The sequence below is a fragment of the Siphateles boraxobius genome, unplaced genomic scaffold (assembly GCF_051911475.1).
Source record: "Siphateles boraxobius isolate OS27281-9 unplaced genomic scaffold, OSU_SipBor_1 66, whole genome shotgun sequence".
Classification (NCBI taxonomy): Eukaryota; Metazoa; Chordata; class Actinopteri; order Cypriniformes; family Leuciscidae; genus Siphateles; species Siphateles boraxobius.
In genome coordinates this window covers 19,919,465-19,991,553 of record NW_027509193.1, presented here as the reverse complement: position 1 = coordinate 19,991,553, position 72,089 = coordinate 19,919,465, and the positions used below count along the sequence as shown (strand labels likewise).

General features: G+C 39.6%; 3 protein-coding genes across 7 annotated transcripts; 2 read left to right on the top strand and 1 right to left on the bottom strand.

Moving 5' to 3' along the window:
- Positions 1-39,702: 39,702 nt before the first annotated feature.
- LOC143721931 (scavenger receptor cysteine-rich domain-containing protein DMBT1-like) lies at positions 39,703-49,784 on the top strand. 2 transcript variants are annotated; one of them, XM_077212879.1, is made up of 9 exons: positions 39,703-39,809; positions 40,317-40,346; positions 41,135-41,437; positions 45,304-45,621; positions 45,875-46,183; positions 48,012-48,299; positions 48,539-48,859; positions 48,937-49,074; positions 49,176-49,545. In XM_077212879.1, the coding sequence occupies exons 1-9, from the start codon at positions 39,779-39,781 to the stop codon at positions 49,409-49,411; spliced, it is 1,974 nt and encodes a 657-aa protein (XP_077068994.1). In that variant the 5' UTR covers positions 39,703-39,778; the 3' UTR covers positions 49,412-49,545. The 2 variants fall into 2 exon arrangements, with proteins under 2 accessions (XP_077068994.1, XP_077068993.1); XM_077212878.1 differs by lacking the exons at positions 39,703-39,809; positions 40,317-40,346; positions 41,135-41,437 and adding exons at positions 44,161-44,281; positions 45,151-45,174 and having other exon boundaries at positions 49,176-49,784.
- Positions 49,785-50,154: 370 nt separating this feature from the next.
- Positions 50,155-54,334, top strand: LOC143721894 (caspase-6-like). Its single transcript, XM_077212800.1, has 8 exons — positions 50,155-50,318; positions 50,577-50,615; positions 50,987-51,026; positions 51,143-51,292; positions 51,407-51,483; positions 51,997-52,172; positions 52,274-52,421; positions 52,538-54,334. The coding sequence occupies exons 1-8, from the start codon at positions 50,288-50,290 to the stop codon at positions 52,777-52,779; spliced, it is 903 nt and encodes a 300-aa protein (XP_077068915.1). The 5' UTR covers positions 50,155-50,287; the 3' UTR covers positions 52,780-54,334.
- A 2,073-nt stretch (positions 54,335-56,407) lies between these two features.
- nbr1b (NBR1 autophagy cargo receptor b) lies at positions 56,408-69,276 on the bottom strand. 4 transcript variants are annotated; one of them, XM_077212796.1, is made up of 21 exons: positions 69,016-69,242; positions 67,230-67,292; positions 67,056-67,074; positions 66,930-66,952; positions 65,465-65,695; positions 65,087-65,164; positions 64,379-64,575; positions 64,066-64,191; positions 63,773-63,976; positions 63,011-63,170; positions 62,654-62,923; positions 61,727-61,855; positions 61,522-61,597; positions 61,269-61,379; positions 61,009-61,164; positions 60,298-60,501; positions 59,729-60,155; positions 58,784-58,866; positions 58,612-58,681; positions 58,398-58,494; positions 56,408-57,994 (listed from the first exon to the last, which is right to left on the bottom strand). In XM_077212796.1, the coding sequence occupies exons 1-21, from the start codon at positions 69,115-69,117 to the stop codon at positions 57,821-57,823; spliced, it is 3,000 nt and encodes a 999-aa protein (XP_077068911.1). In that variant the 5' UTR covers positions 69,118-69,242; the 3' UTR covers positions 56,408-57,820. The 4 variants fall into 4 exon arrangements, with proteins under 4 accessions (XP_077068911.1, XP_077068912.1, XP_077068913.1 ...); XM_077212797.1 differs by having other exon boundaries at positions 65,507-65,695; XM_077212798.1 differs by lacking the exon at positions 67,056-67,074 and having other exon boundaries at positions 67,224-67,292; positions 69,016-69,276.
- Between the last annotated feature and the right edge of the window lie 2,813 nt (positions 69,277-72,089).

The following is a 72,089-nucleotide window of genomic DNA, read 5'->3' as shown; positions in this document are numbered from 1 at the left end:
TTTTTTCATTTGGCCGTTTGTGCAATGCAGACATTGATGATTCAGGGCATGAGCTCCATCAATTTAAGAGAGTTTTGGACAGAAAAATACAGAGTGGGGAAGTTAAAAAGCCATGCAGTACAGTTGAGCTGGTTTGTTTTATTGAGCCATACAGGGAAGTTTTCTTTGAGCTCTTTAGACTGTGCAAGATTGCTGTAACCCTTCCCTTAAGCTCAGCCTCTTGCGAACGCAGTTTCTCCAAAGTGAAACTGATAAAAACCTTCCTACGGTCCACCACTAAAGATGAGATAAGTGTGGACTCAACTTTCCCACAGTAGTGGGGCTTTCATAAATAGGAAATGGCACACTGTTGTACCCTTTGTTGTACCCTTTTTTTGTTCACATTGAATTGACACCCTGTATTTGTACCCTGTCCTGTATTTTTCATTTTTTATGGCCCTACCTCTTTTGCACCTGCACTCAGTCTCTTGGCTTTCATTTCTGGTAAGGCATGTTCCAAAAAATGGTGTCACCAGTAGTGATGTTACACTGAAGCTTCAACGCATGTATCAGGTTTGCGGCGCTATTTCTCATGAAATGAGCATGTATTATTTTCAGAGAAACACGTGATCAATTAAAAACAAAGCCTTTGGGCTTGTTCGACTTCATGCAGCTCGGCGCAGACCGATCGGCGGATGTCTTGAAGCAGTGCATGCCGGTTAGAAATTTTGTCCAACTTGATACAGTGCCGACGCCTCATGAATGTGTGACGTATTTATGGCATCAAAGTACCGTGAGAGCGATTCGAGAGTAACCGGAGAATTCAGCCAGCGTAGCTTCTCAAGAGCGGCTGCACGAGCTCTGATGACGACACAACTGTTCAACGATTGGCCGGATTCACTGCATGACAACGATGAACGATCATGTGTGTTTCGTGTTTATTCTCACACCTTTAGTTCCCCTAAAGCTCACAAATCATTTTTTTTATAACAGTAAACAGTCTTTTCATGTAGTCGCGATGTTATATTGTGTCATGTTTATAAAAATAAAACTAATTAAAAAACGTAGACTCCACTTCATTGATAGTAGCTATAGGCTTATGTTGAACTTTATTCCTGTTCAAACAGACAAGTATTGAATGAAAATGTCTCTGAAACATCTGTGTGTAACATTTTTACTCTGGGTGTGTTTGTTGTTCTCGTCAATAAAGATTATGTCGATGGAAGAGGTCTCATGATGCTTTATTCGCTGCAGAAATAGAGCACAGTGAACTATTTGGGATACACGTCCCTCCCTTCAGTCAGCACGCTCGTTTGAAGAGCGAGAGAAAGCACATCAGAACCCGTCAATGGCAAATGTGCTTCTAAAGATGGCGCTGTTAGCACATCGCACATCGGAGTTGTAGCGACTGACCGAATCCTGTTTTCCTTTCACTACTGAACAAATATGAACACATATATGTTTAATTCACAAAACCTTGAATCATGTGAAATGGTGCCCCAATGTCTGCCAGCCGGTCATTGATTAACTCCATTTATGACACATTGCGCAATCAAGAAACAGGTCCCCGTTGTTCTCGAAACCCTCACGTGGTGCACACCACAGATGGACAATATGCCCTAAGGATACACACACACACACCACACATACCCGCACACAAACGTCCTTTGTGTGCAACTTAGGATAGGAATGTCCTTAATGTATATAACACAGAATTGTATCTAACCTTCCTGTATGCATGCATATCTAATTAGTTTTGTCTTATTCTATAGATGTAATTGGAGACTGGTCTGTAACTTCAAATCTTAAGTGTATTTCTAAAGAAAGATTACCTAACAGTATCATCTTCTGTAACTCTCCCTCTTGCTAGGTCATAAAACTTTATGACCCCCAAAAGGAATTCCAAGGGAATCACAGCTCCCACTTGAATTCTGATAAAGAAAGAGGAATAGACTCTGCAATTATATATTTTCTATAAGTATAACCACTTAAGAAATGTATAAACATGAATTTGATCTTTCCTAGGTCATGGTAGCCGGTATTATGGCTTTATAGTCGTGTGAGTGAACATTAAATGTGTGTAATTCTGCATATGAATGTAACTTTATGTTTCTTCTACTCTTTCCGGCCATTCTTGGTACCTGTTTGACCGTCTTGTTTTGACTAAACCAGTCATACATAGGATATTACAGTAAAATGTATTGTTCTGTGTGTACAATCTTTCTGGCTAGAAATGACAAAATTTTATAGCATCATCAATTATCCTGACAAGACAAAGAAGAACTTTTCCCGCTCGAGATGCTCTAAGATGATTGGTTCACATACGCGAAGCAGGCGTGAACCCCTCCTCTCTATAAGAAACTGACACAGGAGTTTCTCAAAGAAAGCACTTTCCCTGTGAGAGGTTTCCGGTCCCATGGCTCCTTAGGGAGCTTTACACCGCGTTTCTTTTCTTTTCCTTTCTTTACTAAGTTTTATTTTCATTTTCGCCTCTCCCTCCCGAGGGAGATGAACTCTGAACGATTTCCTTGGTAACTTCACGTTCGGTGAACCTTTAAAACTTCCCGCGAGTCTGCTCGCCCCGGAAGACACGAGAGAACAAGCCTATAGCGCCGAAGGACAAACACGCATACGACTCTGCGTTCTTCAGCTCACACAAAGAGAACCATATACGCAAGTATAGGTTATTGATTTGATTTGATTGATGTGATTTCTTGTTGCCTCTCTAAGGGTTATTGTCTGTGATTTTTGCCATGCTGCGATCACCCCGGAGATCTCTCTCATCCTGACCGTTAGTTTCACTTTCTCATCCTCTATCTCTCTCTCTCTCTATATATATATATATATTTCACTCTCTCTCTCTCTCACTCAATCTCTCTCTCTCTCACTCCCGTTGTTATTCGTTTGTCTCGTTAGTTTTACTGTTTATTGTACATACATGTATCCCGGGTTTAAATGTAGAATTCTGTATCCGTAGTTTCTTTTTATTAAAACCATTATATTCTTGATTGCTAATTGTCTAAAGTGCTCATTTTTACAAAGTCAATGAAGTGTTCGACCCTTTAGCTACAAAGCTTTACAATTCGTTACTATTTCAGTAACCTAAATTTTATAATAACAAGAAGGTGATTTTTCATGGCCAGAAAATAGATTTTTTGGAATTATAAGAAAGAGATATTTTTTGTTGAAAATTGATAAGTTAATCTTACGGCCGTTTACTGGACAAACAGATTGTTCGATAACTAAATTAATTCCATTTAAGGTTATCTCATATAATCGATCTGTAATAAGACTATTGATATATTAATGACGAACCATAACCCATTATGGTGATCATTCATATATACAATCGATCTATTTTCAGCTTCGATAATTTAACTGTAATATGCAATATATTAATCATTCATGATTAATTATTAAATTCCCTATATATAATTTGAGCTAATTTAATGTAAGACTAATTGTCGCTACAGTTTGGTGGAGATCGCGAGGCATTTCACACTTTGTTTTATGAGCAAATTCAGTTTCAATCTATGAGTATATTGTGTATTAATATATATATATTTTTTTTTTATGCGCGCTCCAGTGAAAGTCGCGCAACGCAGTTCATATTATACCTGTCCCTGTAAAGACGAAGCAAACTCTTTGCAGCTGGTACATGTTAATATTATTTAAACGCCTGATTAAGACGAGAATCTCTTTCTCAGAGCAAGACGTAAATCTGATCGAGAGCGAGTTTCCTCTCTTCAGTGGTAAAAGGCCTTCCATAATGTCGTTATTGAATTCGTGGTTAACCCAGTGATATTCAACAAAAACGGTAAACTCCTGGTCAAAATTGGTAAAAATGTTTATGTGAGTAACAACAGACGGAAATTCCTGTTGTTTTACATCTGCGTGTTTTCACAGCGAAAAAATCCTGTTTCACGATCCACAGACATCTGCTTGTTTATTTGTGATTTATTGCAGGAATTCAGCGCACGACGCGAGCTGAAAGCTCTTAGTTTGAATCACATTAAAGTCGGTTGTAATTCCGCTTGCTAAACACCAGAGGGCGGCCTTTAAGTGTTTAGGACTCTCGAATTACGCCCCGCCTTCTGACTTCAGCCTGCATGAGCGCAATTACGCCATCTTGTGGCCGTTTCAGATAATGCTCTCTTTACTGCTGAATTCATTTCCCTGTGAATTAACCCCTTACCAGTCGCCCCCCTTTTGGCAATCGAGTGCAAAATGACATACCCATAATAAAATGGTTGTTGCTAAGGAGTCCTTCTGACTACACACAAAACCAAGGTATCATTTAAAAGCTAACACTTGACAGTTTACTGTGAAATACTCAGAAGTGCTCTAGCAATTACTAATAGAGAGAATTTATCTCTGTCCGTCGTTGCGGCCCGCAGTGCTGACATCAGCAATTTGGCACTCCAAAGGTAGTCAACCAGTCCAGCCGACACAAAAAGGCAATTTCTGGGACCAGTACCTAAACCGGGGCCTAAAAAGAGGCCACTCCTCCGGGAGGGTTCTGGGGAACAGCCCAATTTTGTAGTGTTGTCTGGCGGTTGACATCTTGGCTTTGCCGAGTGTCACGTGTAGGAGAGAGGACCCAAAAGCAAAGGGCAGTTTGACAAAGTTTATTAGTTCAGGCAAAATAACACAGGTGGCACATAAGGCGAATAAATCCAACTGAAGAAAGTCTCATCCAAAGGAAAACGGAAAGTCTCTCAGTAATAGAACAGAAATGTACGGTCAGGACCGGCAACGGGAAATCCCCGGAGGATGAGACAGGCTGGGTCCGTAGAGAGCACGGGAACGCCAATCCTTGACCACTCACGTTAGCTGAAGAAGTAACAAAGCAGAGACGAGGTAACACGGTAGACAGATTGAGGCACGCACCAGACAGGGCACGACACGACAGGGCTTGGTTCTGCAGGTACACAGGTACGTAACCTATGGGAATAATCTGACAAAGAACAAAGGACAGGGAAGACTAGAAATAGAGAGTCTAATCAGAGAAAGAGGGAACCAGCTGGGGAGGAGAAGAGGGAGAGTGATGAGGTGATGAGAGACAGCTGAGAGCGGCAGAGATAATGAATGGGAATGTGTGTGTGTAAATGGATGTAATAAAGAGTGTGACCAGGAGAGGGTGGTAGAGTGTAAGAGGAGGATACCGGGATCATGACAGTACCCCCCCCCTCAAGGAGCGCCTCCTGGCGCAACGGAGGAGGAGGACTGGCGGGAGCGGTAGAAGTCATCGATCAACGAGCGGTCCACGACGTCCCGGGAAGGAATCCAACTTCTCTCCTCAGGACCGTATCCTTCCCAATCAACCAGAAACTGATGACCCCGACCCCGGGGGCGCACGTCGAGAAGTTTGCGAACCCTGTAGATGGGAGCGCCTTCAACACGGATAGGGGTAGTGACAGGACGGGGAGGAACACGAGTAACGGGTTTAATACATGATACGTGAAAAACCGGGTGAACGCGTCGAAGATTGGCAGACAATTTGAGTCTGACTGAGACAGGACTGAGTATCTTAAGGACGCGGAAAGGCCCGATGAATTTAGGGGCCAGTTTACGCGAAGAGGATTGGAGAGGAAGATTAAGGGTAGACAGCCAAACCCTCTGCCCAACGGAATAACGGGGGCTTTTGACACGACGTCTATTAGCGGCCCGCCGGGTGCGAGCACGAGACTTCAATAGAGCAGACCTGACCCCTCTCCAAGTACGCTTAGCACGTTGAATGAAGGCTTGTACCGACGGCATCTTAGAGTCTGTATCTTGTGACGAAAAAAGCGGAGGCTGGTAGCCGAGACAACACTGAAAAGGGGATAGACCAGTGGCAGAAGACGGAGCGGAATTAAGTGCGTACTCCGCCCAGGGGAGCTGCTCTGACCAGGAAGCCGGATTGCGGAAAGCGAGGCTACGGAGAATGCGACCGATTATCTGGTTTGCTCGTTCGGCTTGGCCATTGGTCTGTGGGTGAAAGCCGGAGGAGAGACTAGCCGACGCTCCAATAAGGCGACAAAACTCCCTCCAGAACAGGGAAGAGAACTGGGGACCCCTATCGGAAACGACGTCGGAGGGAAGACCATGTATCTTAAAGATCTTGTCGACGACAATCTGGGCGGTCTCCCTAGCAGACGGGAGTTTAGGTAAAGGAATAAAGCGGGCGGTCTTAGAAAAACGATCAACGACAGTAAGTATCACGGTGTTCCCCTCAGAGGAGGGGAGACCCGTGATAAAGTCCATGGCGACGTGAGACCATGGGCGAGACGGTAACGGAAGGGGACGCAGCAACCCGGCCGGGGGAGAATTACCAGATTTCGTCTGAGCGCAAACGGCACACGAAGCGACGAAACGGCGAATGTCGCGCTCACGAGAGGGCCACCAGAATCTTTGGCGGACCGCGGCGAGCGTGCCCCTAACGCCGGGATGGGCAAACAGTTTGGATGAATGGCCCCACTGAAAGACCGCGAGACGAGCAGAAGGAGGAACGTACAAAAGACCCTTAGGACAAAGACGAGGAGTAACGGCGTGGGCCAGAGAGCGCTTGACCAAACGTTCTATTCCCCAGACAGCTGCGCCCACCACCACGCCCTGAGGAAGGATCTCCTCCTTATTGGGAACAACCTCTGGGGAAGCAAACTGTCGCGAAAGAGCATCAGGCTTGAGGTTCTTAGACCCGGGGCGGAAGGAGATGGAAAAATCGAAACGCGTAAAGAAAAGTGCCCAACGAGCCTGACGAGCGCAGAGCCTCTTCGCAGAACGAATGTACTCTAAATTTCTATGGTCCGTCCAGACAACGAACGGGACTGAGGCACCCTCAAGCCAGTGACGCCACTCTCCGAGAGCTAAACGGATGGCCAATAACTCGCGATTGCCAACATCATAATTTCGTTCGGCGGGCGAAAGACGATGCGAATAGTAGGCGCAGGGATGAACCTTCTCATCAGAAGATGAGCGTTGGGAGAGAATAGCTCCAACGCCCACCTCTGATGCATCAACTTCAACAATGAACTGTCTAGAGATATCAGGAGTTCGTAAGATCGGGGCGGAGGAAAAAAGGGACTTGAGGCGATCAAAAGCTGTCTGAGCTCCCTCCGACCAGGAAAATCGGACCCTGGCGGACGTGAGGGCAGATAGAGGGGCGGCGATCTGACTAAAGTTACGGATAAACCGACGATAAAAATTTGCAAAGCCTAAAAAACGTTGAAGAGCAACGCGCGACTCAGGCACTGGCCATTCCGTGACCGCACGGACCTTGGAGGAATCCATGCTAACGCCCTCAGCGGAAATTACCGAACCAAGAAATGAGATGGACTGCGCGTGGAAGGTACATTTCTCGGCCTTAACAAACAGTCGGTTCTCGAGGAGACGTTGGAGAACTTGTCGAACGTGTAGAGTGTGTACTTGGAGAGAGGGAGAGAAAATTAAAATATCGTCAAGGTAGACAAAAACGAAAATGTTCAACATGTCTCTGAGCACGTCGTTAATTAACGCCTGGAACACGGCGGGAGCGTTGACCAGCCCGAAAGGAAGAACGCGATATTCAAAGTGTCCTAAGGGGGTGTTAAACGCCGTCTTCCACTCGTCCCCCTCCCTAATGCGGACAAGGTGGTAAGCATTACGAAGATCTAGTTTAGAAAAGATCTTGGCCCCCTGCAAGATTTCGAAGGCAGAAGACATGAGAGGCAAGGGATAACGGTTCTTGACCGTGATGTCATTCAAGCCTCGATAATCTATGCAGGGGCGTAATGTACCATCCTTCTTTTTAACGAAGAAAAAACCCGCACCGGCAGGGGAGGAGGAAGACACAATGGTACCAGCTTCGAGCGAGTCAGAAAGATACTTCTCTAGAGCTTCGCGTTCGGGGGCGGAGAGAGAGTAAAGTCTACCCCGGGGAGGGGTGGTGCCAGGAAGGAGGTCGATAGCGCAGTCATACGGTCGATGGGGAGGAAGAGAAGTGGCCCTGGAACGACTGAAGACCGCTCGAAGATCATGGTACTCCCGCGGGACCCCGGACAAATCACCCGGCTCCTCCTGAAAGACAGAGACAGAAGAGACAGGAGAAACAGCAGACATCAAACACTTGACATGACACGACAAATTCCATGAAAGAATTGAACCTCTAGACCAGTTAATCTGAGGATTATGCTCGACTAACCAGGGATGTCCTAAAACAACAGGGTTAAAAGGAGAATGCAAAACTAGAAAAGAAATTGTCTCTTGATGATTACCAGAGATGGTGAGACTCACCGGAGCAGTGGCCAAGCGCACTCTAGAGAGGATACTACCATCAAGGGCGTGGACAGGGGTGGAGTCTTTACGTTCAATGAGGGCAATCCCCTGTTCTCGAGCCCAAGTCTCATCCACAAAATTTCCCTCGGCTCCCGAATCGATCAAAACCGGACAGGAGGTGGAAAACCCTGGCCAGCGGAGAAGAGCAGAGAAAGTAGTGCGTGCGCGTGACGGAGGGTCTAGGGTTGAAGCGCTCACCAGTAACCCTCTCTCTACTGGTGAGCCTTGGCTTTTACCGGGCAGGAGGCGACACGATGGGAGGCGGAAGCGCAGTACATGCAGAGACGAGCCGTTATACGGCGCTGGCGTTCGGCCGCGGAGATTCGTAAACCACCCAGCTGCATAGGCTCGGAGTCAGTGAAAGGCGGCGGTGTAGAAGAGCGAGCCGGGGTAGAGAAAAGTGCCCTCTCAAGGCAGCGGCTGCGGCGGCGCATGTCGAAGCGCCTCTCCACACGAATGGCCATATCAATAAGAGGATCCAGTCGAGTGGGTGATTCACGGGCGAGGATCTCATCCTTAATGTCAGCATTGAGCCCTTCGAGGAAACGGGCTACTAAGGCAGGCTCGTTCCAGTCACATGAAGCAGATAAGGTACGAAATTCAATCGAAAAATCTGCTGCTGACCTTCTCCCTTGACGAAGCGTAGACAAAAGACGGGAAGCCTCCGCTCCGAATGCAGAACGGTCAAAAACCCGCAGCATCTCCTCCTTGAAGGAGGAATAACGGCTGAGACAGTCAGCCTCCGAACTCCACACAGCTGTTCCCCACTCCCGCGCCCGGCCAGCCAGCAAGGAGATGACGAAGGCGATGCGAGAGCGATCCTCAGCGTATGTGGAAGTCTGTAGTGAAAAGACAACCTCACACTGAGTCAAAAAGGATCTACATTCCTTGGGCTCACCGGAATAGCACGGCGGGTTGTTCACTCTCGGCTCAGGCGTGTCACGGCTTCTAGAGGTGGAGGATTCCACTCGGAGGTGATTAAGCTGTTGTGAGATATCGGTCATGCGAGTAGCAAGAGAATCCATGGCATGGTGAGCGGCGGCCAGTTCATCCTCATGACGGCCCAGCATGGCTCCCTGGATCTCAAGTGCAGATTGAAGAGGACTCTCCCTTGCTGGGTCCATTTCTGGTCAGATTATTCTGTCAACGTGTAGGAGAGAGGACCCAAAAGCAAAGGGCAGTTTGACAAAGTTTATTAGTTCAGGCAAAATAACACAGGTGGCACATAAGGCGAATAAATCCAACTGAAGAAAGTCTCATCCAAAGGAAAACGGAAAGTCTCTCAGTAATAGAACAGAAATGTACGGTCAGGACCGGCAACGGGAAATCCCCGGAGGATGAGACAGGCTGGGTCCGTAGAGAGCACGGGAACGCCAATCCTTGACCACTCACGTAAGCTGAAGAAGTAACAAAGCAGAGACGAGGTAACACGGTAGACAGATTGAGGCACGCACCAGACAGGGCACGACACGACAGGGCTTGGTTCTGCAGGTACACAGGTACGTAACCTATGGGAATAATCTGACAAAGAACAAAGGACAGGGAAGACTAGAAATAGAGAGTCTAATCAGAGAAAGAGGGAACCAGCTGGGGAGGAGAAGAGGGAGAGTGATGAGGTGATGAGAGACAGCTGAGAGCGGCAGAGATAATGAATGGGAATGTGTGTGTGTAAATGGATGTAATAAAGAGTGTGACCAGGAGAGGGTGGTAGAGTGTAAGAGGAGGATACCGGGATCATGACACCGAGTTGTGTTTAAAGTCACAAAGGCTGTTTGGGAGGGCGCAACGCGACACAGAGTAACGGAGGGCCGAGGACACCGCGGTTGAGTGTTTGGGAAGCGCCAGGGAGGTTGACCATGCCACTGGTTCTCACCGGAGTGGATTCAATTCACCGCAGGTAAACTAAATTTAATAAAAACCCATTCCACCTACTATGAGCCACAAAATACTAGATATCTCCCGGATATTTTAAGTGTTTGGCCCATCTCTTCTCCAAGCCACACTTTCTTAGGTTGCTATCTCGACAACCCCACTCACCCGTAGGCCCTATCTTAAACCCTATCAGCGGTAGTCGGCTTAGGCCTCCTTATTCTCCCTAACACTTCCGGTGTTAGTATTTATTCCAGTTCATTTCAGACCTATTCATTTTCATTGTTTCCTTTCACTCTGATCTCTTCTATCTCTGTGTTCTGTTGTGATTTGTTTCTTTCATTTCACTTAGAGACAGTAACCTATGAGAGCCACCAAGGAAGCTAAATAATAGAATAGAGTGACAATTACGCAGCCGGTGTCATCACGTGACCCGCTAGGCTACTGCCTGTCAAATCCCTAGTTCGGGTCCTTCGTCGACCCAAATCAATTGGCTTCGCTAACTGTTTACATCAGTTAGCCCCAAAATTCTCATGAACGGCATAGCCCGTATGAGTATAGCTTGTTAAGCTTAGAACGGACTTGCATTGGTCTCTTTGTTTGTGTATGTTGTGTTCCTCTCGCCCACAGTGAGCCAGTATGTTCCTGTCCTACAGTCATGGTCGAGAGCCATGACGACCCCCTTCCTGCCCAAGGACGCCAGTGACCTGCAGCATCTGAGCCAAACGCAGCTGGACACCGAGCTGGACAAGCTGATAGCCCTGGATCCAACCCTGAGCTACAACTAAAAAGACTGGGCCAGAATCGTCGGAGGCATCGCACACAACCTCGTCCCCCAGGCAAGGCTCAGCGAACGGAGTAACATCGACCTGGAGCAACAAGCAGCAGCGCTTCTGCTTCAAGCGGAGGAGGCCCGGAAGCACCAGGCCCGAACCCAGAGTCGCCTTGATCAGCTCCTCCTCGAGACCCAGAACCAGGGCGAGAAAGAGGACGACACAGATCCAGCGCTACAGAAAGAAGCGGAAAGACTTCAAAAGGCCCTGTGTGATCTTCGTCTCGACACAGACCAAAGAAAGCAAGCGGAGAGAAACGCCAGAGAGGAACTCAACGAGAAACTCCGACAAGGTGAAGTTCTCCTTGTAAGAGCAGAGACTGAACTAAAAGAAAGAGACGCTAAAGCCAAGGCCTGCAAAAACCACTTGCACGCAGCCCGAGCTGAAATCCACGAGCTTACTCAGCAGAGACACGATCTAAAAAAAACGAACTTGACATTGTTCACAGAGAGCTGAAACACTCTTATAGACTGCAGAATGACCGGGAAGGGGAAACGCACACCACAAAGTTTCCCCTAACCAGCCGGTCCGTACCTTTCAGCCACAAACTCAAAGCTGAAAGGGGGGGTTAAAAGCCGATTGCTCAAGATGACCTTGACCTATATATATTTCACTCTCTCTCTCTCACTCAATCTCTCTCTCTCACTCCCGTTGTTATTCGTTTGTCTCGTTAGTTTTACTGTTTATTGTACATACATGTATCCCGGGTTTAAATGTAGAATTCTGTATCCGTAGTTTCTTTTTATTAAAACCATTATATTCTTGATTGCTAATTGTCTAAAGTGCTCATTTTTACAAAGTCAATGAAGTGTTCGACCCTTTAGCTACAAAGCTTTACTATTCGTTACTATTTCAGTAACCTAAATTTTATAATAACAAGAAGGTGATTTTTCATGGCCAGAAAATAGCTTTTTTGGAATTATAAGAAAGAGATAATTTTTGTTGAAAATTGATAAGTTAATCTTACGGCCGTTTGCTGGACAAACAGATTGTTCGATAACTAAATTAATTCCATTTAAGGTTATCTCATATAATCGATCTGTAATAAGACTATTGATATATTAATGACGAACCATAACCCATTATGGTGATCATTCATATATACAATCGATCTATTTTCAGCTTCGATAATTTAACTGTAATATGCAATATATTAATCATTCATGATTAATTATTAAATTCCCTATATATAATTTGAGCTAATTTAATGTAAGACTCATTGTCGCTACAGAGTTATCATGTGCGTCACCAATATGTGTCCCTTATAAAACATTCTGCATGAATGGTTCCCAATAGAATTAATTATGTACATTGTAACTTTCAGAACACAAATAAAAAATAAGTTTTGATGGAGTTCATCAGGGACGTGCACAGGGGGGTTGCTCAGGTTGCCCGGGCAACTGCCCATATGCCCTTCTCGACTCACGTTGCCCTTCCGAGGGGAAAAAAATAAATTAATCGTACAATGGATGCAGAATTTCACGTAGGCCTAGATAAACAAATAAAAAATCACAAAGCCTCATTCACTTCCATTCGGGCACCGAAAGCAGTACGGGTAAAATCTTTCCGTGGCAGAGGCAGCTGCCACCGAGACCCGTCACTCCCAAGGGGGTAATCCGTCAGCCGGAAACTGAAGCCTCCTGGGGGCCGCCATTTTAGCAGAACTTCACCTGCTGTTAGCATTCCATTGACTCCCATTCATTTTGGCGTCACTTTGAAAGCTAATAACTTTAAATCTGAGGCGTCCAAAGACTTAATTTGTCCATTATTTATTTCTAAAGAAACACGACAATGTATGAAAGGCTCCATTACTTGGTATCTTACGTTATGGCCCCGTAGAAGCTGTTTTTGTAAAAATAGGCTAACGATTGCGTCATATCATAACCATGCGACTTTCTGTAGCACTTTAGAGAAATTACCGTATAGACAGGAGGAGAAGCTCGCAGGCAATCTTTTACTGTCTATGAGGCAATCAGGGGGACATGGAGAAATAAAGTCAAGGGAGAAGCCCATAGATAGAGAGTCCACAAAAGCAACGGGACAAAATATTTCAACAGCGTTTTTGAGGAATTAGGTGATTCAGATTTGTTTTGGCACAGCTACTAGAAGATTTACAACTGTCAGACTGTCGTCAAGCTCAGTTTGAGCCTGTTCTGTCGCTCAGGCATCAGGAAGAAGTGCAGTAATCGGGCTTCAGTTTTCTCTGTTGAAATCAATGGGGTCACTGTGTCCATTTCTTTAATGTCTATGATCTCTCTACCCATCACTGCTATTGGCAGCTGTCACTCGACCCGTCACCGCTATATGCGCCTGTCAATCATACTACAAATCATGCGTAGTTGCCCAGTAACCATATATACCAGAACATACCAGCAAGAAGCACAACTGAATGTACGGGAAGCAAAAAGGTTAAAAAAGGATTGTATTTTTTCCCGAAATCTAAGCGTTTTTTTTTAATTATTATTATTATTAGAAGCGAGTTTTTCCCCATCTGTCAATTCAATCCAGATTATTTCTTTTCAAATTTAAAAAAAATAATAAAAAATAATAATAATAATTTAAAAACAATAAACAATAATATGAGGAACTCCTTTTCTCATGTGTATTTTGGTGACATTTAAAAATATTGTTAATACATTTTGTATACTGTTTACAAAGTTGTATATCATAAACCTGTAAATTTGGAGAAACCTATCAGTGACTTGATAGGATATTGATGTAGGGATTTTCATGATTCAAGTATGTTTTACTGTGTTATTATTTGTAGTAGTTAAGGTGATTGAGTGCTGTATTTCAGTTTTTTACTTCTTTGTGTATAAATATTTTAATAAAGACCCTGTTATTCTCAGTCCTTCATATAGCGCGTGAGTTTTTTTTTTTTTTTTTTTTTTTTTTTTTCAGGTCAGAGCAACTGCCCCTCAAAATTCCCTGGAGTTCATTACATTTTATACTTTTTGAACCAGCTAAATACGCATTTGGCAAATAATACTATTATGTCATGTCTAAAGTTAGCCATTCTTCCCCACTAGATGGACTGTTTGCTATAGATTTAGTTAAACTACCATTGAGAAAACTTTATTTGTTATGCTTCATCGCGACAATCACGCAAACCTCAGTAGCCATTTTCCAGTTCTGCGCAGCAGAGAAATCGCGTGCTGTTTACTCCGGATTCCAGTGTTGTTGTGTAAAGCCCCAGAGAAGCTTTGCTTGTAAGTTTATTTCATATAATTGTAATGTTATATTCTTTGTGTCTGTATCTTATTAAGATGGGTATATTAGACGCACGTTAGCGGTTCCACGTGCTTTGTACGGACATTTCAAAAGATCGCCATGTGATCTCGTAACAATTACTGTGATAACGATGTTAATGTAAATATTGTGTAAGTAGTAATTGTATTTAAATAAGCATTTTTGTATTTCTTTTCAGTTTCACAAAATAATGTAACATTGAGAGAAACAACATGATTGCACTCAAGTAAAGAAGATAATTGACATCCTCTGAGTGGTCATTGAAGCCTCTTCATCACGTTATATAGTGTTTAACTATCTGTATATGCATGCCCAACGCACACGCACGCAGAGGACAGAATAAATACATTTATTTCACTTTAGCAGTGGCAAACACAGCACGAGCGTCACTACGTTTTCAGCACCTGCACGCGACAACTCCCGATCGGTTATATCTCTATCAGTGTTGCCAGATGTACGATAATTATCGTATTTGTACGATAATTTTGACCCCTGTTAGCCTGGCATGCCAGACCTACATCAAGATGTTAGGTCTGGGAACTCTCCATTGACATGCCTCAATCCGAGGGGCGGGATAAACGGTTACCTTTCAAAATCCCTCTGCACGCAATAGGATAGCACTACAACCAACCAGAGCAACGAACGGTTGTGGATGAGTGAGTCCCATGAGTTTTTCCACCAGCGGAGCTAATTGATATATTAAGAGTGACGTTCTCTTAACTCCAAGTCCTCCAGAGTCGCGGCCAAAGCCGATTCGAAAGACCGCTGCATCTTCATTGTTTTCAAGTAGCAGGGAAATCACCTATGGAAATCACGCGGAACGTCATGAACTGTGCCGTCATTGTGTTAAGCCCGCCCGCCGACTCTATACACGATGTGATTGCCCCGACCAGTTTTTGGTTTTTCCAGCTCAAAAGCCTATGGAGAGTTGCTAGACCACACTGGCTGCGAAATAATTTTCGCTGCCGCTAGGGTGCGTCTAGATTTCTAGGCTAGACCCCTGTACGATGTACGGTCAATAATGAAAAAAATCCCATAATGTACGATAATTTCAGAGTTTTCAGCCGTTCGTCCAAACACAAATCCTACCGCTTCTCTCTCTGACCCAGAATCATTTCGCAGGCTCACCTGCCTGTACGCTAGCACGTATATACACACACACACACACACACACACACACACACAGGCCGTGTCGCCCGGCCTCCACGTCAACACTACCCCCCCTCAACAAAACTGAACATACACCCCCCCAACAAAATCGAACATCCCCCTACCTACCCCCCCAACAAAATCGAATATATCGCTAAATGTATGGCTAAATGTATCCCTTTCTCCTGCTTGTCGTTGAATCAACAAAGATTTTATTGTTGATTCCGCAAGTTCAATATAGATTATAGCCCAAAAGTCGAATGAACGAGTACTTAGGTCGTTGTTGGCCGGAACACGCTAGCATTCTGCTATTATGTGACGTCATCACATTTTTGAACGGATTTTTAGAACAGATAAGTGAACTTAAAAATGCAATTTTCAGCTGAGTGTATTATCTTAGCTCCCCCTTTTGAATTCAACTTTCAAATTACTTGACAAAAAATTACATCCTGAGAAAAGTGGATTTCTGGGGGTGAAACCCCTTAGACTCCCATTCATTCTGCACTCGCCTGCGAGCGCCCCCGCATGGACAGAGACCTGTTACTGCAGCCAGTCCAGAAACCGGAAGTAACCTGACACTGCCAGTTCTCTTCTATTAGAAATTGACCCTTCGCTAAGCCACGCCCGAAAACCGCTACTGGCCAATAGTGTCTTAGCAACAGTAACTAGGCGCGGGAGGTCTGGCAAGCTGTCGAGCGAGGGAAACATGGCGAAGCATTGTACGTATGGATTGTGCTAACGTTAATCTGATCTTAAAGTTTGGACAGGGGAGTGGATTTTTTTTCCTTCCCGAAAATCTAAAAGCCAAGGGGAGAAATGATGTGCGTGGATCAAGCAGTGTGGGAGACCCCATTCACAACTAAATGTCGACAGGATTAACAAATACACCTATTGCTAGGAAGTTGGGAATAATGACGGTTCTTTGTTCACAATGCATTTGTTTCAATGTAAAATAAGACGATTAAAGACGGAGGCTCACTGACATACTTTAAAATATATTTCAGCATTTTGTTAATCGACGGCCTACTACCCCTGACTGCGTAACTTTAACCCAATCCGATCGTGACTCTCCCGGTGTTAGTGTGTTATTCCACAAGATTTATGGATAAACTGTTTGATTTATAATTATTAGATTATTTTCACATTTCACTTACCCTGCTGTGCACGAACATAGCTGTTCCTCAATTTGTGTGTTTCCCATTTGAATGGTCAGCGTATGGGGCGGCTGCTGCTGCGACTATAGGCTTTAGCTTAAATTTTTATGAAATTATTTGCTAATCGGTTGCATATTATGTCGTGGATATATCCCTCGAATGCATACTGCAGTCCCTTTTGTCTTGCTCTCTCAGATATTTCACATGTTCGCCAAAAATTACTAATTATCTCATTGGGAATGTCTGACACCGGTGCATACACACTGTAATAGATGAGCCAGGTGCGAAAGCTTGACAGGCTTAGCAACAGTAACAAGGGAGGGCTGGGCTTAGTGAAGGGTAAATTCTCTGCATGCACTTTCTTTCCAGTCACGTGAATCCTTCACTTGGAGTATCAGAATTTTTAGGGTTTATGGTTCAAGTCCATTTACTAACATTTTTTATATAAGCCTATATTACATGATCTTATCAGATTCTGCCATGTAAACAGTAGGCTAAAAACCATGGAGCTGTGCTCTCCTGCTCAGTTTATGGCTGAGATACATTTTACCTGCCACAAGATGGCACTTCTATGGAAGCCCGTTTCCGCCATAGTTGAGAATTTTTTTTTTTTTATCTAAGTCATAATAATGAGAAAGTTTCTCATAATTATGACTTAGTATCTCATATTGAGAAAGTTTCTCATAATTATGACTTAGTATCTCATTATATTGAGAAAGTTTCTCATAATTATGACTTAGTATCTCATTATATTGAGAAAGTGTGTTGAGAAATAATGACTTTATCATCTCGTAATAATGAGAAACTTTCTCATAATAATGACTTAGCATCTCGTAATAATGAGAAACTTTCTCGTAATAATGACTTAACATCTCGTAATAATGAGAAACCTTCTCGTAATAATGACTTAACATCTCATAATAACGAGAAACTTTCTCATAATAATGACTTAACATCTCATAATAATGAGAAACTTTCTCATAATAATGACTTAATCATCTCGTAATAATGAGAAACTTTCTCATAATAATGACTTAGCATCTCGTAATAACGAGAAACTTTCTAGTAATAATGACTTAACATCTCGTAATAATGAGAAACTTTCTCGAAATAATGACTTATTTTCTCGCACTTCTACGCATGCGCAAAGCCGTGGAGCAGAAGGGAGTGCCACGCTAGCGACATCCGCTGGTCAAAGCGTGTAAATGCATCACAGCAAACATGGCACGCTCTGCAGTGAATAACATTAATGATAAATTATCAGTATATAAGACGGGCTTCCATACTAGATAGTCTTTTATGCATTTGTAATATTCATTTGTATTTTTGTGTATGAACAAACAGCAACACAGAAGGGTTCAGTGTTCTAAAAACGCGGCGCTCAATTGAAAAGAAGTTCAGCTTTTAAAAACACGTCTCAAGACCTTGCGTTTTCCCCATTCCCCTGCCCACAGCCCACTTATGTGTAAATGTCTCGTTTAATTAGGAAGTCATATTAAGAAGTCATAAACATCTTAATTGATATCGTATTGATATCTTCAGATGAACCTGCACATCAAATATCCTAGACGCATCCGCAAAATACGTGATATATTAACAAATATACCCATATATTTTATGAAGATAGATGTTACACTTAAACTTAACGAATAAATGTAGTAATCCAACTTTAATCTGATAGTTTTGTAAGTTCACGTAACACCATCGGTGTGCACAAGCAGGCGTCCTTCGTTACCATGGTAACCGTCCTGCTTCTGCTTTCCACTTTCACACTTTTTCGTGGGTATGGAAAAGTATGGAAGATACTGATGATTTTAATTGATGTTATTTTATGATACTACAGATTGCACCTAGTTCACACTGACTTTAATGAAAACAACTGGTTTGCAGATCGTACCATGTTTGCTGTGATGCATTTACACGGCTTTGACCAGCGGATGTTGCTAGCGTGGCACTCCCTTCTGCGTAGAAGTGCGAGAAAATAAGTCATTATTACGAGAAAGTTTCTCATTATTATGAGATGTTAAGTCATTATTACGTGAAAGTTTCTCATTATTACGAGATGTTAAGTCATTATTACGAGAAAGTTTCTCATTATTACGAGATGCTACGTCATTATTATGAGAAAATTTCTCATTATTATGAGATACACAAGTCATTATTACGAGAATGTTTCTCATAATTATGAAATAATAAGAAACTTTCTCAATATAATGAGATACTAAGTCATAATTATGAGAAACTTTCTCATTATTATGAATTAGATAAAAAAAAAATTCTCAACTATGGCGGAAACGGGCTTCCATAGTTTTCGACTCTTGATGCTTCAAATCTTTTCCTGAAACAATCAGAGAAAAGCTTCAAAGATTTAAGAGAGGCTTCATTTCTCTATCCCGTCACAGGGACCATGGTCATCCAACATTTTTTATAAAACAAATGGGAAAAAACATAGGAAGTTCGCAAGTGCGTGTCTAAAATTGGACTGGAATGCAGCCCATTGCAGTTTCCACCAGAAGTGGGCAATGACGTAACGTTACATCCGAGTGAAAGAGGGAGGGAAGTTAGCGAGTGAAGGGCATGACAATTTTGGACTGGAACGCAGCCATAGTAGGTAAATAGGTAGGTCATCCGGTCATCCAGTACTGGTAGTACTGGTCATCCAGTACTTTTTGCCTACTGTTTTATGAGTAGGCCTAATGTGAATTCTGACATAATTATTTTGTCACATACTGTTTTTCGTCTACTATATAGTAGGACAGTATGCGATTTCAGATGCAACCCTGTTTAGTAAAAGAGGGCCCGTCTGTTGGGCCCGTGGCCAACGGTTTGCTTTTCTTTAAAGCACTTCCCCTCGGGGGAATTCCTACCACCATTTTGAAGTGTCTTCCACTTCGTGAAGTGGACGAGGGAAGTTTGTACATGAATATCAGTCACGTGACCTCTTTTTCCAGTTGACTGCCGCCATCTTGAGTACCGAGTACTTTCTATGGTAATGACAAGCATTATCTAGCTTGCTCCGATTTACAGCTTCGTACAGATACAGTAAATGGCTACGAAAGACAACATTTCGCACCTCGATTGCCATGAAAAGAAACGCTACTTTCAAAAAATATCATCGTTAGGGTGTGATCCTTATGCAATACCTGATGCGTACTTCCAGCCTCTGTCCGCTGCTACCGAACTACCAATCCTGGCATTCAATGATATATATATATATATATATATATATATATATATATATATATATATATATATATATAGGCCTATATATTTCTCTGTTTGTTTCACTTTATACATAACCAACTTTATGTAAACCTTGTGTGTATTGACAGTATTAGCGCAATAAGACTAGAAAGATAACTTAAATCAGTAACCAGGCGCTGCAGGCTTAGTGCATGTGCGCTTCGAGTGTATGTGCTCAGAAAAGCGCAAGTTAGAACCGCGCATCAGCACGTGAATGACTAGTTTAACCAGCAAGGCTTTAGACAAGTTTTAGGAGTGAGTGACGTCAGTGAGGAGACGTTGGTGACATCATCTGATATTCATATAGATGGACAGTGTTGAAAGTGCACCTTTCGGTGTAAGTGCGCAAGGGACTGAAGCTGTGAAGAGCAGAATTGGGACAGTTTTGCACACGTCACAATCTACGTCACTTCTGTTGTGATCAGGAGAGCAAACATGGCGCTGGCCGCAGTTGCGGTATTCGCAGTACTCCTGCTAAAGTTGATCACAACTCATCACCAGTTTCTTACCAGAAGAATTAGGAACCGCAGGAGAAGAAGGCTTCTACACCAGATCGAAACATGTATTTTGATGCCCGATGTATTGTTATTTATCGCTCATATTCTGATAAAAAACTATTTTCAAATACACTTAAAAATACATTTCTTCTCCATTTGTTTGTGCTCTTGCAGGTGTTCCGGAGAGTTCAGTTCCCCTGTTCCCCTTCAGTGCGCGTGCGCAACATCAAGACGAAAATCATGACCTCATGGTTCCGCGCAAGCTCCGATTAACGGGTGTATTGTGCATCGCGGTGTTTTTACTTACTCTCCATCACAGTAATGTACATTTTACGTTGTTTGTTAGATAATTTGCAATTACATACAGGTTTTAAATTATAGAATGCATATTTTCAGATGTTTTATGGCTCAATCAGATGTAGGCTACAAGCTACATGCTAATTCTAAGTTCTTTTTTATTATTGTTGTTGTTACTGCAGGGCTCTCAAGTCTCACGCATTGGGCGTGAGACACACGCATTTCAACCCGTTCACACGCTCACACGCCACACCTTGTATTTCTCACGCTGAGGAGTAAGGGAATTGTCCCGCTATACAATTAATGGACGAGGCGCAGGCAAACGGAGGGAAGTTATCTGCCGAGTTCATAACATCTGTCTCGAGTTATACAGAGTTAAATCCTAGCTACCAGCCAATCAGAAATTAGAATTAGTTGTTTCCGGGTAGATTATGTGTTCCCGCTGCAAGCACGTTCGTTACTAGACAACACGCGCACACACGGAGTGGAAGTTGAAAGAGCACGATCTGATGAATGCGGTTTGCGGACATCTTCATTTATTTTTTATTTATTTTTTGCATTTTGATTTTACGATTCCTGGACGATATATCTTGCCTGTGATCAAAGACAGTGAGAGCTGATGTTGAGGAGTGTAGCCAAATTCGTGTTAAATTATTTTTGATGCATTCAAAAACTCTCCAACTGCTTTTAAAGGGGTCATCGGATGCAAAATACACTTTTATATGGTATTTACAAATAAATGTGTCTTTGCAGTGTGTGGACACAATCACCATGCAATGAAAAAAATCCATTCACTTTTTTTTAATCCTCAAAAAGCCAAAAAGTTGTTGCTCATTATCATTTAAAGAGACATGCACCGAAAGGGTCACTGTGAACAGAGCTGTTTTTGAACAGGTAAAAAGGGTGTTGTTTTACACAACCATTGAGAAATTTTAACCAAAGTATGTTACAAACTTTACATGAAGACCCAAAAGAATCATACCAACTTGTGGAAAATGGGCATCTGATGACCCATGTAAAGGTGACCGGTTTGGGTCTTGACATACATGCTCAGGGCAAGTTGTTATGACACAATGTTATGCACATTGAGCACTGATGTTCATTTGGCTTGTTTGGGGTCAAATTTATTTTTATTTTTCAATAAATTTGTATTTTTTAAATATAACTATTCATTTTATTTGGATGAATTTGTCTTATTATCAGATTTAACAATTGTTATAATTTCCATTTGTGCTGGTCAATTATGAACAATAGGCAAAATTAAACTGCTAGCAAAAATTGAAGCGAATTTGGTTGGGTAAGGGACCGCTGCTGCAAATATTTGGGTGGCTCCTCCCCTAAATCTCACTCTAAACTTTTGATAAAACTTGAGAGCCCTGTTACTGTGTGTGTGTGTATGTGTCGTTTTTTTGTCAGTTTTGCTGCAGACATAAATAAACTATATTGCACTGCACAATATCTGTGTTGTTTTTCTCATTTACAATATTTTATGATACTCGTCTGCTTTAAGGCCCAGAAAAAGTGCATTTGGTACAGTAAAAAGTGAAAAGTGCATTACATTTTGAGGATTCATAACACACTGCAGTGATACTGGTGATGTATTTAAGTGTCATCTTTATGTGTAAACAATCTCTTTTTACCAGGAGGTCCAGAAAAAGTGGTTCCCCCCTGTATATTACATTTTGAGGATTAATAACACACTGCAGTGATACTGGTGATGTATTTAAGTGTCATCTTTATGTGTAAACACCAGAGATGGGGGACTCGAGTCACATGTTCTTGTTTTTAGGCTTACCTGTGCCTACTAAGACTTGTTAGTTAGCATTGCACATGACAGCAGACTAACTATTTACTAAATAAAGTATTGACACATTTCACATTAATGTTTTTCAGTGTGTACTGTCCCCGTCAAAATATCTACTAAATAAATCAGCGTTCAGTTCAAGATTCTTGAGTGTGATATAAAATGCTGAAAAAATGACCGATAATTAGACAGAAATTTTGAGTAAATTATAACAGAAAAAGGATGTATTGTTATTGGAATATTCTACTTAGCAGATCAATAACAGACTGAACCCCGCAAGTCTTCGGCGGATTAGCCTGTTTGGTTTTTATGAAAACGTCATGGTGACATTTGATTGTTTATTACCTTGAGACATTTGAGTGAACGTTGTTGACCAACTGTGTATGGTATGATTATTATTTTGAGCTTTTGCGAAGTAATCAATTATATTGTTCATGAACGTGTTTTCATAACAATACAATCATAGGTGGATACAGTAAAAACATAAACAAAGTTTTCTACTACCCCCGTTTTTCCCCTCACACATAAGAGTAATTTACTCAAATGTCTTTCCTTCCATGTATTTGAAATGACTTGCAGATTTATAACTTTATTACCACTGAAGACATTTTGGCTGTACACCAAAGATCTGTGCGGCAGATGCTCCTTTATTTATGAACAGCTCGTGCTCGTGCATGCGTGCGTGTCCATGAGCGTGCACAACTCTGGTTGCAGTTTCGCTTGTCGCCAGAGGGGGCTGCAAAAACTCAGAGACTTGCGTTTTGCAAGTCTTTTTCTGAGACGAGAGTTCAAGAGATTTCCACGATCTCGCGCATGCGTCGTGTAAATCTCTTGAACTCTCTCAGGCCCACAAGGAAGAAAAGGAATAGTCGAATAAAGTCGTTATTTATGTGTTTTTTTTCGGAAAAAAGTATTCTCGTCGCTTGATAAACTTATAGTTGAGCCACTGTAGGCACATAGAATATTTAAACATGTTCTTTAATGACTTTCTGGGCCGTCAAGTTTCATTCCCTTAGGCAGCCTATGTAGTATGTAGCAGTGATCCACCTCTCAGATTTAACGTTAATCAAACATATCTTCATTTGTGTTTCGAAGATGAACGAAGGTCTTAGGGGGTTGGTACAGCATGGGGGTGAGTAATTAATGACTTAATTTTCATTTTTGGGTGAACTAACCCTTTAAGGACTTATGACTTGCTTGACTAAATTAAGAAAATGACTTGACTTGACTTTGACTTGAGATCCAATGACTCGAGACTTGACTTGACTTGAACTTTATGACTCGAAAATGACTTCATATACATTTTTATATAAATCATCGCAATATTGATGACCAAAATGAAAGCAACGGAACCATTTACGCCAGTCATCAGATTCAGCGCGATTGCATGACGCACAGAGCACAGAAAAAACATACAGCGCGGTGAGCGCGCTAAATACAAAAACATCTCCCAGCTTCGTTTCTTTTTGGCTTTAAACATTAGAAATTGACCACATTCATACAAGAAGATTTGCTGTACGCATAATAACTGGCAAGGGAAATCGGACACGACCATCACAACCTCGAACTTCATTCACCACGTCTAAAAAGTAAGCTATATGGCTTGTTTAACCTGTTTGTTATAGTTAATTTGACTAACGTTAAATCTAGAGAGAATAGTGGTCAAAACAGCATGCCTCTTTATACAATATTATGTTTTCAAATGTAGCTTTAAGGCTGTCAATAGATTCAAATGATAATTAATGGTGGCATATTTTTTGTATAACGTGCATAAATTCACGCTGACATTTGCCACTGTTTCTTTCAAATCATGCTTTAAAGACAAATATTTCGCTCTTTCCAATGACGAAAAACAGCATAGAAAACTGTATTGATGTTTGGTCGTGTTTTATGTTTCTCTTGAAGCAGGGGTCAGATGTTATCAGGGGGTTGGGGGGCAATGTGAGCAGAATATGCACCCAAAATTCAAGCTGTAGAAAAAATGTCCCTATATGTGTTATTTTTATAACATATGATATTAAAAAATATTTCCAGAATATTGGCGCGATTGCAAAGGTGATGATGATTTATACAACAGTCCAGTAAACAAAGAGTGAATATTGTGTTGTGAAATTTTAAACGTAATATTGTAAATATTCTCTGTTTTTGCTCTATTTCTCCAATGACAGTAGTTTTCAAACAAGCCACAGAAACATAGTGCTTTTGTGATTGAGTGACCTAGTTGTTTAGTTCCAGATTGAATCTGCCGCTTTGAACGAATCAGTTGAATGAATGCTTCTATGACTCGTACATTAAGACGTTGATTTGGCGCCACCTATTGGCGGTTTTATTTTCATAATTAAAAAAATAGAATTTATAATTTTTTAGCATCTAATTTTTTTCTATATTAAAATGATTATATTTAAATAATCTCATAACATTATTTATGGTTTTTTAATTGCAGTGTAAATGCATGGATAGAAAAAAAATGGTTATAACATAGTTAGAAAAAAATGCCCCTGGAAATCAATTTAAGGGGTCAAATATGGGCTATTAATGGGAAAGTTAATGTCTGGGTGATATTGCATAAACAAATATATAAGCAAAGTTAAACATATGACATTTACTATAAAACCAATATAATTAATGCATCACACTTGTGAATTTACCTTCAAATGTTTTATCTTCAACATTTTTCATATAATTGTTATTATTATCATAATTCCAAATTTTGATAATCATAAATACATGCTGTAATAAATTATACGAATATTATTAATATTACGATATAAATGTATAAGAAAGGTTGTAGAAATGAGTTGGCTGATGACAGCTCAATCCCATTTATTTAAATTGCCAGTTAAGTTGAAAACCCGCCACAGGGTGTCTGGTAAGAGACTGGTCAGTAGATGTCCAATATTTGGGAATAACCCGTTTATTCGTCACCACATCAACTCCGATAAGAAAGCAGTTGTCCTTAATCAAGGTGTATAATTAGGTGTGGTTTTTCTATAAAAACAGAAAATGTAGGCAAGTGTAAACATACATGATAATAACATTAAATGTTTTAAAACCGATACATGATGAGTATGAACAAAATACAGAAATTAGATTAATAAAGAAAGAAAAACAAACTTGCTGTGTCATACATTAAATTAAACTCTAAACAGTTTTATCTGCATCACATAGTTTGTCAGCGGTGCTCTGTCTGGCTTTGTTCCACGCACATGCATTAAGTTGTTTACAACTTCAGAATACCTCAAACGCAGTCTTTGACAATTGAAATGCACCAAACACCGATGAAATATACATAATGACATCAATAAAAACAACTAAGCAGATATATAACATCCTATATATACAGCGCAACATCGTTCCAAAGACGTGACAATTCCTATAATTAACCTCAACAAGCTAATGCCCGTTATAACGGCAAACTAAATATTAAACAGGTCTAGGATTGCACATATGATTGCTAGAGATCAAAAACAATACACTTACTTTGCATTGACGCACAACACCCATGAAATGAACAAACTAAATGTTATTTACAACGGCTAAGTTCAGCGTTAGCGCTCCGACAGAATCAATTCTCAACTTCACACTGAGCGCTGTGGGTGGGATGTTCGCATGCACGTAGATCAGCGAATGCTGATTGGCTGCTATGCTGTAGTAGGCTGTGCGTCGATCAATCTCGGCAAAAGTAAAAGATTTAAGTCAGAAGTCATATTACTAGTAATGGCCTTTTTAAGAAAGGTAATCAAGGTCATCAAAAATAAATTAGGTTGAGGCCAATATAAACTTTTTTTCTGTTTGGTATTGTAACTTGACTTGGACTTGACTTGACCCGTAGCAGGACTCGACTTGACTTGTTTGAAGTGAACCATTGACTTGACTTGACTTAACTTGACTTGGTTGCGTGTACATGCGACTTAGACTTGCTTGAGACTTGATGGTATGGGACTTGAGACTTACTTGTGACTTGAACATGTGTGACTTACTCCCACCTCTGGTATACACTGTCATCCATAGATCAGTCTCTTCCACTGAGAACACAGGGGGAACCGTTTTACCTGGAGGTAAAGAGCTCAGTCTCTATTTCGGAGGTAGTCATTTTCATACATACCATAAGCTCTTTTCAGCTAAATCCACCGCCCGCGTCACCCACTGGAACCAGTGTCCTTACTGGGGAGCCTTGGATCTCGAACTATATAACAGAGTCTTCTTAGGCGTTCGAAGCCTTTCTTGTGCAATCTGCAGGTCTATCATTCATTCTACTTCAGAATGTCCCCAAACCAACCCAGATCTACCAACCCATCCAGCCCCTTGTGACATCGTCACATTAATTTAAGTGTTCCTTTGAAACAAGCACTTCTGGTGGTTTAGAATGCATTACATTGGTTATGTATCATGTTTATGTATGATGAATGATACTCGTATGTATTCCTGTGTAATATTCCTGTGTATATTTAGTTTCCACTGTGTATTTTGGTAAGAAGGGGGGATATCTCTTTAAGGCCTCGGTCGCCCTTAATTTCTATTAAGGCGCGCCTAAGCTTACTTAAGGACCAGGTGAGAATCAGTAACAAAAAAAAAGAGAGGGTTTTGAAGACATGGCGCCAGCATTGTTTGCTGCAGCTATAGATAGTTAAAGCTTTGTGTCCTTAGGGTTTTGATAGTATTTTTCAAACGAGACGTTAAGGCACGGCTTTAATGCGAGCGAGAAGGACAGAAAATTATTAACTCACCTGGATTGTTTACTCGACAAGAGGACGAGCCTTGACTCAAAATTCTGAACTGTGTGAGTAACATTGCCCGACGATCTCCGGATCTGGTGAGATCAGTCCTATTTTTGTATTTTTTTGGAGTGGTATACCACTGGATCAGCGCTCTACTTTTTTCCTTTTTTTTTGTGTGGATTACGTTTTTCCGTCAAGTCCGAACAGTGGATTATTCTCACGGACTAACTGCTTTCTGGTTGGAAAGTCTGGAGCGTACTCTTGAGTCAGCCTGGACGTTTTCTTTTGGTTTAATTTTGTGGACTGGGACAGCTGAAAGGGGAAAATTGTGAGGGTGCACTGGATAATTGAGTCCTTTGTAATATACTGCGCTAAGCGCGTCAGTCAATTGAACTGGTTGATGCGTCTTTTGTTGAATGTTGTTCAGCGCCGCCTGAATATTAGTTTATTGCTGTGTGCCTTATTAATTCCCATACACCTGTTCTTGGGCATGTTTATCTGTTTAAGATGGCATGGGGTATGTATCACTTTTGAAGGTTGTTATATTCATGATTATTGCTTTTATTCTAAAGATCCCCTTGTGCGTTTTTAGTGACACCTCCGCTTAAAAAAAAAAAAGAAAAAAAAAAGGAAGAGCAGTAAAGGGCGAAATTGTTACAGATGGTGGCCCGTACGGGGACAGAATGCAATTTTGGTGATTTTGCTGTGTTGTTAAGATAGTGATGTGAATATTGGTGGCTGTTATTTGGGGATTATATCTGGGACCCTGCTGAATACATCCACTAAGCAACCATTATACATACTTTGCTCTGTTTTGTATTGCAGTAAGCACTGTTTAAAAAAAAAAAAAATGACAGACATGATAGAAACAAGTGTTGCACCCCTGGTGGACCTTGGTGAATTCCCGGAGGAAATATCTGAGCATGGCACCCGGGCTTCTACACCTACATCAGGGCTTGGGCCTAGTGAACAGTACCATGAAGCAAGGGGAGATGCATGGGTCACTAGGAGAAATCCTGTGGGGGAGATAACATCGCTGATTAGTTCACTTTACCTATCAGACCAAGAAGAGAATGAACAAGGCTTTGGAAATGAGGGAGATACATCTTATCTCACACTTCCTGCTCTCACTACCATCACTACTGATTTAGGGTCAGTTATGGACAGATTAAATACACTTGAGACTGACTTTAGAGATTCTGTGGATAGTGCATTGAACAGAGAAGTGGGTATACGGAGTTATGTTGATACAAGTGTTGAGGCGCTTGAGCAACGCATGATGTCAACACTGAGACAGTTTGAAGGAAAATTAGTGGAGTGCTTAAAGAGACGTGATGAAAAGTGGAAAGCAGAACATGATCGGCTGAAGCGAGCCAGCCTGGTTACTTTCCCTAGGCCTCTTCCACGTACAGGTGCTACTATTCATCCACCGCATAGCCGCTCTACTCCTGCTCACGATTCCTCCGGTGCTTTTCCACAAACAGGTGCCCCTTTGAGTAGGGGAGTACAGGTTACGAGCCCGTCTATCAGTAGAATCACTCCTCCCGTGATCAACAGCGTGACCACGCTTGACCTGGCGGCTAGTTCTGACAGTACTGTGCAGTCCTCGAATCTTCATGCTCAAGGGCTCATTCCATGCCAGCCAGTTCATAGTGTGGTAGGTGCTCAGCTTCAGTCAACATTCACTGGAGCATTTTCCCAGCCACCTATACAGCCTTTTATATCAAACGCCAGCCTTTCATCTCCATTAGATGCTTCATGTAGTCAAGCCATCAGACCTCCTGTGGTTTACTCCGGAAGTCTCCAATGGTGCTCCTACATGTCCCAGTAGGAGTGAGGGGAAAGCAGTGCCATGCTGTGTTCGATACTGGATGCACCTACTCCCTTATGCGGCAGAGTCTTTGGTTGGAGCTGGCTCGTGAAGGTGAGCGATTGACACCGAGTGACAACCAAAGCTTTGCCTTGGCCGATGGAAAGACTTATGGTGCTGTGGGGAAAACACAGATTTTGTTCATCTGGCATGAGGTGATATGGTCGATGGAGATATTCGTTATGGCTGACAACCACCTGGCTTTCCCTATCATCCTTGGTTTGGACTTCCTCAGGAAAACTTCTACCATCATTAATATTGGAGACCAGACCTATGGGGTGAAAGGACCCAGGGGCATTACTTTCCATCCCTTTCTGTCTCACCCGCTCGAGGGAACATTGAGGCAGGAGCCTGAAGCTTGTTCCAGGGCCAGTCTATATGTAGCTGTGCCGTGCCCGGGTTTTTTGGGTCCATTGTCGTCAGTGGGAGAGGGGCCTCCTGGTTTTCTAGACTATCCTTCAGAGGTCAGGGAACTGTTCCGGGCATGGCCAAGGGTATGCTCAGGGACACTGGGCAAGACCAGGGTTGAGGAACACCGGATCTTGACCACTGATGAGGTGCCTGTCCGCTGCAGGGCATACAGGGTTTCGCCCTTCAAGCGGCAGATCATTGCTGATCATGTGGAGCAGATGCTCAAGGATGGCATTATTGAGCCTTCACAGTCTGTCTGGGGTGCTCCGGTGGTCTTAGTTAAGAAGCCAGATGAGTCCATTCGATGTTGTGTGGATTTTAGGCGCCTCAATACGAAAACCCATCCAGATGCCTACCCTATGCCTATTATCCACGAGTTACTAGAGTCTATGCATGGAGCAGTATTCTTCAGCACTCTTGACCTGAAGTCTGGATATTGGCAGGTCGCCATGTCCGAAGATAGTAAGGCCAAGACGGCCGTGATAACACCCATGGGCCTCTACCAGTTTAGGTGTATGCCTTTTGGGCTCAGGAATGCGGTAGCCACTTTTCAGCGTTTGATGGAGAAGGTCCTGGGGGAGCTTAGAGGGAAAATCTGCTGTGTATACATCGATGATGTGATAGTTTTTTCACCCACGCATGAACAACATCTTCAGGATTTGCACGCTGTCCTAGGGAAGCTCCATAAGGCTGGACTAACACTTAATCTTAAGAAGTGTTCCTTGTTCCGGCAGGAGCTGAGGTTCTTGGGTCACGTAGTCTCAGACAAGGGCGTGCAGGTGGATCCAGAAAAGACACGGGCAGTGATGACATATCCCAAGCCCACTAATATCAAGACCCTCCAGCGTTTCTTAGGTCTTGTCGGGTGGTACCACAAGTTTATCAACCATTTTGCAGACCTGGCTGCCCCCTTGAATCGTCTGAAGAGGAAAACCGTGGAGTGGGTCTGGTCAGAGGAATGTCAGCAGAGTTTTGATCAGTTGAAGAGGGCGCTGGTGGACGCACCTATCCTCATGCAGCCTGATACATCTCTGCCATTTGAAATCCACACAGACGCCAGTGATGTGGGTTTGGGGGCTGTGCTAGTGCAGAAAACAGCTGAAGGGGAGAAGGTGATCGCTTATGCATCCAGGGGAGTGCGAGGTGCAGAGTGCAATTACTCCACCTGTGAAAAGGAGTGTCTTGCAGTTGTTTGGGCAGTTGAAAAGTGGAGGCACTATCTTGAGGGGGTTGAGTTCACCATATATACTGACCATTCTGCCTTGACCTGGGCCTTCAATTGTCCTAAAACCTCCTCTCGTCTGACCCGCTGGATCCTGCGGCTCCAACAGTTTCAGTTTAGACTCCAGTACAGGAAAGGACTCCATAACATCGTGCCTGATGCCCTGTCCCGAGCGGTTATATCTCCGTCGTCAGCTGCCGTCTATGCTGCAGCGAGTGCCTATGCTTCTTCTGATCTGCCTTCCTCCCTATTTGAAATAAGGGAAGCCCAGGAACAAGATTCAGAGGTCACTGACCTGGCCAAAGGGGCGGACGCTCTTAGTATACGTGACCGGATATGCTTCACGAAGCTGCAATGCCTCCTGTATCGACGGTCTCCTGTGAAGGAAAGGGGAGATAAATATCAGCTGGTCGTTCCAAAGTCTCTTGTGCCTGTCTTTTTGGCCTATTTTCACGATCATCCTATGAGCGGGCATCTGGGCAGGCTTAAAACACTCCTGAGGATCCTTGAGGTAGCCTGGTGGCCATCTATTCGAAAGGATGTTTTGACCCACGTCAAGGTTTGTGCCATCTGCCAGGTCTACAAGGCTGAAAATCAAAAGCCAGCTGGCCTCATGCAACCTACTCCTGTGGAAGATCCCTGGGAAAAGCTGGGGGTGGACCTCATGGGGCCCTTTCCCCGCAGTAAAAAGGGTAACACTTTCCTTCTCGTACTTGTGGATTATTTCACAAAATGGGTGGAGATGTTTCCTTTAAAAGATGGCAAGGCACATCGTATTGTGTCAATTTTGAAAGATGAAATCTTCACCCGCTTTGGTGTTCCACGGGAGTTGGTGTCTGACCGGGGGCCGCAGTTCACTGGCCATGAAATGACTAACCTCTGTAAGACCTGGGGAGTGATGCAGAAATTTACAACCAGTTACCACCCGCAAGCCAACCTCACTGAGCGGTCCAATCGGTCCATTAAGACGATGATTGCGTCGTATGTGGGGAACCAACATAAGAACTGGGATCAGTGGATCAAGGAGTTCCGTTTCGCCATCAATGCTGCATATCATGAGACCACGGGCCGAACACCGGCAGAGCTGGCTCTCGGAAGGTCCCTAAAAGGCCCACTGGAGAGACTCATTAGTTCCCCTCCTACTCCGCAACAGTCACCATATACCCTACTGGAAAGACAGAAACAAATGTATGATCAAGTCAAGAAGAGAGTGAAGGGGTGTCAGTCCAGACAAGCCAGGTATTACAATACCCACAGGAGAGGTGCACATCTCATGTCGGGAGACCTGGTCTGGGTCCGTACTCACCCGCTCTCTAAAGCATCAGAAAACTTCTCATCGAAGCTTGCGCCCAAGTGGTCGGGACCAGCTACTGTGATGAGAAAACTAGGCCCCATTAACTACCATGTACAGTGGAATGACCAAAATAAAAAGATGGACACTGTTAATGTGGTCAATCTGAAGCCCTACTTCGGGGTTCAGCCTCCGGTACCTCCGGCTGGGGGGGGGGGGGGGGGGATCTGTGACATCGTCACATTAATTTAAGTGTTCCTTTGAAACAAGCTCTTGTGGTGGTTTAGAATGCATTACATTGGTTATGTATCATGTTTATGTATGATGAATGATACTCGTATGTATTCCTGTGTAATATTCCTGTGTATATTTAGTTTCCACTGTGTATTTTGGTAAGAAGGGGGGATATCTCTTTAAGGCCTCGGTCGCCCTTAATTTCTATTAAGGCGCGCCTAAGCTTACTTAAGGACCAGGTGAGAATCAGTAAAAAAAAAAAAGAGAGGGTTTTGAAGACATGGCGCCAGCATTGTTTGCTGCAGCTATAGATAGTTAAAGCTTTGTGTCCTTAGGGTTTTGATAGTATTTTTCAAACGAGACGTTAAGGCACGGCTTTAATGCGAGCGAGAAGGACAGAAAATTATTAACTCACCTGGATTGTTTACTCGCGTGCGCGTCTTCGACAAGAGGACGAGCCTTGACTCAAAATTCTGAACTGCGTGAGTAACATTGCCCGACGATCTCCGGATCTGGTGAGATCAGTCCTATTTTTGTATTTTTTTGGAGTGGTATACCACTGGATCAGCGCTCTACTTTTTTCCTTTTTTTTGTCTGGATTACGTTTTTCCGTCAAGTCCGAACAGTGGATTATTCTCACGGACTAACTGCTTTCTGGTTGGAAAGTCTGGAGCGTACTCTTGAGTCACCCTGGACGTTTTCTTTTGGTTTAATTTTGTGGACTGGGACAGCTGAAAGGGGAAAATTGTGAGGGTGCACTGGATAATTGAGTCCTTTGTAATATACTGCGCTAAGCGCGTCAGTCAATTGAACTGGTTGGTGCGTCTTTTGTTGAATGTTGTTCAGCGCCGCCTGAATATTAGTTTATTGCTGTGTGCCTTATTAATTCCCATACACCTGTTCTTGGGCATGTTTATCTGTTTAAGATAGCATGGGGTATGTATCACTTTTGAAGGTTGTTATATTCATGATTATTGCTTTTATTCTAAAGATCCCCTTGTGCGTTTTTAGTGACACCTCCGCTTAAAAAAAAAAAAGAAAAAAAAAAGGAAGAGCAGTAAAGGGCGGAGTTGTTACACCCTTTCCAAGAAAAATCCACTTCACATATATGTATTTAAGTCTCAGGGGCATAAAACTCTGTGACTTTTCCTAAATAATCTATCTAAATATGCACAAAAAACTGGGCTTGATTTGGTTGTTCTAAAGGTGTGTACATTTTTTTTTTACTTAGGGGTCCAAATGACCCCAATTGAAAATGAATGGGACATTTTTTTCATTTTGTTTGTCAAAAAAATAAAAGTAAATGCATTATAAATCTGAAAATTTCTACATATAAACCAAGGACTGGTCCTAGAGCATAAATAAAAACTGGAACGAACTTTCCATCTCATACACACACACACACATACACACACACACACACATACAGAGAGAAAAAGAGGGAAAATGTGACTTGTAATGTTTCTGCAAATGTTTGTATAATAATTTGCAAAAGCAGATAATTCATAATATATCAGACAACAACAAAAAATCTAACTTTGACAAAAATAGATTTTTTTTATGTATTTCAGAATGTTTAAATATATTTATTCACAAAATATATATCATAAAGTTGTGAGGAGAAGTTGAAGCATCAAGAAAAATGAAGTGAAAAAGTCCTATATGGACCTCTATTGGAAATATGTGGTCATTGCACCTTATTGTTTGTCAATCATTTGTGAAATAAAAGCAACAGTTTTGAAAGTTATTTTGAATATGTAGCAACTAATATACAGGTTGTGATTTCTTTAATTTTTAGGCCATTTATCCATCCCAAAAAAGAACAATTTTTTTGGATCCCATGGGAGAATCATCACACAAACTACATAAGTGCCTGGAAACCACTAGGTAACAAATTCAAAGAATATTTAGTATCTTTCTTATGGGTACAATGGGACTGTTACATAAATATTTATTAATTTTCTTTGTAGAGCCTTTATGAAGAGTAAAGGCTGCAAAGTGTCATGGTGGACGTGTGACACAGTTCATCACCCTGTGCAACGTGACGGCAAATTTTGTGGTGTTTTTGTATGTAAGGTAAGCATAAAATAGAGTGTTAGATTGTAATAAGTGTGTTTAGTTATGTTTATTTGAAATACTTTTTAGTTTGCAGAAAAAATCCTGACAGACCAGCCAATTGCCTTCACAAACACAGAAAAGGCAGTAAACCTTTTAAGAAAAAACTTGCCAGTGAACCTTATGCAGGAATCAGCTAAATGCTGGTAAACAGGATTACATTAACAAAATGCGAAAAGGTTCAGTTTCCAATGAGTATTTAAACAGTGCATTACAAATATCATTATTCTTTATGTTTAAGCACATTGTGTTTTTAATATTATTATGATTTAATTAAAGAGGGCATGGGCAACTAATGCAGAAACTTATGTAATTCTAGTGTTTCGGTATAGTAAAACGCACAAATCAGAATAAATTCCAAGTCTTTTTAGTAAGAATAGGAAAAATATGCAGGTGAAAAATCAACAGAGCAACTGCACAAAGGATACTAAGGGCTTAAATACACAGGTAGAGTAAATTAACTAGAACAACAACAGGTATGCCATTCAATTAAAAACTAAGGAACACCGGCAAAACTGGACATAAACAGTTAATGCTATTACAATGAGTAAGTATACTTTTGAATATAATGTTAGCATTGTGATACTCGGATTTGCTCATTCTTTTCTGTTTCCAACACATCAACATTGAGAACTGACCGTTCACCTGCTTACTTATATACCACACCCCTGACATGTGCCACTGTAGCAAGATAATGTTATTCACTTCACCTGTCTGTGGTTTTAATTCTATGGCTGATTGCTTTATGATTAATCCAGTTTCTAAATGTTATTGACACTCTGTACACTTTTGTAGATTTGAGTAATCTCTGTAGCTTCTGTGGAGAAGACAACCCAAGTGACCCAGTCTTGACACCTGCTTGGGTAATGGGACTTTTTTTTAAATTAGTTTTTAGTTTAATTATTTTTTTAAAATAGTTGTAACAGATGAATCTAATCTAATGTTGAAATACATTTATTTTGTAACATTATATTGTATGATCATTCAGATTGCCTGTGATGGATGTGACAGGTGGTACCACCAGTCATGTGTTGGCAACCCACCAGCAAAGGCAGATTATTATTGCCCAGCTTGCACTACATAGACCAAGATGAATTATAAACCAAGATTTTTCCTTATCTTGTTTAGGCTCTCTATCCTGCACATGCTCTCTGGCACAACTGTAAACTATCGCAATCAGTGTTCATCCTCTGCACTTGCGCTCAAGAAAATTACACCTGTTGATCCTTTGCTATGATCTCTATGCTATTTAAGTCTCTGCTTTTCACCTCTTTGTCAGTTTATTGTTTGACCGTGCATGCTATTTACAGACGCTCTACTTTGTGATTTACCCACCTTGTCCAGTCTAGCCTAGTCCTGTCCTTTCCTGTCTTGTGTGTCCAGCGTGAGCTCTGCCCAGTGAAGCTGCCTGCAAGACTGCTTCTCTGTGCTGCTGAGTCTGCGCTCATATCTCCCTAAGTGTCTCCTGTCAACAGCATACCTCTTACACTCCGCCTAGTTGCTGCCAGGCCATTTTAGTTTAGTTAATTTAGTTTCTCTAGTTCTGCATCCGCCAAGATGGCCGGTGAATGGCAGACTGCCTTATGTCACTGAGCAATAAATCTCAGTAACCAGCTTTCGCTTTTTGTTCCTTTCTCTTCATTGCGACAAAGCTGAATTGTGAGTTTTCGAAAGTGTGTATGTTGTTGAAAGTGTGTAAAGTGTGTAGGTTTTGTGTTTTTGTTTAATTAAAAGCGTTCAATACATCACCAGCGTCACTGTGTTATGAATCCTCAAAATGTAATATACAGGGGGGAACAACTTTTTCTGGACCTCCAGGTAAAACGGTCCCCCCTGTGTTTTCAGTGGAAGAGACTGATCTATGAATGACAGTGTTTACACATAAAGATGACACTTAAATACATCACCAGTATCCAGTGTTTCCCCTACAATGTATTCAGCAGCGGCGCAGCGCCGCTGTAAAATCTTTCCATGATCAGTAATATCACGACATTCTCTTCATTCACGTACACACCTAAAAACACTGAGACATGGCGACCGGCGGCGCTGCATGCGGTGGCTCTGAATCCACTTGTAAACAAGGAGGAAAGAGCCACATATGGAAATATTTTCGATTAGGCTAATGTCACGTTGCCATAAGGGGCCGTTCACATAGCGCGTTTTTTGCGCGTGCAAATTCATTATTTCAAATGCGGACGGCGCGCTCTTTTTCCCAAGCGCGCCTCTGTTCATGGTTGCATAGCAACGACAGACGCCAAGGGAGAGCAAGCGCTTGTGGAAAGGAGAAAGCGGTACGAACTGCGCTCTCCATGAGGACGAGGAAGTATCACCTACTGCTCATAGTCCTGATAGTTAACGTTAAATCATATTTAATTTTTCAGATGAGTCTACTAAACTTGTTGGTGTCCTTCAGAAATCATTCTAATATGATATGTGATGCTCTTTTCTTTTTTTTTCAAAGATTCTTTGATTAATAAAAAGTTAAAAAGAACATCATGTAATAATATTTCACAATATTAGGCTACTGTTTTTTTCTGTTTTTTTTTTTTTAATTAAATAAATGCAGGCTAGATGAGCATAAGACTTCTTGCAAAAACAAAAAATACCCCCACAATCATTCAATTACCAAAGAGCCTTAGAGATCTTCTATGAAAAGCCCAGAAAAATTAAGTGCTCACAGATTGGGTGTGGCCTTTCCCATTAACATAAAATTTTCAATAAATTGTAAATTATCTTTTTCTGGGTTGTGCTGTTTCATTTTTCCCCTAAACAATTTCTACCAAGCTGAAAATGAACACAAAAGAAAAACATGAATAATCCTGTCTAAAATTATAAAATTAAGGTTTCTGTTTGTGACTGCAGTTCAAGGTACGTGCTGCAATAATCATGCCTTGAATCAGTTGATGGTATGTCATATTTGTTTTTCTTAAAATGTCCATTTCTATCCACAAAACTTGCCAGAAGTCATGGTTTAAGGGTTTTTTTTTTAAAAAAAAAATCTTCCAGGGTGCATGCCCCCGGACCCCACCACGCGCGGCTTGGTAACAACCTCGGGCACGTAACAGCACCGCTGCTGGAAAAATTTCTAGGGGAAACACTGGTATCACTGCAGTGTGTTATGAATCCTCAAAATGTAATGCACTTTTCACTGTACAAAATGCACTTTTTCTGGGCCTTCAAGCAGACGATTATCATAAAATATCGTAAATGAAAAAAAACAACACAGATATTGTGCAGTGCAATATAGCGTATTTATGTCTGCAGCAAAACTGACAAAAACAACAACAATAATAAAAAAGAACTTAGAATTAGCATGTAGCTTGTAGCCTACATCTGATTGAGCCATAAAACATCTGAAAATATGCATTCTATAATTTAAAACCTGTATGTAATTGCAAATTATCTAACAAACAACGTAAAATGTACATTACTGTGATGGAGAGTAAGTAAAAACACGGCGATGCACAATACACAATAGGAGCTTGCGCGGAATCATGAGGTCTTGATGTTGCGCACGCGCACTGAATGGGGAACAGGGGAACTGAACTCTCCGAAACACCTGTTTACTTTTTCTTCTGAGTTTTCCCTCTGCCGACCAGCACCATAGCAACCGTTTTGCTCCCCCATTGGTTAGCAGGTTGAAACGTCACGAAACTACAAGGATTCTAGGTTAAAGCCCATAGCAAAGTGAGGTCTGATGCGCTGATGATCACCCCTGGAGAACACCATTAGAGGATCGGGACACCCTTACAGTCTTTCACCCCTTAGCGAGAACGCACGTTGAGGGGCACAAGGGTGGAAGTGCGGATATTGGGACATAGCCTACTTCATATGTACACTTCAGGCAGCTCCATATACCACAATGCAACACGATTTTAAATGATTGTCATTTAAAAACACATGCATTCAATGCAAACACATTCTCAATTCAACTCCTCCCCCACAGTACAGTACATGGCTTCCTGTTTGCAGGTCCCTCCTATTAGAAAGCTCAAATGAGAAGGTAAGACAAAGAAAATCATTATTATTAAACAGAGCATCTTCCATTTCATTAATTTTTTGTTTACAAAAACACAGATAGGCTACAGAGAATAAGAAACATTAGTCAGACTGGAATGTGCACCTTCATGTGACCCCAATCCATGGAAAAACATCAATGAATAAACTTATATTGTACAAAACAGTGTTGTGTAGTTCTTTATAGTGTTTGAGACACAAATCATTCGATTTATCACACTAGTTTACAACAGCTCTGCATCACGTCTATTAAACCTGTTGCATGAACCTTTGGTCAGTGTGGGCTAAAACGATTTCCTCCTTAAAATGCTCATCTGAGAGTGGGGTGTGAACTGTTCCACTGCAACTATGCACACAACATGTACAGAATTTGAGTCTATTCTCAAGCCTCTTCCAGTTGCACAGTACTGCCCGTTTCATTTGATTCTGCTGAAAAGCTTGGATTCCTGTCAGCTTGTTTAAAGAAAAGACAAATCCTACATTTCTAATACATACATTAATATATACAGTATATACATATATATAGGTCATGTATATACAACAATACTGTATATTATTTTCCCATATATTTTAAATACTTTTAATAGAGGTACATTTTTCTATGCAAATAATGTTATGTGCTCTGCTGTTAGACATCCAGTGGTGGTACGAGGCCTATATCCTAAAAACAGATCCAATCATTAATTGTTCCCAGCATTCATATCATTGACCTGGGATAATGGTTAAGGTTGACGAAATAGGTTTAGGGCTGTTTAAGACTTTCACTCTCAATAGTTGTGATATCAGACTTCTCTTTATAATCCTACCATTCAGCATCTGCTCTGCTGGAAGAAGTTCAGGGCGATGCAAGTGGTGAGTAACATCAGGGCATTTGCCCTGCCTCTCTCTGATATCAGCTTTTTATGACAGGCTTTCAATACAACCGTTTTGTTGGTGTGGCTTAATGGTTACATTTTTTACTTACAAGTAGGCTGAATTGGACTGATAATACAGTTCTGTGGAACATAAAGGGTAGAATAGGCTGTATTCAGTGACCAGTGTAGTGTGTATATAGGCCTGCACACTTAACCACAAGTTTTAGAAACCCTAAATGTGTGAAAAATGTGCGGATGTCAAAGTGCAGCAGCACATTAATAGCACAAGCCCTAAAAGAGAAATTTGCATATTTGAAGAAAAATTGTTCTCGTTATAAATAACAATTATTTGCAAAAAAAATAAATACAAGTGCACAATGACTGGCATGTTGAAGTTCACGTCAGTGAGCAGAATGCTGAAAGCTGGAAGTGAAAACAAGCGTTACACATTTGGTGCAGGAGAGTATCATGTATTTCAGCTCTCAGTGGTTACTTACTGAGGATCATTTCTGAATAAACAATTATACTAAGCCATTTCTTCTGATTTACTTTCTCAGAAGCTGAAGTGTTAACAGTAAAAACGGAACTAGTGTCTGTGTGACTCATTTGGTCTTATTTAGACATGTAAAGAGCAGCAGAAAAAGATATCACACATATCAATCGATGAAAGAACTGAAATGCTGAGACCACTTCTTGATTTCACACTAGGTAAACACTTTTCAAATTTACACCATCAATTTATTCATTGTAATGGTACTTTACAATAAGGTTTCATTTGTTAGCATTAGTAAATGTATTACCTAACAAGAACTTACCTTGAGCAATACATATACAGTATTTGTTAATCGTTGTTAATGTTAGTGAATAAAAATACAACTGTTCATTATTAGTTCATGTTAACCAATGTAGTTAACTAATGTTAACTAATGAAACCTTATAGTCAGGTGTTACCATTATGATATTAAATTATATTTTGTGCTATTGAAAATTATTAAATTATAATTAATAATAGTTAAATGGGTTCCCATTTTGACTTCTCACCATACGTGAACTCTGTATCTGGGACATTGAGTGTGGTCAGACATAAAAAGCAAATTTTTTATTTAGGTTACCAAGGAAAATGTAAGATGCCACTAAACCACTTGTTTTATTCTTTACATAAAATCGTTGTGATAAATTCTAATAAAACAACTCACTATGTTTTCTCTTTGACAGCTGTGGTTTTAAATGATTACCTGTTTACTGGTAAGTGATCCTCTTAACATTGCAAAAGCTTTGATAAACATGACTAACTCTATTGTTGTTAAAGGAATAGTTCAATAGTTATTAAACATGTTCCAAACCTAAATTATTTCTTCTGTGAAATACAAAAGAAAAAAAATTTGAAGTCTGTGCTGGTTTCTTTTTTACATGCAATTGCAATGGAAGGGGACTTAAGTTTTCAAGCTTAAAAATGCAAAAATATCTTAATAGAAGTTCATACAACTTGTGTGCTGTGGTCCAAGTCTGAAACTATACAATACGTTTGTGTGTGAAATTTCAGTCATTATCCACTGATAGCTAATATTGACCTCCAGTGAGCTGTTAACTGCTGTCAGAACTTGAGAACTGGCTCAGTCAGATTCATGAATGAATCATTCAAACTGGTTTTGTGAATCAATCGATTTATTGACAAGATCAGACTCAAAAGACATATCATTCACATGAACTCTCATGAAACCTTTTTCAAATGCCTTCAGAAGACTTGGAATATGGTGCGCAAGACATATTGGCTTTAATGATACCTTTGGTGCTTGACAGCCTGTCTTCATTTACTTCTTAATTTTTCACAATTGCCAGGACATTTTTATTTTTGTGTTCCACAGTAAGTTTGAAATGAAATTATGATTATGTGAATGATGACAGAATGTTCATTTTGAATTAACCGTCCCTTTAAAGCAAACAGCAGCAGTTTTATTTGAGGATCACTTACAAAAATAAAGACTGTCTTCTTTATTTTTACACGTGAGTTGAAAATCTCCTTTGATTTTCAGGAGGTCAAGACATCAAACTGGTCAATGGTTTAGACGGCTGCTCTGGGACAGTTGAGGTCTTGAATAAGGGCCAGTGGGGAACAGTGTGTGATGACTCCTGGGACATTACTGATGCTGTTGTGGTGTGCAGACAGCTGGGATGTGGAAGAGCTATTAGTGCACACGGTCAGGCTCTTTTTGGGGAAGGGACGGGCCAATTCGGGATGAGATTTGTCAATTGTTTGGGCAACGAGTCATTCATCTCAAATTGCTCTCACAAGAATGGACCTGATTGTGATCACAGTAAAGATGCTGGAGTCGTGTGTTCAGGTATGAGAATTTCAGTTCTACCTTGATCAAAGTGTTAATTTGCAAGTATGCTTATAACAGCACTGGGATTTTCACTGTTTGTATCACTCTGCTTGTCTGTTTGCATGTTTAAATTTGTGCGATCAACTTGAACACGTGTGAAATCAGCTGCAATTTTTGTGCCATCACACTAAACTCCCATTATTATTGAAATGTCTGATTTCACAGTCACAATTTCCGATCATCATGAATCATTCCTTCAACAAATTTGTTCAAAAACACTGATTCATACAGCAGAAACTTAATAGTAAGCTGCTAATGTACTAAAATCTCTTTTCCAGCTTCTTCCGTTGTTATTATTGGTGCTGTGGTAACAGCTGTACTGCTCATTTCGTCTGCACTGCTGATTATCTTCCTGGTAAAGAGGAGGAAAAAACAAAAGAAAATCCAAATATCCCACTGTTCAAAAGGTGAGAAAGATTTACATGATGTCCTTTACCTTTATTTTGGGAGCCTGCAAATATTATAATACCTTGTTCTTTGTATCCCAAGATGCAGTTAATATGCAAGATGTGCTCCATGGAGACCAAAATGAAGAGAATGATGAAGGTGACTATGAGATTGTAGATATGGATGATGAAGATCATGAAGATGTCAACTCTGACTCTGAACAAGACTATGTAAATGTAGATCAGGATGACTCTGAACAGGACTATGTCAATGTAGAAACGGACGATTCAGAACAGGACTATGTCAATATTACAGAACAGAGAAGTATGCTGGAAAATAACTACGAAGACTTATAGTAATGAAAGGTATCACTGATTTTACATTTTCCACACAAAAAAGGGACACAGGAGCTATACTTACTTATTTACACTTCTGAATGACAACAGCACTGAACACCTTTCAACATTCCTGATGAAAAATGGAGCCAGAAGTCGCCACAAAAGAAACAAACACAGTTATCAGAGAATTAATTCATTATATCTTACAAACAATGTCCCAGTATTAATTATTCTTTGTAAACAAAGGGAACAATGACTCAGTGGACATTATTAACCACTAATATTAAATATTTAAATTGTAACCTTAATATTAAAATACTGCAGACTTGTCTTTAGCCATATTTGTTATTTGTGATTTACAGAGAATTACAAATATCTGGAATTGTGTGTGTGCAGATTCGCTATTCCTAGCAAAGCATCTGTTTTACTGAAAATGGTGCCTCTAGCAATTTAGCAATTGTGAATGGAGCAAACAACAAGTCTAAGAAATTTGTTAATAAATTATATAAAGTTTTTTGACAGCTTCTCATGATGTGTTCTCTTAAGAAGCAACCAATAAGGAACCTCAGTATACTGTAGCTGTATCCATTTAGTGGACACATTTACCAAACTTCCGCTCTGCTGTGTGTCTTCCTCCCTCAATTGTTGCTTGTGTGTCAGACACCCGCTAATGAGTTACTGTAACTGTGTGCTGTCTGGCTTCTGCATGATGCCCACTGGTTAAATAAATAATTCATTTTAATTCAAATACAGTTTAAATTGTCTAATGCTTGTACTCTGCACCACGACCATTTAGGTTATATGTACAAGGTAATGCTGAACATGCTGACACCATGTTTCACACTGTGCACTTCCTCTAATTCGCTTCACAGCTTTATCAGTGTTAACTTGTTTTTCTGAGAACAGAGCTATTCTCTGGATCCTGCAAAATCACAGTGATTTGGATATCCCACTGAATGCTATTGAACTCGGAGTACTGCATATATGACATGGTTCCCCGGAGCAATTCTCACATGTAGCCTGAACAGGCCATTTAACATTTTGCATAAAACTTTGGCTTTATTGCATTTGCTGTCACTGAAAAACCATGCATTTCGCCACCCTCATGTAGTTACAGCTTCTACCAGCAGGGGTTTCATGCTAACCAATCAATTCCTGACCCTCAGATGAAATCAGCAAGAGTCAGATGATTGTTTAAAAAGCCAAATATTACTCACAGTTTTGTGCTCTGATCATATCACAAAGGGTGCTTTTATACAGATTGTTTAATGGATATTATTCCACAGTTTAGTAGAATAAGACTTATTAACTGTTAAATAATATATTTATTCTACTGAACTGTGGAATAATATCCATTAAACAGTCTATATAAAAGCACATTTTGTGATATATATATATATATATATATATATATATATATATATATATGATAATGTAAGTTCTATTGACAGCTGTATCAACACAGTTGATCACAGTTTATCAACACAAAATATTATCAGTTAAAAAATGTGATAAACACTGTTTTATTCACACACACTCAAACATGATAAAACTATGTGCGGTGTAATTTGCTTAGTTTAGGGGTACAATCTTCAGTTCAGTGAAAAACAGGACAGATCTTGACAGAGATTGACGAGGCTCATAATAACTGTAAATGTAACTCATAATAATAATAATAACTTGAGATCTCATCAGCCAGGAAGTTACCTCTTAAATTCATATAGGAATGCTTTGGCATCTTTGTAATTACTATTTTGCATGGCTTTAAAACGAGATAATAATCTGATTAACAGCTTTATAATAGTGAATGTTGAATGAGTTCAAGGTAATTTTACAGGTACTGCTCAGCTTGTCATGTCATTGTGAATATTTGTTTGGAATGCAATTCTTGTCTTAAAAGAAAATTGGCGAATAGACATTTTCGGAAAAGGCTTGGTTAAAAAAAGCAATCTTAAGGAGAAGTGACTACAGTTTTGGTTTTGTTTGTCTTGAAAGAAGCAGAGACATACACATCTTAAGTGCTTTTTGAAACAACACAGGATGCCAAGACCTCTCCTCACTTTGATATTGGGTAAATTAAATTTTTACCATATTAATATAAACATATTCAAATTCAAATTATTATTCAAATTAAACAGTTTTATTCAAGTTTATTAACTTTGTAAGATGTATCTTTCCTACACATGTGGATGAAGTATGTTTATCAGTGCCTTTACCACTTATTCTTTCTGAAACTAAACTAAAACTAATGGCTTATGCACTTTAAAAAAATATTTTGAAGTTGTAAATAAAACAAAGATTAAGGGAGTATGTTTTACCAAAAAAAAAAAATTTCAGTCTTTGTGTACTTTAAATTTTCATGTTTGAGTTAACTTGCCGTTTCTTTGTAATTATTTTTTTGATTACATACATTTGATTGATCGATTTTAAAATTCACCATAACTGACTGCTCATGAAAATAACCTGTTCAATTACCTAAAATGATATAACGGGGCTCAGGCAGAAATATACATTTCTTTTATTTGTATATGATTGCAGTTATTATTTTAACACACCAGAGCTTTTTTTAAGGATCCATTAAAGGGATCATTAAGAGGAAGAACTACATCTGGCCACAGAGTCATGATGGCCCTTTCCTGCCAGTCACAGCAGTTCTGCTATGGCACACATAGAACTAATTCAGCGTTTACTGTATATTTGCATAGACAAAATTCTAATTTATCAGTTGATATGCAACAAAAAAAATTTTTTAATTAAATATGTTTTATTTAAATTATTATCCAGCATTATATAGGGGTGAATTTAGGTTAATTGGGACACTTTTAGCAATTGACATGACTGGGAAAATGTGTCCTAATTAACCTAAATTTGCCCATCAATCATACAATTCTGTTGTAAGTCTACAATGTTTTTAAATGTCGATGTTTTTCATCTCAACAGCCAGTGCTCTAATTTATGTAGCTGGTAAGTAACAGACTATTGGTCACTTTTTAAAAATTCAGATCTCAATTACATCACCTGAGACATGACTGTTTTAGCTAGTCTGCAAGTCTAGCATGTTAAAAGATGTTTGTACCATAATGGATTTTTTAGGCGGATTTAGTATCAGGCTTGTGAATGGTAATAATGACTGCTCTGGGAGAGTTGAGATCCTTCATGATGGCCAGTGGGGAACAGTGTGCGATGATTCCTGGGACGTTAAAGATGCTGCTGTGGTGTGCAGACAGTTGGGATGTGGAGAAGCTGATAGTGCACCGTCCCAGGCTCATTTTGGCCAGGGAAGTGATCCGATCTGGTTGGACGATGTGGAATGTTCAGGAAGTGAATCATCCCTCACACAGTGCTCACACCGTACTATTGGAAAACATGACTGCAGTCATCAAGAAGATGCAGGTGTCGTCTGCTTACTGGGTAAAAGTATATATGTTTTCCCCAGATCTAAAATGGCATTGTATATTTGCGGTTTTGCTTGTGATGTAAAAAGTACCCAAGTAATTAAAAACAACATAAGCTTATAGTGTTTGGCCCCAAATAATAACTGTATAAAAAAAAATATGCAAAGAGGCTATGCACGTTTGGTGCTTGGCTCAAAACAATGCCAAACGCATTCAGTATATAAATACTTACAACATATTTTTTAATCATGTTGTACTTGTGCTACCAGACATAAGATTGGTCAGTGGGTCTGATTCATGCTGTGGAAGAGTGGAGATCCAGTATAAGGGCCAGTGGGGAACCGTGTGTGATGACTCCTGGGACATGAATGACGCTGCTGTGGTGTGCAGACAGTTACAGTGCGGCTCAGCCATCAGTGCACCTCCAAGTGCCGCCTTTCGTCAAGGCCAAGGATCGATCTGGCTGGATAATGTTGGATGTTCGGGAGGTGAAAGAAACCTCATAAAATGTTCACACAGAGGACTAGGAATACACAGCTGTAATCATGGTGAAGATGCTGGTGTTGTTTGTTCAGGAGGTAAGTCAAATCTTTTGCATTGTCAAGTTTTCCAGAATTTAGTTTCAGCTTTGCCTAAACTTGAGAGATGGCATTCAGACTATGAAGGATGCAAGAGGACAACTCATTGAGCTTTACTGTTTTTTTATTTACTTCTGTTTGCAGAGGTATTGGCAGAAGCAATAGTAGAAGCAGTCGCTTATAGGTTGATAATATTTAAAAGATAGATTGAAACAAAACAAATATACATTAATATAAATAAAGATATTATTTTAACTAAAATTTAACATCTCATTCACCATATTAACTAGATTATAATCAACTAAATCAAATGCCTTGACAATAAATTATAAATGGTAACCAACTTTTAACACACCTTTCAAACTCAAATAATTGGTCAACACAATTCTTACAAATCTTAACATCAATCATTCAGTACTGTAACAAATTCCATCAAATAAGCTGAAACACAATACTGACATTTTACAACTTCAAAGTTGATATTTTACATCAACATAATTTAAATTAATGTTCATACCAGTTGCGTCTTCAAGTTTGAATTTGAGCTGAATGTGTGTAAGTCTTTGTAAGTCAATCAGGAAATCTTCCCCAAACTTTTTTTTAAGCTTTATTGTCAACAACAAGTAGCATGTACAGTGCCATATCTCATATAACAAAAGATAATTCACATGCCTCAACAACAAGGTCCCCAAATAACTTTTTCAACTGCATTTGCTTCTTCTTCTTCTTTGGGTTTATGCAGCTTGCATCCTTGACGTTGCTTTACTGCCATCTTCTGGTTCTAGTAATTTCCAATATACTTTAGTCATCATATTCTTGTCATTAGTCCCGTTTTAGACAGAAAACAAATTCAATATTTCATTCCTTGTTCACTCCTGCAGTCCATTATACTCTTTACTCCATGTCCTATTATTCCTATTTTTTTTCCATGTGCTTTTATCATATCTATCCTCTGTAATTCATATTTTGAACAATTAATAAGCACATGTTCTGCAGTCTCAGGTATTTGGCACTGATCACAAAACCCAGTTGGATGTTTCCCCGTTATAAGGAGTGCTTTTTAATTTATTATGCTCTATTCTTAATCTGGTTACCATAGTTTCTTTTCTCCCGTTTCCTCTCTTATTTCCCACAGTGCCAACTCTTTTTTTTAAATTGAGTATAAATGTCTTCCTTTTAATTCTTGGTCCCACCTTTGTTGCCATTTTTTAGTAATTTCTCCCCACACTATACTCCTTCCTTCGGATCTTGAAAGCCTGATGACTGCTTCTTCACTCTCTACTTTTTGCAGTGCTTTCTTAACTATTTTGTCCACTTTTATTTCCTATAATTACCCACATAAATATAACATCATCACCTTTATTCTTTATTTTTGAATAGATATAGCCATAATATCATTTAAAAAAAACTCCTGATGATTCTTAACCATACCGGTCTTGAGACTCTGCAGTACAGAGAAGAGGCGCTGCAAATTAAAGTTTTGTTTAACTTAGTGAATTCTATCCATTCATAGCAAACAGCTCAACAGCATGTACACTTAAGTGATCTGATATTCTCCTGCTCATCTCACTCTTTAAAATTAATGTATTTTTGGTTCACATGTCTATAAAATTCACCTGCATATGATCTCAGAGGTGCACCACTATATTGTTCCCCGCTGGAAACACAATGTATCAGGTTCCAGCTCAGCCACCACACTGCACTTTACATGGAGGAGCTTAAAGTGAATACTCATTTTTTCACATTAAGAAATCGCAGAAATCACATTAAGCTTCATGTATTTCATCACATCTTAACAAGTAATTTTAAATGTATATTTCTTTCACAGGTGACCTGGAGAAGCCCACTCTTTCCCTGATCTCCACACATGCAGTTCTTTCTCCTGGAGAAAACATTCAGTTCAGATGCACAACACCCAAATCAAGATGCAATGTTAATGCTGAATTCCACCTCTTCATGAATGGATCATCTGTGTCCTCCGAGAAACATGTATCTACTGCGACTTTCAACCTTGTTAATGTAGGCGTCTCTCATCAGGGCATCTATAGCTGTAATTACTCCTATCAAAACACCATTATAAAGTCGCCTCGGAGTAACACTGTTCAAATCACTGTAGGTGAGTGTTTAATCTAGTCTCGTTGCCTACATATAAATGCATTAGTTGCATGAAAGTAAATAATTATGTATTGATGTCTTTTTTTCACTTTATTCTGCTGATATGTAAAATGTGTGTGAATTACATGTTGATCCCAAACAAGATTGAATTCAATTATTGAAGCAATTTTTATTTAAATCCATTTGAATTTAATGCTTGAGGCTCTGTAACCATAAAACTGTATTCTTTTTGTTTTCTAGTGCACTTGCAGCAGCCCAGCTTTCCCCACATTGCTCCTGATGGGCGGTTTGACGTGGGGCCTCAGGGGCCAGTGATCACCTGGGGCCACAGTTTCACTATCATCTGTTCCACTGAATCTCAGTATCCTGAAGGCTTCTTCTACCTGTTTAGGGAATCAAATATGAGCAGGAGTCAGTCAGCTGTCAATCTCTCTGCCTCCTTCTCCTTTCCTGAGGCAGATTATTCCCATGAAGGAAACTACAGCTGTGTTTATGAAGTCAGTTTGTCCTCACGCACCTTCCGCTCGTCTGCCTCTGAACTGCTGGTCATCACTATCAAAGGTATTAATGTGCAAGAGCCTAAAAACAATCTGGACTGCTGGTACTGAAAGTTTAACTCAAAACTGTGTCTGTCTCAGCCTCCCTGCTTCCTGTCATTTATGCTGCGGTGTCAGCTGTGCTGCTCTTACTGTCTGTCCTCCTAATCATCCTCCTGGTCAAGAGAAGACAAAAGCAGAGGAATAAGGAAACTCATTTTAAGTGCTCTTTTAAAAGAGGTAGCATTTCATTAAAACATCTTGCTGTTTCCATTGACACTGCTTTTAATTACCAATTCATTTAATAATTATGTCTCTTCATCTCTATGCAATGTCTCTAGGTCAAGTTAATATGTATGCAGGTACATCCTATGACAAAAAAAATGAAGATGATGATGAGAATGATTATGAAAATGTTCAACTTAATGATAAAAACATGGATCATGATGACTCTGAAGAGGACTATGTCAATGTGGACACGGATGACTCTGAGAAGGACTATGTCGATATGAATGTTACAGAGAATAAAAGTGTGGGAGGCAAATCTAATGATAACATCTATGAAATCTATGAATAGAACTTCTGAGTGAACCTAAAATGGTTTACCATTATATATAATTAATGAGGCTCCAAACAGATGAAATATGGCAGCCAAGTCCAGTTGACAGTGAATGACATAAAGTGAATGTTTGTTTGGTCCCACTGACTTTTTACTAGTGAGTATTGTTTTCAGATAATGCAATAAAGAGTGGGTGTTGTACTACTAGTGGGACTCGTAGGAGTTTGAATGCTCTTTCATTTTCAGTTTTGTTGCCAGTTTTCAGTCTTCGTAGTTCATGAAGTTGCAGTTTTAAATTTAGCTGTGTGTCTTGCATGTTGTAAATTAATTTAATAAAGATTGTTACCTGGCTTTCTTTAAACCCTTTGAAAAAGATTAAATAATTTGAAAATAGTTCAAATGCATTACTACTTTTTTAACTATAATTTTATTTTTTTCTTCTTTTTTTTACTCCCCTAAATCTTTGGGGTGGGAAATATTCCTTTAACAAAAAAGAACAATTACTTAAAAAGAGAAGTTTAGTAATAATATAATGGGAAATTATACTAAATGAAGAGAGTACTTTTTGTATTATTTTTACTAGCATATACTTTATTACGGCTCTCTGTCTGAAATACTCTCTTGATTCAAAGCGGAAGTTGTAACCGAGTCCAACCAGTCCGACCAAAGGTTCGACCGCGACAGACAGCCTGTGATTGGTTAACATTTTAGCGATCTATGATTGGTTAACATTGTAGTCGCCTGTGATTGGTTTACATTTTAGTGCCCCCAGAGATAGGTTAACTGTTGGGTTTGGTGACTGACTAGTCACTCAGGTCTGCTCCTGCTGTCGTCAGTTTGAAGTTAAAACTTTCCTCAATTTCACACAAATTCGCTCGCTCCGCAGAATCAACGATGACAAGTCAAGTCAAGAGCGATGAATGCGGTAACGTTAAGGTTTCTATCTAGTTAAAAAATAACTTCAATATGTGAAACTTACACAGTGAATATTGTTTATAAGGTTTCATTTCCTTATCCCAACACCTGAAGTAGGTAGTGTCTAAGCGTTGAATCACAGTTGGATCATACACATAAAATAGGATTTTCAACAGGACTAATATCGCTGAATAGCGACCCTGAATTCATACTTATACCGTTTAAACCCCAGTGCTTACAAATGTTTCTTCTTTGTTGTTGTTGTTAGGAGCTGTGGAGAAGGACAGCGCTTCAGCAGGACTCACAGGTAGAACTGAATCTAGTTTATAACTCGAGTAGCACAATTGGGGGAAAGAGAAGAATCTGTAACTTTATAGAGTAAATACAGCATTTGCTTATGTTAACTCTGCTATGCTTGACAACCTGCTTGTAAAGCCATTGAAATCTAGCCTGACCAGATGCTAAATACACAATACAGGAAGCATGACCTCAGTGTATGTTCACTGAACTTTAGATCTTCATTCTACAGTACGACCATTAGAACACAGTTAGTCCAATATCTTTGTCTGGGTGGTTTAAATCTTTGTGGCATGAATACATCCTCTGAACATTTTCATATGATTGCTTTGCAAATCAAATTAGTTTTTGTGTTGATTTTGATTTTGTCTTTTATTTCAGTCAGACAGAACATAACAGAGACCGATGGCTTTAATCAAAGGTAACACCTTAAATAAAGATACATTGTAACCATGTAGAAATTGTACAGTTGAAGCAACTCTCATTTATTTCTATTTTTCATTTTAAATGTATATCATTTTGTATATCATTTGTCAGTGTAAATAGTCTGGATCCTAACGAGGCGTATAAGATGAATCACAAGAAGCGAGGAATGGCTCTGATCTTTAACCATGAACGTTTCTACTGGCAGCTCATGTTGGGTAACCGTTCTGGCACAGAAGCAGACAGGCAGAACCTTGTTAGAAGGTATTTGGCAAAACAAGATATGTTGATTGATGAAGAAAGTAATTATCTTGTCTTGGATTAAAGTAACTGAACAATGATTAACATTCTTAGTCCATTTTCTTTCATATCTGTCAGATTTCAAGAGCTGGGTTTTGAAGTGAAGTCTTACAGTGATTATAAACGGGATGAAGTTTTAGACAAAATCAAAGAAGGTACCACAATATTTTCTCTTTCAAACATGTTTTGAGAAATGCAAGCCAAACTTAAATATTCCTGGTTCAATACAGAGGCTAATCGGCAGCATCTTTGGCATTCCGTTGATTAAAGATGGTTGACAATATTTACACTTTACTACTTAAATTCACTTTTTAAATTATATATTTAGAATTATTTTAAAATATTTATAATGAATTTTATTGTAGTAGTATAATCTAATTCATAGTCTAATTAAGCAAAATTAAAACAAATATTGAATATCAGTAGTAAGACACAAACAATTATTATAAGCTGTAAAAAGAAAAAAATCAATACTGGTCGAGCTCTACTCTTTCAATAGCCATAGTTATTGCTGACTATTAGTTGCTATAATCGCTCAACCTGGTCATTCATGTAAGTTCATCAAATTTTTTATAACCCGGGCCGAGGTTTTTCCTGTGATAATCGGCAGTATGTCACTGCATGCTCCGAATGGAGTTTAGGTTCTATTTATTTCCCTTTGATTTCAGCTGCTGCTGCTAACCATGCGGATGCAGACTGTTTCGTTTGCGTCTTTTTAAGTCACGGGGAAAATGGCCACATCTATGCCTATGATGATAAGATTGAAATTCAAGAAATCACTGATTTGTTCAAGGGAGATATTTGCCAAAGCCTTGTAGGGAAACCCAAGATCTTCATCTTGCAGGTAATTTAGCCTGTATCCACAAAATGTACTTTGCAATGTATTTACAGTAATGCAGTATCAATCCAGATCTAATGCCTCATGTAAACTTCTTTCAACACAAGGCTTGTCGTGGTGACAAGCATGATGATCCTGTGACACCAATGGATGTGGTGGACAGTCAAGCGGTCAATAACGTGGTGGTAGATGCGGGGGTGCTCTACACCCTTCCAGCAGGAGCAGACTTTCTTATGTGTTATTCAGTGGCTGAGGGTCAGTGTGAAGATTTGTGTTCTTTTATGTACTGGCTTTGATGCAGTTTACATCCTTGATTTCACAGTAGTGACACTTTAAACAGTCATTGACATTGTGTCCGTGTTTTTTTCCAGGATATTACTCTCACCGTGAGACTGTAAATGGCTCGTGGTACATCCAGGATCTGTGTGAAATCCTGAGGCGTTATGGTTCCACACTGGAGTTCACTGAGATCCTGACGCTTGTCAACAGGAAAGTTTCCTTGCGCAGTGTTGAAAACTGCAGAGATCGCTCGGCTATAGGCAAAAAACAAGTGCCTTGTTTTGCTTCCATGCTCACTAAGAAGCTGTTTTTCAGGCCTAAGAAGGAGTTTTAGTGTTTGGGCCTATTGCAGTTACAAAATCAGGGATTACATTATTTTAATTGGCTTTATTTTGTGCTCCTATATACACCATTTTCAAAATGGGAATTTATGCAGGTTTCCCTATTTTAGCCTTGAGGTTTGATAGTTGGTCTTACAAAGTGCAAATAATAGCTTTTAGTTTATTTTTAACTCATTAGTACCAGAATGTCTCAGTAGCAATGCAAAGCTTTTTTTGAATTGCCTGCAGGCTTTAGTAAGGCCATTCCCAGTTATTTGTGGTAAAGAAAGCTCTGTGCTCTTGCAAAAAGATAAAATAGTCATTTAAATTAAATATTTTACACATTTGTATCAAACCTGTTCACTACATTCATTCATGATCTTACTTTAATAGAACATTCCAAGTACAACAACATGATAATCTCTTCCATCTGTTATTTTAGTCTGAAAGGGGAAACAAGACACTCCAGTTATACAGCTGAAAAAAAATCTTAGAACACATTCCTACTTACCAACCAGCTTTGCGTTACAAAATACTTTAACAATGATGAGATAATAGATTTAAATGGGGGATTATGCTTTGTTGTTACCACTGTTGTGTCTCAAATGTTGAAAAGATGGACTTTAGAGGTCCGGCCACAAAGATACACTACACTATTTGATGTGTCTGTCTTATAACATGTTGCCGTTTGAGGTGGAGTTTTGTCACATGTGGCACTTGTTTCGTAAAGAATTAAAGCAATTTTATATAAATGGAGCAGTTCTAATAGGATCCTCACACCGTTGGTTCTCCTGTCATAATGACATGAACTGAATATCTTTATTCATTCTTTGCTCAGTTCTGTAAACATGGGATGGAATTTATACTTTTAATGTCTGAACAAGCTTTTCATTTTTAATCATGTCCTCTTTGTAAAGACATTTGTTTGGTATGAGATCTTCAATTTCCTAGTGATGTGACTGTTTTCTGAGCTGATGTCACATGTATTAGTGGGGCATTGGGTGTTCTGCAACAATGTATAATAATTTTGAGTATGTGAGCAATCTTAATTGCATATGATTCATTTGCTGTATGTTCAGGTGCAGGTTTTCCCCAACTGTTGAATTGAACATTGTTTTAAGCTTTTGCTTGAAACAGGGATTGGGATTTTTTTCAAGAAATGAATAAAGATCACAAGGGATAAATAATGTACTGTTTATTCTAATAGGGGTTCAACTGATTCAAAGTTTAGGAACTCGAGTCTTAGGACATTTTTATTCTTTGCTAATGATCATTGTCTTGATAATGTTGTTTTTTACCATATCTTTGACTGCATGCAATTCTATAAAAATAAATGGGAATATAGAATTAAATGGGAATTATAGTTGTTGTTTTTAACTCTGTGATTCTTACATGCTTTAGCTGAAATGTTGAAAAGATTGACTTTTAGAGATCCTGCCACAAAGACACACTACACTTCTTTAGTGTATCAAATATAATGGTTACAGTCTTTTGACCTGTTGCCTTATTGTCTTGAGTTTTGCTACATGTGGCACTTGTTTCATAAGAATAAAAGTAATTATACTACGAGACTGTTGCAATCTTGATTCTGATTGGATGACAAACATTCTAAGGTGTGCAGTTATTTTCAAGAACAGCTAAAGAAATTCCAGGCAGGTCTTGACCGCATTACAGTTCCATATCACTACGCCAAGTGATTTCAGTTTTTCAAAGCGCATGTTTAACAATGGAAAAGTAGTGCAAGTGTTCTTTGCGATAGCCCCTGGGTCTCTGTTATTAAAATGTCATTTTGAAATTAGCAACAGTGGCTTGGGATGAGATGCGTATGAATGTAGTACTACAAACAATAGTGTTTTAAGGTAAAAAACCTGACAGATGTCTTGAAATAAAACAATGTCTTGAGGTTTGGTAAGCATAGTAAAAGCATAATAATTGACTCCGGCTGTTACCTCAGGTGTGCATCATTTTCAAAAAGCAAATTTAAGCAGGTTTGCATATTTTAGCCTTGAGGTTTGACAGTTTGTCTTACAAAGTGGCAAATAGTAGCTTTTAGTTTCAGTTTCATTTTTAACTCATTAGTACCAGCCATTTTAACTCAATGTATCAATAGCAATTGTTGTGGAAATTTTAATCTTTACTGATTAATAATAGACAACGCATTGAAATGCCATGTGGGTTTCTGACCTGCATTCTTGAGTACGAGAACAGAGAACCTTGATTTCTATTATTATGTTTACTCAGCTGTGAGGGCATGAGTAAAGACAATCAGAAGATGGTTGGGCCTCTGTTTTCAGAGGTTGTGAAAACCCCTGCGGTTAGGAGATCTAAAGGGTAGCCATAAAAAGTTCCTTTTGTTCCTCTTGTCTAAATAAAAAATTTACAAAAGATAGCTTTGAAGAGTAACACTGTAAGACTGCTAGCCAAAATCTTCTTCCTGGTCTTCACTCACCCCTGCAGCTGGACTGTGTGGGCGACTGGGTCCTATTCTTGCAAGAATAAATACTTTTAAAAAATACAATTCGGATCAGAATGTCTCTTACGTGGTGATGCTGTTTGTTTAATTATTGTTTTTGCCACAACACAAGCTTTTTTTTTTAATTGCCTGCAGGCTTTAGTAAGGCCATTCCCAGTTATTTGTGGTAAAGAAAGCTCTGTGCTCTCGCAAAAATAATATAATTTAGAGGAGACCTATGAAAAATTAAATGTTTTGCACATATTTATATCAAACCTGTTCACTACATTCAAACATGATCTGACATTAATAGAACTAAATAGAGGCGTGATCTCTCCAATCTGTTATTTTAGTCTGATTAGGGGAACAAAACAAGACACTCCAGTTATACAGCTGAAAAAAACCACATTCCTACTTACCAACCAGCTTTGCGTTACAAAATACTTAAATGGGGGATTATGCTTTATTGTTACCACTGTTGTGTCTGAAATGTTGAAAAGATTGACTTTTAGAGGTCCGGCCACAAAGATACACTACACTATTTGATGTGTCTGTCTTATAACATGTTGCCGTTTGAGGTTGAGTTTTGTCACATGTGGCACTTGTTTCGTAAAGAATTAAAGCAATTTTATATAAATGGAGCAGTTCTAATAGGATCCTCACACCGTTGGTTCTCCTGTCATAATGACATGAACTGAATATCTTTATTCATTCTTTGCTCAGTTCTGTAAACATGGGATGGAGTTTATACTTTTAATGTCTGAACAAGCTTTTGATTTTTAATCATGTCCTCTTTGTAAAGAAAAACATTTGTTTGGTATGAGAAATTTTCCAAGTAATGTGACTTTTCTGAGCTGTTGGCACATGTATTATTGGCAACTAAAGTGTTTTGCAACATAAATGTATAATCATTTCCACTATGTAAGCAATCTTAACGCGTATGATTCATTTGCTCCAAATGTCTGCATGAATTGGCTTGCCAATATATTGAAACAACATTCATCTGCAAAACCTGTGACATTTTACTTTCTGCACTTTTTTTATGTCTAACTTACCACCCTGGTAAGAAAAAGACATGTCAGCGTCTATATTTACATTAGGTGTAGTATGTTCAATATAGTTTTACCCTGATAAAACAAGTTATACCATGGAATTTGTTGTGCACTGTTATGGAAGACAGTGAGCAAAAGTAAGACTTATTAGGATATTTATTACAGACAGATGTGTACATTGGATGCAGAGACACTATGATTACTCCATTCAGGCATCACACACAGAGTGAAGCGCATCTGTCTCCACTGATTATGCTTAACAATGACATAATCCAAACAATTTCACCCAGAACCTCCACTGATCGCTGCAAGAACCAAGACCAACTACAGCTTTCCTAAGGAATGTGCTAAAACATATAAATAAACCCAAGCTCTAGAAAAACAAGTAGGTGATTGTTCAGTTAAATTATGGATGTATCATTGTGAGAGCAAATCAGGAGATGCTCTATGATTTATAGGGAATGCTTTCCACTCTCTTGACAGTAGGTAGCTTCAAAATCTCCCATTGAAGAAAAGTGCCGAGATACATTCTTCATCACTAAATACAAGAGCTATTTAATTATCAAAATATATAATTTGCATGATTAGATTTTGTTTTGGAATGAACAGTAAGCTGTTTTTGTCTCACACTATAATGGGTCTCAACATTTAAAATTGGAGTTAAATATGTCATGATTGCCTTTGCGGTCTTAAACCATTTAAAGCATAAATTAAAACACTCTTCAGTGCCCATTTCAATCCATTTAACGATTCAAATGCATTGCTACTTTAAGCCATGATGTTTATCAGATATTTAAATGGCAATGCATTCACAAAGTGCAGTATGTGCCCTATTTTGTGGACCTTTTAGAAATGATTCAATGGTCTTCAAAATAATAATAATGATTTCCACATGTATCACAAGCAATAACAGCTTAAAATTACTGAGAAAAAAAAAAACACATTCACACACTAAACTTAACCTTGACTTCTCCAGTAAGGAATAATTTGTCATCTTGTGTCTATGCTAAGATGATTAATTACTTTAAACTCTAAAGAAGCCTCAAAGCTTCTCTATTTGGTCTTGGCTGATGATTAAGACAGTCCACACAAAGCCAGATCTATTGCACTTTTCCAAAACCTGGGAACACAAAACTCTTTAAATATGGAAAATATCCAGTCACACTGCAAAAATTTTCATTTTTACCTATTTGAATAATTTGTGGTTAAATACACTGTTCTTTCAAATCAAGTTTTCATTAAAAGCATGACATTTTTTGGATAGTTTTGGAATAATAATGACCTATTAGTGTTCATTAGCTACCCATGATCATCTCTGTGGAAACATTAATGCCCACTAACAACAAACTTTAACAAGCACAGTTATTATGTTGATGAACTGCTTATCTAATGATTATCCATTACACTTAGGAGCAGACAGATTCACACACACTATCTTTACAACCCAAATGGAACGTAAGAGTCTGTATCATGGAATGAGCTGCTGATTGCACAGAGAAAGAGGGGGAAAAAAATACACATATAAGAGAAACAAAATAGTTGACCAGCATCTTAGTAGCGTGTCGTGTACCAGTCATTGTCGGTCATCTGCACCAGTTCGTTTACCACATCCAGCAGGTTTCGGCTATGTTTCTGCAGCAGACGTTGATTTAGTGCTCGGTCACCAAAGCCCATCTCTACCAGCACAGCCATCATGGCGTCATGAGAAGCTGCATCTTCTGGGAGCTACACGGACCAAAAAAAAGTTTTACTAATGTGGCACATGACTTGTGTCTCAAATATGAGTCTGACTTTGGATTATCACTGATCAATGGTATTTTTAAATTCTCACTTTTATGTGAAATAAAATGTGATGCTTTCTTTGTGTTTCGTTAATTTTGTTTATCATAGTTTGTTCAAAATCAGTCCTGCAGAACATGATTATTCATAAACTTTATCTATGGATAAAGTAAAACTAAAACAATTTAAAATATGAAAGTAATGAAATATACAATAGTAATATTTCTATTTCCTTTAAAAAGAGGACAGAAGAGATTTTTCAGCATCTTGCACCATTGCCACTGTCATCATAAAAATGCTGTGTGACGTTAAAAGAAGTTGAACTTGTTGAAAGGCCCATCAAACTCACCTTCTCAGACCCAGTCTGACCAGTGAAAAGAGCTTTATAGGCAGATGCTGCCACGGACAGGGCACCCTTCACCAATCCACCTGTGATGCTGTTGGCCCTGAGGAAAGACATGAATGCGAGCGATAGAATGAAAAGCACACAATGCAATGATTGACATGGGTGCACTTCCATGGCTTGCGAGACCGAACGAATAGTTGTGTGCTGTATAACTCACCTGAGCTCTTCTGTTTCAGACTTGGCAGATGCTAATGAGTTCTCAGGGTCAGGATGATTAGGCTCAGAATCTATATATATAAAAATATGCACATATATAATCATCAAAAAATGCATGAATTCTATGGCCTGTGGTGGATGATTACTTTAATATCCCAAGATGTTTCACTCACCTTTCTCCTTATCTCCTGGCTCCGTAGGATCACTCCCCTCCTGCTCCTCCGCTCCATTATCTGTCTGCTCTTGTGTCTCTGTGCTGAAGTCATTTCAAAATAATAAAGCTAAATTTTACACATCAATGACATTAAGCTATGAACTATCAAATGTGGTGTAAAAAATCTAGACAGAAATAAATAAGTGAAGGAAATTGTGCATATAGAGTTCAAGGGCAGGATATTGAGAGGGAACAAGCAACATCTGTGTGCTTCAAATGAAAACAAAAACTTGATCACATATACAATGTCACAAATTTAATAGAAGAAATAGTGCAGAATCGTAATAGTGTACATTTCACGTCATAACATTTCTTTGTTGAAAATCTAAAAAAAAATGTTTTTCCAGGTTTAATTAGTGAAGCACAGAAATGAACGTTTTATAGAAACACCAAACCCCCGAAATTAAAGTTTACATCTTGCTGAAAAACGGAACTGAAAATAAATTTTGTTCAATTAAATTTCAGTAACTAAAATTTTCATAGTGTCGTTCTCAGGTTAAATTAAACCAGTTATAGTAAAGTTCTTTGCAATGAGCTGCCCTCTATGTTTCAGCCGAACAAATTGTACATATTGCTACGTTAACATGCTTTATGGTCACAGTGATGTGTGTCCACACTGCTTGTGTGCTGCCCTCTATGTTTCATTGTTGTACCCGTTCATGTTTCTACCCGTTGTAGCTTATTCACATTGTGAGCACAAAATAGAAGCCGACATGGTCAAAATGCATCATCGGAGAAGTGCTAATTGAACATCAGTGTTTTGGGCAATGTTTACAACCTTTCAGACCTATTTACCAAATTTTTTGCTGTTTAGGTCAAATATTTTCTGTTGCCAAATTTCGGTGTGTCATTAGTTTAGTTTAAATGACCTCTGACTGAACACATGCCCCCTGTGTAAACTCACCAGGATTTGACTGAGGGCCGGGGTGCCACTACAATCACAGGGGTGAGCGGCACAGCATCCAGAGTCTGGGAGGCACAGAGCATGTCATTAGCATCCACGCTAACAGCAGCAGCAGCAGCAACGGAGCTCTGAAGCTCTGCGGTCTCCACTGATTCTAGTTTGTCTCCCTCTGCAGGCTCTTGTCCAGGCTGCGACAGGGCTGAGCTGTACATGGACTCTCCTAGTGGACGGCTGGTGTCAAAGCAATCAGGGAGGATGATGATGTAGTCTTCTGAAGATGCAGATGAAGTTCTGCTGCGAGTTTCCTTAGCTGCTTCTGTCGCCTTAACTTGCTCTTTCTTATCCACTTCCTCCTCTCCCTCCTCTACCAGATCTCCACCTGCAGGTTCCACCAGGATCTGCTCGATGTCAGACTCGTGACCCTCATCTGAACATAAGAAAAATCACTTTAATGACTATACAATTTACTGTGATTGGTAAGAAGTTGATTACTTGAATCATCTGATGATTACAAATACAATGTCTGACTATAAAGTGGTGGGAAATAAGTATTCTCAATGCCCTGTTACCTGTGCTAATGAGCTCTGTTGGAAGCGTCAGCAGGGAAGCAGCCATCTCAGCGGTCTCTGTCTGTGGTGAAGCAGAGCTGGAGATTCGTGTCGTCTCTACTTTCAGTGGGGCTGGAGTAGATATGAACAGGTTTCCTGTTTCTGGAACTTTTTCTGATTTCCTCTCACAAAGTGACACTGAACCTTGGGGGGCTGGGCGCACCACTTAAAATGGCAAAAATCAAACGTAAAAAAATCATTAAAAATGTCAAGGTAAATAATCGTATAACTTTCGCACAAAAACTGTTAAACAAACGTCTTATGCTCACCAAAGCTTCATATATTTGATCAAAAATACAGTAAAACAGTAATATTGTGAAATATTATTACTATTTAAAAATAACTGTTTTCTAAATTAATATATTTTAAAAATTGTATTTATTCCTTTGAATTTTCAGCATCATTACTCCAGTCTTAAGTATTGCATAATCCTTAAGACATAATTTTAATATGCTGATTTGGTATATTAAATGTAAATGTAGAAAAGAAAATGCCTACTAGACTTATTAAAAGTACTTTATGCCAGGTAACAATTAATATTTTCTACATTATTGGTTGTACAGAGTAACAAGTAAATGTGGTGTAATCACAGTCTGACTTCAAGTGAGCCGCGCAGAAAAGGACTGGTTTGCACCTATTATGAAAAGTACTGTAAATATTCCCAGCACAAACCTTTAGCTGGGAATCTCCCACACAGGGTCCCATGCTCTGCCACTTCAAGGGTGAGAGAGCGGATAACAGATGGACTGACAAACTGAGGCCCAATGATGCTCTCCTGTCCTTTCTCTTGTGCTGGGACTCCCTCTAACTCTGTCCCCTGAGCCACATCTGTGAATAAGACATCAGAGATAGTACAGAAATATAAACAGTTACGTAATAATCGACAGTAATATACAGACAAAAATGAAGAAGTGTTCTGCTGTAAAGTTTACCCAGGATGCTGCTGACTCCTTGGGCTTCTGTTTCTTCTTGGATCAGCCCCAATGTTGGCTTCTCCTGAAGAGGTCCATCATGGGGCAAAGGCGATATGCATGGAGTAATGTCTTTATACATTTACAGCCAAAAAGAGAGAGAGAGAAAATAAGAAAAGTTTTTATCCAATCTTTACCGTTCAGCATAAATAAGCATAATCGTTAAAAGCAATCAAAGGAACACATTAGATACTTATTCCAGTTTTAAAGTGACCTGCAGGAGTGTTGTTGGGCACGCTCTCCAGCTCCTGCACGATGTTGATGTCCAGCAGTTCAAAAGACAGTAAGTCCTAAGTAAAAGGCAAAAGAGAGTATGTGAAATTGGCAATGGAGTCAAAAGTTTCTTCATGAAACATAATGAGAGAATGAGAAACACAACAAATGTGATGGAATTACTGAATCATGCCGATAGCACATACCTGGGCTGTGAGTAAATCCACAGATGGAATGTAGAATTCCTGATCACACTCCTGGTTCACGGACAAAACTAGTTGGTCCCTTGAGGCCCGGCATTTCTCCTCCCTCTCAAGAGTGCGGGAAGACTTATCCTGAAAGGAACAAAGCGGGTGAAAATGGCTAGTTCTAGTTTCAGTTTTTTAGTTGTTATTTTAGTTTTAGTAATTTAATCATTTAATCATATTTCAATCATCAAGCCAAAGGGTTCAAGTTGTATGTAGTGGTATAACATATCATGTATCTCAAATTAATATTTGCCCGTTTTATATTTTAGTTAGTTTTGGAGTCATGAAAATGCATTTTAGTGCAGCTTTTGTGTTTCTTCTGTTTAGTTTGTTTTTAATTTCAGTTAACAAAAATGTTTTCATTTAGTTTTTGCAAACAATAATAACACTGATTTGACAAATTACATATTCCTTAGTACATTCGAATATCTGCACATTAGGCTTGCTACGACAGTCAGTGTTGGTGATACCGGAGTTCAGAAGCAACAGCGGTTGGATCACTTGCCCACCGCGGCACCACCCCCACAGTCGATTTGTTTGTTTTTTTGTAATAAAATCATTTAGTTCAGTTAGAGAACAGACACTACAGTTAAAAACTGAACGTTTCTGCTTAATAAATGCTGAGCTGAGCGAGAGTCGCAGCACAGATCAGCAGCAGGAGTCCGATTTAATTGATCACGAGATGATGGAGCAATATTTGGTGTCAAATCGAAATGTAGCATTTTACTTTAGCCTTCAAATAAGCGATTTTAAAAGTCCCCGCCGGTGATACCGGTGTTGTCAAATGTCTATTAACCGGTGGGAAAATATCCTCACTGTCACATCCCCACTGCACATATAAAGATTTCTGGGGTGGCTGAGGGTGTCTCCGAACCATTGTCTTACCTGAGGGGTGACACAGGGAGACACCAGCAGCCCATCAGCACAGATGGCTGTAGGTGCATGTGGATCCACAACGATGCTGCACCAAACACGCGGCCCAAACTGCTCTCCTCGGTGTGCCAGGCGCCAATGGGACGTGTAGGTGCCCTCCAATGTCGGAGCACAAAGAGCCACACTGACCACACCCACCTGACCTGGCTGTAGAGTGGGTACTGCGACCTCCCGCCATCTTTCGCCCGAGCCCACTGCCAGGTTTCCCCACATGAACTTCAACTGAGGTCGAAATGGGAAACAATATATGTTTATTTTTTTATGTTCATATTTTCTATTGTGTGTGTTTGTTGAGGACTAAGAATGTACCTTGGTCTCAGAGTCCCAGCATACTCTGCCACTGTTCTTCATTTTCCAGTATTTAATGAACTTGGTCCCAGGGCGCAGACGTGATCCATCGGGCAGGTTTTCATCCAGGAGTAGAGCTGTCATAGCTGGCACAGCTAGCGGGCATGGACGTTTAGGACGACTGCAACCAAGACAGTATAAATTAAATGCCATCTTATCATCAATAAACGCATTTTAAACTGATCTGATCAGTTCAGCCAATTAATATGGTGCGCTGTTTTTTCTTTGTGGGACTGACATAGTGGAACAGACATTTCAAAAAAACATTTATTTAATGTAAATACCTTTACTGTCACTTGTGATCAATTTAATGTATTCTTGCTAAATAAAAGTACTATTTTCTTTCCAAAGAAGTACTGACCCCAAACGAATAAAATAAAAATACTTTTTAATTTTTATATTATTTATTAATAAATTATTAAATGTAGTTAATTATTAATTAAAAAAACTTTCTGATATCAGTACAATAGATGCTATTATTCTCAAACACCACAAAATCATGTAATGCAGTTGAAATTTTAACATAAGACTAAAAATGGCAAACGCTGCCAAAACAGCATCAGTTCTCACATTTGGGACAAAGCATCATGGCAGAAATGATTCTTCCAAAAAAAAGTATAAACAATTGTATTCCGCAGAAAAAAAATAACAGCATAGGATTTCTAGGTGATCTATTCCTTCAATATGATCTTCCTCAGGTGGTAATGGGGCGCAAGCTCTTACTCGGGGCTGTTTGCCTGTGTGGCACGTGGCTGCAGCAGGACGGGTGAAGAGCTCCCTTCTCCAGCAGTGCTCCACTGCAGCCCTCTCCTCTCCATCCTCAGCTGCTTCCTGATCTCCTTCACCTCTGCCTTGAGCTGACGCTTCTCCGCTTTAAGACGCTGCTTCTCGGCCTTGCGAAAGCTCCGGTCACCCCTTCTGTAGAACCTTCAGAGAGAGAGCAACATATGTTCCAACTTAGTCCATTCTTAACTTTAACAGCAAGACATCCCAAACAGCAGAGGACAAAGGCCCACCTGCTGTGGTCTGGCGCTGGGGAGCCGTGCTCAGGAATAGACAGGGGAGTTCTGGCTCTCACAAGGTTGTGGCTTGGATCATGTGAGAAGCTACAAGGCTCACACAGAGTGCAGGAGGTACACACACTGTGCAGAAAGAATCCAAACACAATGAAACATACAAGGGGAAACGACAAAATGAAAGGCACCCATTAAACCAGGTATCCCGTTATAAATCATATCTCATATAATCATAATATGTGTGTTTGCCTTTGAAATGCACCACAGGAGCAAATATTTATCCAGACATCCACCTCACAGAGATCTCTCTAACCTGCATTGGTATCCGCCGCCTGCGGTCTGGCCCCGGCAGCTGCTGCAGGCTGGAGCTGAACTTGGGGCCCCAGGCAGAGTGGATGAGGTGACCTCAGGAACCTGAGCTTCTGGTCCCACTGGCTTATGGATGCAGCATTGTCCAGAGAACTCCCTACAAATCTTCTCTACTGCCTCCCTAACCACCTGGTCCTTAAACTGTGGCAGTGTAGAAAGAAAAATAGAGAAACAAATGTTTCCTTAGCAATATTGGGGTTTGCCTCCACTGCTAAAACGATCAGTATGAAACTTATATACTATGGCACAGGACAACATTTGTCCGTTCTTAAAGTTACAATAAAACAAAAGTAGCAATCTTTTCTTCTGTATTGCGACATACATCTGAGTGAAACAGATTATTGAAAAATAAAAAAGTATGGTGCGGACTTGGTTCTGTCTATTGGCTGTTGATTGGATGGAGGCAGATTTAAATATGAGTTTGCAGTTGATTGTAAGAAAAGGGGCAGCATTTATGTGGACAAAATGACTGGAGAAGTCCAGCATACATCACTAGACAGAAGTATGACTTTCAACAGAAGATTAAGAGTTATTTCAATTTAATTCAAAATTGATAAAATTATAGACGCATTGATGAATCATTAACAATAACAACAATAGACAACAGTTGAATTTTCATTTCATGCCTACTTTAAAGTCTTGTTTCTCATACCTTTTCCATGTATGAAGTGAACCAAGCTGGAGGTGTCTTATCCTCTGCTTTCCCACCTTTGAGTTCATTTACAATTACCTTTAAAACAACGGCAGGATATTAAAATAGAATATGTGGCATGCAAGTAATTAACTTACAATAGTGGAAATTATGGCGATCATCAATCTGGACACTGTTAACAGATGCATATCACATTTCATGCAGATAGAATTCAGTTACATTATTTGGTTTTAGCATCAGAACATGATTTTTTTATATAATATAGATTATTTATAATATTATTAAGCACCATTCTTAATAAACTGCAGTGTAGAATTTGATACAACAACAGTGGCTAAGTCTGTGATTGTGCAAAACCATTGGGTTATAAAATCTTACCAATCCTTCATCTGGGACTGCTGCCTGAACTTTGCGACTCACCACTTGTGCCAAAGTAGGGCAGTGCTGAGGAGGCCTGAATCCCTTCTTTGGTTCTCCAACAGTACCAGGTTTCACCTGGCCCAAGCCCACCCCTGACCCTGGTGGGGGGCCCGGCCCTGGAACTGTGGCTCTAGTGCCCCTCGTCTCATACACATTCATTTGTAATCTGTTCCCCTGTCGTGCTGCACTCTACAATTGCAAATAATAACAACAACAACAGTGTAACAATGTGATGCATTTCTATTTGGACATTTGTTGACTGCAAAACAATGAGTTTAATACACTCTACAATAACACTTTAAACACTCTATGTAACCTCTAGTACTTCTATTGTAATCAAACTAAATTCAAAATTTGATGTCAGTTTAATGTTGTACTGTACATCTTATTTATTTTAGTGTATTTAAAGCTGCAGTCTGTAACTTTTTTGGGTTAAAAATTATCCAAAATAAATTTTTGAGCAAGTACATAACCAGCCAGTGTTCAAAACTATCTGCTTGCCTTAGCTTGAATCAAAACGGTAAGCTTGTAATAATGTTTTTAATTCCAGTGGTACTGGTGGATTTCCACAGGAAATTTGAGCATGTCTTTGCGTCATTATGTCACATCTGTACACATAAAGAAGGTGTCTCGGCTAATAGGCTATATTGTGTGTGAGGATGTTGGAGGTGGAAATTTATAGCCTTTTCTCACAGCACTTGATATAATTAAACGTATTAATTTGACGCCGGATCCAGAAAGGTTCAAATGACAATCACCGGTGACAACGGGAGATTCACCAGTTGTAAAATGAGCGGCTACAGAAAAAAAGAGACTGCAGCCGGGCCCATACGAAAACAAGGATAATATCGGAAGGGCATTAAATGTAGTCACGCAATGCTGATGTTGTTAACATTAACAATTTGAGAACAAAGTATAATTTGCACGATTTGACGTGATTTGATATTTAATCAGCACGATTTACTGCAATGCTTTTTTCCCCTTAGTTGGTCAGAACAAAAGTGGATGTTACTAACTTGTTCTAATGATATTTTCCGGTGAAAATTCTTATGTTGGTCATACTTTCAAAAGTTAGAATCTGTGATTCCGAATGACAGGATCCACAACCGGCACGGTGACTGACAGCCGCACATTCTCATCAAAACATTGGATTCATCCGGGCAGTGCCGTGCCGAGGCACAACCCACGTGAAGTCGATAATTCCGCAAATAACTGCAATTGCAAATTTCGAACAGAGATGACGACAAAGAGGAAAAACTACGGACTGCAGCTTTAAGCATTTTAATTAGATTTGTTTTCATATATTCAAATTTAAATAATTTTAAATCTTATTGTGGTCCCTCTGAAAGGCTGGTCTAAATAGGTTTTATGCACGCGCACGCACACACACACAGAAAACATTAAAGAATCATCATTTATTTACCTTCAGGGCTTCTTCATATTCCACTGAAAAGAGAAAAATAGTTCCAGTCAGTGTCTGTGTATGTACCTCTTCTCTGTAATTTAAATTTAATGTATAATTATACACAGATTAAGACCATTTACTTACATTGGCTGTTGATTGACACCTAAAATAAACAGTTACATTCACAATTATGATAGAAATATTAACTGATAAAATTGTCAATTCATTATGATGTGTCAAATGTATTCTTTGACAAAAGTAAAGTTATTAACATTGACATGCATGCAATATCCCAAATCTGTCCTTCTTCACTCTCACCTCTTCATTTTCCTCATCAAAATATGTCAGTTGTAAATTACACAGGCCAAAGGACCTCTTCACCTGAAAAGGGAAAGATATCAAGTCAACACAAGACCAGGGGCATGTACCATGATGGTAGTTGAACAAACTCAGTCTGGCTTTTAGTAATGCTTATTTAGAATAATACATTTATATGATTTAGATATTATGTAATTATTATACCCTTAATCGATCACACATGTACAATTTTACGTCATCAATTATTATTACGCAGAGTTTAAATGAATAAATATATAAAGGTAATATAAATACGCTTTAGAATCAATAGATGAAGCTATAAAATGACTACATGTGAGCTTAAATGTTAAACTCTCTCTATAGCTTTATCAACTGTATGAACTAACTTACTGTAACAACTTTTACTTGCACTGATATACAGTAGCGAGAATATTCTTTTATTTGTCCTCTTTCATAGACAGCTATTTTCTTCTTGCTGTGTAAATTTGTTTAAATTCTTAATATTTTAATACTTTTATTTAATAAGTGAATTGCGCTGCTTCTCTCGTGAGAAATTAATTTCAATGAGTTTTGAACGAATTAGCATGATTGTATAAAAGGATACAAGGGGGAGAAAGACATTAATTTGGAGTAGAAACAGATGGAGTGACTTTATCGAATTCGACATGTGGCACTTTGCTCACAGCTGATTGGTCCAAGTTCGTTTTGCAACCTCTTACCTGGAACATCACCTGCCCCAGACCAGGTTAGCCTGGAGCATAAGTTACTATGGTGATGAACACTGCTAAAAGCCAAACCACTTTTCATGGTGCCAGGGTTGGCGCAAACTAAACTGAAACATACCTGGCTAGCCACCTAAACTGGCTTCATGGTATAGGCCCCAGCTTTGTAATTTAAAAATAAAGTAGGCTATATGTCGTGTTTGATTAGATTTTTCTCAGCTATAGGATTCTGCAGGCAAATATTTTTGAACAACGACCGTTACCCACGACAAGGCTATAACCGAACTCTCATCCGGGAACCCTGGCTTTTTTTACACAGCAAGCTAGTTTTCCTGTCTCTTCGCGATCTCCACACAAGTAGGCTAATTATTTAATTTCAACTCAACTCAGTATGTATGAATACTAATGTACTAAGTAGCCTTGTAAGAAGGGGCAACTAACAGTCGTATTGAAAACCCCTTCAGTGTGATATAGATACCCCGAATGCCCTGTCGAGGCGTAGACTGTAGCTAACGTTACACGAAACTGACAGGGTTACACAGTGGTTTCAAATAGACAAGCAAATAAAATTAGTTTGAAACAGTCAGCAGTCAATATCTGTTTCAAAACCTACTGAGCAACATCTGGACAGCTTTTTAGGTATCTACGCCGCTATCATGCTGTCTAGTAAGGGAGCTTAGTAGGTTTTGAGATTGTCAGTGAATCAACAACTTTAGCACTACCCAAGAGATGGGATACAGACGTGGCGCGTTACATTTCCTCACAGTGTGGCAAACCCCTTTGTAATTATGGTCTAATTGATGAAAGATCTGCGCACGTCAGATATAATGTACTTTATTACATATAAATATGGCTGCTGTTCAATTCGTGGGCTTTCGGCAAAATGGTCGCTTGGCCCATTCTTTCTATATGATTAAGCGCTAATCTAAGCAGCAAACGGAGTAACGAATGTCACGACAGATATCAACTCTAATCGCATGATCCAGGCATCGGATGACGTCGGGGTGAAAGGCTTTGCGGCATCAAGGTGAGTGATCAGACTGACATCACCTCATCATCCTTACCATGGCCTCCATAGACTCCCAACTCTTCGTCTCTGAGCCAGACAGCAAGAAACTCTTCGCATTCCCTCGGAAATTCACCTTCAGATTGATATAGAAGTCCATGGCGCAAGTAGGCCTACTATTTAAGGCGTTGCATAGGTGAAATCAGAAAAGCTTTGATGAGTTGCTGTGCCCTGGCTCTAGATTTCTCTGATCAAAATGGTCCTTTCTGTTTACATCAGCGACGTAAACACGCCCACTGCATCAGCTGACAGGAAAATCAAAGCTGACGTCATTCAAAGCGCAACAATGTAATGGGCAGGGCATTTAATGAGCAGTTCAAAGGGATAACTTGTGGTAATACATATGTATATATTTTAAAATGTCTTCGCACATTGTTATTGTAAATAATTTGATCTTTAAATAATAGGAAAGAGGGAAATTGGCTAGTGTGTGGTACGATGATAAACAGCCTATTCTATTTGACAAGTCTATTCACCCAGCAATTGAACTGTAAGGTCTGAACGGAGTTATTTATTTTAAAACGGATAGTTCGGTTCTGGCTTCTGATTGGCCAATACAGAGTTATAGTAACAACTATGACGTGAACATATCAGATTTTTTGTTTTTGTTGTTCTGTTACTTTAGGTAATAGAATGCCTTTTAATGGATTTGCTTAGTAGCCTACATGATATCTTGTATGGTAAAGTTTCTCCTTTTGAAGTAATATTTTCGTGTACGTCTGTTGTAACGTTGAAAACGCTTTTTTAATAATGAAAAAGGCCAAAAAAGATTTGATCAGTACAATTTTGATTTAAAATGTATGTTCTTAATATTATTAAAGAAATAATATTATATTATTTATAAAAACGAATCTATTCTTATTGTCAACATATTATAGATGCTGCTGTACTTTATTTTGTTTATTTTATTCACGTAAATTGCTCTTATTAAACCATGGCTTTTCTTATGCCTTCTTATTTGGATAGGTGTTGAAAGAAATTAACAAATGTGGGAAATGGAAAATGGCTTTCTTTTTTTCCCCCTTTTTTTAGTAGTATACAGAAAAATTTGCGTCGCTCTTTGTAAGCAAGAATATAATGCGAGAGGTTAATTATGTGATCCATCCAGTTTCTCGACCCTTTTGTCAATATTCTGTCTGTTTTTATTACTTTGTTGATAACTCATCAATTCAGTGATTCATTCATCTAATCAATTTAAGTAAATGTTGTATATCTCTGTGTGTCTGTATGCTTATTTTCCATTTGTGCCCATTTTAGACTTTCCTAAATAAATCAGATTTTCTTCCAAGTAAATTCCATGGCAGAAAATTCTCTGACCTGCAGGGGTCACCATTTCCATTGGCTCTTTGGTCGGTTTCTCTCTGATGGCACACTATTGTGTTTATAAATTTTTGCACAGATATTTTTCTGTACTTTTTATCTTGAACTGTAGTTTTTGATGCACTTAGGACATCAAGGAATATGATTTTTTACATAACAAGACCCTGTGATGGGGAAACTACACAGCCCATTGACAAATAGAGTTCACACGAGAGAAGTTTAAAAATTAATTTTAAACAACTGTGATGCAATCAGATAGACAAGACCCAGTGCTACTCAGGACAAGGCACTGTGTGATTGGCACACAGAACATCTGCAGTTCAAAACTGCAGCACAGACTTGTGAGGGCGTGTGAGTTTAACCTTAAAGGGTCACTCCACCCATTTGCATTAAGATTTCCATTGTTAGAAATCCAGTCATACTATTGAATGGTCGTGCAACACTCTTTCATTTTCCCCTGAGACGAGAGAAATCATCTATTTACCTTTTTCACTTCCTCCTATAATGACGAAAAAATCGTCATTTTAAGTTATTGTAGGAGGAAGTGTAAAATGGGGGGATTTCTGTGAAGACTACAAGCACTAGTTCCCACCCTTTCTAACCCGCCCATTGGGGGTTGGACCTAATGCGCTAACAGACCTATCAGATCAGTGCCAGTGCGTTTGATTTCACCGGGAGAAACTTTTTGAAAATATGGACGAAGGTACTGAATACACAGGCGGATGCATTATGGAGGATCTGGATTTTGACGAAGTTATGGTAGAAACGGATGTTCGTGGCTACCTTTATGAGCCATAGTAAAGCAACGAGCAGCTGAGGGCTATGGAGGAACCGGAGGCGGCTGAAGCTGCTGCCACCACAGCCGATGCAGACAATCTGCCTGCCGCGGACGAGGAGCCCGCAAAGGCTCGAGCTGGGGCAGATTGGTGGTGCCTGTGCTCTCACTGTGCGCCAATGGACAAAGAACAAGAGTCTGTCTGCTGCCGAGAAATCCAGCGGTGCTACGGAATCGGAGGATGACATGGACGTGTGTGTTGTTGCTCACCCGAGTTTCACACCCCATATGGATAGCGAGGTCCTGGAGACCTACTTTAGAATACCTAAGTTCAACTGGCAACGTCAGCCAAAGCCTACAGGGTCAAATGGTCGTCTTTCTGTAAAGTAAGTTTATTTTCATTTTGTTAACACGCTAACGTGGCAGGTTCATTGCACAAATATCTTGCAGTTAAACTAGCTACTGTAGTGGGAGTGGTCTGCGGAGCTGAGCATTGCAATGCACTATGGGGATTGTTGTCTACAATCCACAAGCACTAAAAAGTCATTTTCTGCCTTTTATCGGCCAAGAAGGTCCCAAATTAGAAATTTATGACACTATTCTACTACATATATGACCCACTTTCAATACATATTCATGTCTCCACCGGTGGAATGACCCTTTAAGTCTGTCTGCAAGGGGGCAGTAATAGACCTTCATAAAAAAAAGCATTGTTGTAGAAAGTCTGATTTATAACTGAAAAGTTTGATTTATAATCTTAATAAAGATGAAATTTGTTTAAATCTATTAGAAATCTATCAAGATTATCCAGAAATATAAATATTTTCTACCACATTAAGTGATATATTAAGTGATATATAAGTGACAGATCTTTTTTGTTGTTCCTAGAGTTAAAAGACAAGTAGGGAAATATGCATTTTGTTTTAAAGCCCCATATGATTGGAACAATCTTCCTCTTTTTATCCGTTCTTTAACTT

Excerpts from the sequence above, each read along its gene's own strand:
- nbr1b (XM_077212796.1), bottom strand. The coding sequence starts at position 69,117 with ATGGACTTCTATATCAATCTGAAGGTGAATTTCCGAGGGAATGCGAAG. Across the intron at positions 63,977-64,065 it reads CCAGCGCCAGACCACAGCAG|GTTCTACAGAAGGGGTGACC; the intron begins GTGGGCCTTTGT and ends CTCTCTCTGAAG. Across the intron at positions 61,380-61,521 it reads GCCCAACAACACTCCTGCAG|ACATTACTCCATGCATATCG; the intron begins GTCACTTTAAAA and ends AAATGTATAAAG.
- LOC143721931 (XM_077212879.1), top strand. The coding sequence starts at position 39,779 with ATGCTGAGACCACTTCTTGATTTCACACTAG. Across the intron at positions 39,810-40,316 it reads ACTTCTTGATTTCACACTAG|CTGTGGTTTTAAATGATTAC; the intron begins GTAAACACTTTT and ends TCTCTTTGACAG. Across the intron at positions 45,622-45,874 it reads AGGTGTCGTCTGCTTACTGG|ACATAAGATTGGTCAGTGGG; the intron begins GTAAAAGTATAT and ends TTGTGCTACCAG.
- LOC143721894 (XM_077212800.1), top strand. The coding sequence starts at position 50,288 with ATGACAAGTCAAGTCAAGAGCGATGAATGCG. Across the intron at positions 51,027-51,142 it reads ACCGATGGCTTTAATCAAAG|TGTAAATAGTCTGGATCCTA; the intron begins GTAACACCTTAA and ends ATCATTTGTCAG. Across the intron at positions 51,484-51,996 it reads TTTAGACAAAATCAAAGAAG|CTGCTGCTGCTAACCATGCG; the intron begins GTACCACAATAT and ends CTTTGATTTCAG.